We start from the raw sequence: 72,089 nt of genomic DNA, 5'->3' as shown, positions 1-72,089 counted from the left end.
CTGGTATTTATTCAGGAGAAGAATATGTTGATTGAGGGACTGGTTGCTATTACTGAGCCTAAGTTCTGTGGGAAAGAATATTATTTCCCAGAGTCTCACGTAAGGTCTTTGCATAACAGTTGATTCTTGCCTCAGGATCCTCATAGTCTGGCATTAATTTCATATTTACTTTTCTATTTCTGATCATCTGTGTTTCACATCTTGAAAGCTGGATTGCAGTACACCACCTGTTATTCTTAAGAAAAAGTACTATAACGGAGTCCACAGAAAGGAGTGATTTTTATTTGATGTTTTCAAAACTGTAACTTAAACTCTATAATTTTTTAGAAAGAAATGAGAAAGAAATGTGTGACCAAAGCATACTTTTCCACTGTTACTTTCCCTCCCTCTTCCCTCTTTCCTGATGCTGAGGATTTGCCATGTAAAGATTTTTCACTTGGGAAATAAATTGTTTTATAATTTTGAATGCAGAGTATTAAGCTCTCCGTCTGTCTGAGTTTTGTTTGTTGCATATTAGATCTTTCCTCTTCACTTTCTTTGTCTTGGAGATTTTCTAGCATAACTTAGGGGAAAGGATTGGCAGCCTGCAAAGTAAGAGGGTTTTATGCTAACATTTCTCCCATTCCTCTGGTTCTCAGATATTTTAGTTAATCCTCTAGTTTAGTACTTGTTTCTTTGCCTCATGCAAAATGTCTACCTGAAAACCAATGTTTCCTTTTGCTAATAAATTTCTGTTTGTATTCTGTTCTCTTCTCTTGCCACATTTTTTCAACTGTTAAAAAAAAATCTGCCTTCAAACAAGTTTCACTCATCTTTCAAAGTCAAGAAATTAAATAGGACTCCTGTTAACATAGACTTGATGTTTTGACTTCTTACAGTCTTGATCACTTAATTTTCTGACAAACTGCAGAAAAGAAAAATTAGTCCACAGCTGTACATGTTCTAACGACTTTAATCCCTACTAGAATAAATGGTGGTCTAGCCCCACAGCAGTGCTCTCCTCTGAGAACAGTTTTCACAGCATTTCCTCATCAAACTACTGTTGTACTGTACTGTCAGTACTGCTCTTCAACAATTCTTTTTGCAGGAAAATGTGGTTAAGTTTTGTGAATTTTCTGGAGCATTTCTGCATATTTCTGAATCCTTTTTTAAACCCAGACTCAAAATGAAGACCAGGAAGAAAGCTCAGCTCTTGCTTTGAATTTGCCACACTAAAGCTGTGACAAAGCAAATGACAGTTCACTGGGAAGACATGCCGGATACTCAGTATCTGAGCTCTGTGATAATGTGAGAGGTGGCTGAGCAGAAGCCCTTATTTGTTGGGCTGTTCTACATGAAATAAGGTAGTTATTCTTAAATTTCACTTATTTTGTATATAGCAAATTAATCCTGTAACAGTGTAACAAACTAGTGAATAATGCTTTTCTGTATATAGAGTCCTTTCTGCATACTATATTATTCAGTGGCTAATCGCGAAAATCAGTGTTATGTTTTAGATACATAACTGCAGGAGGCGAATATATCAGTCCTTGGTTTTCTACCACCCTGCAAAACTTTTGTCAGGTTTTTTAGTAATCACTAATATGCAAATAGTAATGAGTAACTTTATTATTATTATTATTATTTTTTACTGATTTTGTCTTGTCTTTCTCCATATTAGTATCACTGAGTACATTAATATTAATACTGAGATGGACTGTTTGTACAGCATGTGGTATTAGAGATGTTAATCATGGCTATTCATCTAGAGGTTATGGTAGATAATCAGAAAAATGCTGATGAAGCATCTTCTGATATTACTCAAAGTTTTGTTCAGTAGATTTTATTGCTCCCATTCAGAGAAACTACCAAATAAATTATGTTCATGGTTTTAAGAGTGTAATGTTCCTGGATGTTAATTGATGCTCAGTTTAGGAACTAGTAAAGTATCTTCTTTATAAAGTGACCAAAGAGAAGGAGTGAATACCATTTTGTGAAGTGTTGATCAAAAAATCATTGATTCTTCTTACAGCAATTTTTATAAATTACAAATTAAAAGTGTAAAAAGTTCAGCAAGTATATCTTTGGGAATAATAAATAGGTCCTATTCTACATTGCTGGTAATGATAAGATGAGAAAAATGTATCCACTTAACAGTCATATCTGGGCAAAGAAAAACAGCTGGGAGAAGAGAAATGCATCATAGGTAGCAGTCAACATTCTTAATAGGACATTTTATCTTGTCTTTATCTTTATCTTTAGAAAGTAAAAAGCTAAAGTCAATTTTGTCACCATTTGGAAACATCCTGTGGTGTTCAGAAGAGCAGCTCTAATGTTATTTTCTCTTCATCATAAGAACCTACTTTAGTATGTCTTCTGGTCAACACTATTATTATTATTATTATTATTATTATTATTATTATTATTATTATTTAGGAGCATCTCCCTTATTTATGGTGATTAGGCATCTCATTAAAATCATTAAAATCAGGTTTTCCACAGAACACCTTTTTTTTTTTTTTTTTTTTCCTGAAGTTGTTTTGAAAATTAAGATGTACCTTCTTAGTGTCAAAAGGACATTTACACTTGTTTGGCTAGTCCTTGCTTCCTGACATACAGTGCTCTAGTTATTGCAAGCCTTGATGCACTTATGGGAAACTGATGACAGGAATGCTGTCATCTCAGGCAAAAACCACATACACTAAAATTTGGAAGGCTTATTTTTGTTCTATATTGAATTATTATATACTTGAAACTTTTTTTTTTTTTTTTTAATGAAGAATTTAAAATTAAATTAAAATTCTTCCCAGTAAAATCATGTTTATGTTCTGTGACTTTCAATGAAGCCACTGAGTGCTTTGGAAGATTCACTTATAAATCTGTTAAACACATCATTGTATTGTCTCATGTTATAGTCAAAAATTTAGTAGTAGCTGTTCTACTGTAATTTTTCCTCATAAAAACAGAGAGTTGAGGTATTTAGAGGAGACCTACTTTGTAATATTGTAATATTAATGCAAATTATTACTGAAGAACTGTCTACAGCTATTTTTACATCTGTTTCCTGTCAAGGAACAACTATTTATTTGTTTATTTATTTAATTCTGGTCTGTCAAAATGGACAGAGCAGTTGCAAGTAAAATGTTGTACTATCACATTATCATGTATACATGGGTTCCCAAGACAAAACAGACATGGACCTCTTAGACTGTGTCCAGAGGAGGGCCACGAAAAATGATTGGCAGCAGCATCTCTCCTATGTGGAAGATCTCCCTTCCAACCCAAACCATTCTGATCTATGAATCTACATATTCCAGAAGACCTCCATATTATTTCCTACAAAGAATCATATTACAAAAAGTAATGTGAAAGAAAACAAGAGAAAGGGAATAGAAAGTGAGAATGCTAAGAGGCTGTTTTTGACCTCTGTCTATAAAGCACATATAAAGTGCTTTACACTCTGGATAACTGAAGTATGATCTTTCTCTATGTGAGATGTCATTACTGTCCCTGGAGCTAGAACTTAAAAATACACATGAAAAATGCAGAGTAGATCACACAAAAAGCCATTCCCCCTTCCCCTTCCTCTTCTCTTCCCTTTTCTCACAGATAATTTCTGGTTTCACACCAGAAACACAGTGCAGGGTATTGCAGATGGAATATGTTCAATAAATCTGTAGGCTGGAAATTATGGGAGTAAGCCCAAATTTTATCCTTCTTCCATCTTGACTTTCAATACTTGCAGAATTGCCTTTAGCTATTGTTATAGGAACTAAAGCAATGCAAATACATACACTGTCTATATTCTGAAAAGTGTTAGATAATTATATACTTCATATCACATACTGATTTAAGATCTACAGTCATACAATACTGCAACTATAAACACACAGTTTTTAGTACAGGAAGAAAATGAGATATTCATGGTGTGAACTTTATTCCCTATGACAGTTTAAATTCCTGAGGAAGGACGGTAAGCCATTTACATTCTGGCTGAATAAATGAATAATTCAAGGTAGCTTACTACACTACGCTTTTCTACAGCAGATATTTTTAAAAAAATTCTCAGTAGTTAGATACTTTGTAAACATGATTCAAATGTATCAAATTGGTTAAAAAAATGGTGCTGATTTCAAACCATTTACTAGATTTGAAAGATTATAAATACACACATGAAACCAGAAGAGAAATTTATGTTATGTGTAAGAACTCATCCTAGTCCTTCCATTCTCCTTCAGCTGCAGACTCCTAGAAAAGTCTGCAGTGTCATCTCATGAAAAGTTGACAGTTTAAAGCCAGAAGGATGAAAGAAAACCCTACCTGGAAATGGAATAGAGAAAGAAACACATAAAGGCACTCAAAAAAGAGCAAATCTGTCTTCAGCATCTCCTGTCAGAAGTTTTATGCTTTTCATCTTAGTCTACCAGTATCTCTGAATATGTGTCAAAATAACTGTACTTGCTGACTGTAGGGAAATTAGAGACTTAAAACTCCCACGCCATGGAAAAAGAACATTACAAATTGTGGGTGTTGGTACTTATAAAGCCACTGAACTTTTATGATGTTCTAATGCTATGGTCAGACATTTTTAAGACTTAAACTTGGTTTGAAACTGTATGTATTCTCAGCTCAAGGAGATCTTACCATTAATGGAACATCTAACAGCTGGAGCTTTATAGAAGGCATGCATAATAGAAATTGGACATTTGATGAGCATTTGCTAAAGTGGATTGTATAACTTGAATTACTGATATAATTATGAATATATTATAATGTATAATTATCTAGACAAATACTGTATAGTACAGTAACTCTGTCAAAGGGGTTCCAGCTTTTCTTTAATGTGATAATAATGTTTAGTACTTTTCTTTTATGAAGCACTTTCTAAACACTAACTAATTAATCTTTAAAACACCCTGGTGAAGTGGATGAGTGATTCTTGAATTTAATAGTAGTTGTGGATTTCTTAGCACCTACAGAGATCAGCAAAGGTCACAATTTCCCTAGAGTACAGTGGGAGAGTGGGAAGCTGACCCTACAGAACACCTGTGTTAGATCTAATGAATTTAATGCCTGCTTTCATGTTTGGTCCTCAATGAAACAGTCAGTATAGCCTGAATAGGCCAAATAACCATTCCAATCTCAAACTCAGTGTAACATTAAATAAGAGAGAAACATCCAGATTGGCATAAGAAAAATTAGAAGAATACAGGGAAAAAAATAAAATCTTTTAAAAATTTTAGGTGTCAGAAAATATTATAATATTCCTCTTAAAAAAAAAAAAAAAAAAAAAAAAAGATTAAAATGCAGCAATAGTCATATTGCCTCCAATTTACCATGTTTTTCATCAAGATTCACATCTTGATGAAAAGAGAGAAAGAGAATGCAAGTTTGGTTCCTTGGTTTGGATCAGTGGTAAACTGACCTAATCAGCTCCTAGACTCTAAGTTGTAGGTAAGGCATAGGAGTCTGGTTTGGGAGTCATGAATTGATATGTAGTCTAAGGAAAAGTTACTGCTTTCTCACTTATCTGGCATGGTTATATGGGTTGGGGAGGTAAGGTGTGGGGCTCTTTTTTTTTTTTTTTTTTTTTTTCCTTTGTTTTTCCACAGATCAGGCTTGAATTAGACAGACAAGGAATTGTCTGTCTAATAGACATAATAATAGACATATAGACAATAATAATAATAGACAGCTATTAAAAAAATAAATAAAAATCTTAATACTGTCCACAAAAATTAAGGAATATATTTTCCTTTCATTTTACTCATAAGCGGTACAAGAGAGGAACTGGCAGTTCCTGAAGAGAACTGAGAAGCAACTAAAGAAAGAATTGCAGACTGACAAATCTATAGGAAGGTGAAAATTGAGAAAAGATAACATCTGGCTGAATTATTGTTGGTAATTCCTCAGGGAAGCACATTAGTGAAACTTTAGTCTAATTAAACCATATATTATGCATTATCCTGAATATTTAGGAAAATGTATCTCCAACCAAACTGCTGTGAGAACAAATACCATAAAAAGACCTAAGGATATTCTATTGCCATATAGGCTCTGATTTGAATCACCTCTATAGAAGACCTAGGTGAGAAGTTAATGGAGGTCATTGACTGTCCTTATAAGGTGGTGTTGGACAATATTAACTCAGAGAAGAAACAAGTCCAACCCATCTATAAGTAAAATGGCACAAAGGTGGTAGATTAAGAATGTATTTTGCATACATATACAAGAAAAATAAAGCTGGATTGAAAATTTGTTCAGTTTTTCAATGAAAAATTGGTTTAATGAAGGAACTCTATCTTCACTTGATGTTATCTTTTGTTGGAGAGAAGGGATAAGGCAGAATTCCCTTTTCCCCTTTGGAAAAAAAATAAAATTACAGAAATAAGTGGAACATAATGCTCTACTCTATCAGCTCTGCATTATTTTTGAAAAGTACATGTGTATTTTAGAAATCACTCTGAGGAAATGTTTTCTTTCTGAAACAAAAAAGTTGACTCTTTGACATACCTACCATACTGAAATGACTGAATGTGACTCAAAATATTAATATATATTACATATTACATATGGAGCCTTGGAGAGGATCAAGATTTTTCCTCAAAAATATGTTTTGCATGATTTCAGTACTTACAAAGTTTGTAATTGTCATCAGTGTTTAGTAACAATCAAAGAAGAAAAGGATGTGAATGGCAGATTTAGAAGTTTAATATAGCAAATACTTAGATCTTCTCCTTGATGTTAAAAATCAAATATTCTTAAAAAGAAATGGAATTCTACAAACATCTGATATCAGCTGTAATCCAGAATAGTAAATATTAAACTCTTGTCTAGATGATTTTCTGTTTCAGAAGCAAAATATATACAGACTGACCCAACAAAGATTTAAAAGTAAAGGCTAATAAAGAACAGTTTTCAACACCAAAAATAAACCATTCAATCTTTAAGAATAGAAATATTTTAATATTTTGATGTTAATTGTAATGTTTAAGATATTATAATGTGTTAGCAGTTTAAGTTGTGATATATGTGACATCTTTCTACAACTAGACACAAAATTAAAAAAAAAATACTTAATACTGAACTAGCTTATATCTTTTAATTAGTATTTGCATTGCACACTTATAAAACTGTTGCTGTCTGTATTCTCACTTTGGTATTCAAAACAAGCAACTTTAGTTCAAAAAAGTACTGCAAACATTATTTCAGACAATGGAACATAATTCCAGGTAAATTAATATTCCTTCTGGGAGACATGAGATAATGACTTGTAGTATGAATTTTGTGAAATTTAGGTAATTTGAATTAGCTACAGACGGTTTGTTTCTGCAAACATGGGGACCTCAGACTGTTTCCTCTCTAATTATTTTGTCTGCTTGTCTCATTTTCCTTTCCTCCTCAGCTTGTGATAAAATGTTACCATGGAAGAGAGAAAAAAGGGTATTGTTTTCTCTTACCTTTTGTGTCTACAAAGCTTTGTGAAACAGAAAAATAAGTAGTAAATAGTATGTACCTAAACATATGATTTCAACACTTTAAATATTTTATAATAAATGTTCTTGTATATCTGTAAGTTTTTTGGAAGATAAAATTATATGTATTGAAAATTTCCATTTGTTTTCTCTGATGCTAGTGAATGAAATAACAGGTAATCATTTTTGCTAACATAAAAGCAGCTGAAGTGAGTATATATATATATATTATAATTTATATTATATTATATTATATTATATTATATTATATTATATTATATTATATTATATTTTATATATATTACGTATGTTGGAAGAACTAATGAAATTTCTCTTCTTTTCTGAGTTCAGAATGTGTCACAACCCTTTCAAGCCCATGACACACAGTGACGAGTAACAAATGTCTTAATTTCTGGGAAGTCAGAGCCAGGAAGAACTTGCAGTCTCTTGCTTTCAGTATTTCACCTGGATGGTTTAAACTGCTTCTTGCACCTCTAGGGACCTGCACCTCAGGGGGCAACCTGAGCAGAGAGAGCAGGGAAGAGGTACTGTGCACCCCTGGCGCTGTCTGTGATGGCACAGAAGTGCATGATGCATCAGTTCTTTTTTTTTTTTTTTTTTTTTTTTTTTTTCCAACTGCCTTTTTGAATTTCAGTCCCTGACTACATCAAAATGGTTTGGATGACTTGCAAACATGCTGGTGAGCACATATCAATAAATTAAAGGGGTCAAATCATAGGGAGAACTTGGCTACAATGCAAGAGACGTATACACAAGTTCATTAAAACATTTAACTGAAGCTAAAAAATGAGAATCATCAAAACATAGAGTATTGATATTACTGTATACATAAATCTGCCCTGTGCAGAACTATACACAGCACTCAATAAAACCCATAGGTATTGGATGTATGTATTAGAAGGGAAAAGATCTTAACAAGAAAAGTGATTGATTATGAAAATCTGCTATATTCCAGATCACTCTATAACACAAGAAAGCACAAAACCTCTCTTATTTCAATAAATAATATTTGAAGACAGAAACATTCAAAAAAAATTTTTGAAGTACAAATTGCCATAACCAAGGAAAAAGCATGTATTATTTGTGCTCTGGTGAGAAGGTGGAAAGTAAAGAGGGGAAAAATTCTGCTCAAACTACTGTGAACAGCTCTTGTATTTTGACAATGTTTTCTCCTGTTTCCGAGTGTATTCTTGACAGTTCTACTTTAGAAAGGTTGTAGCACTTTTGAAAAAAATTTGGTTTTGACCAGCTTTGCACAAATATAAGATTGTTGAAACAAAGTGATAAGAAAACATACTGGTCTTATGAAATCTTCTTTCACTTACTGTTTTGAAAGACTGTATTAAGATCTTGACTGATCTTTGACAGAATACAAAGTATATTCAGAATAAATTATAAGGGTGAAGAACTAGGGCATAGAAGTACAGGGAGAGAAATTTCTCTCCCTAGCCTGAGGGAGAGAAATTACATTTAGTCTTTTGATGTTTTTGGTTTTTAACTTTACTAAAATAAGTTTCAAGAGAAAAGAAGAATACAGTGTCCTAAAACACTGGTTTTCTCTTCATTAGGGGAGGATAAGGGTATATTCTGACAACCAGAGGCAATAATTAGAAAGAATTCTGAATACTCAGGGGTCACAGGATTTGATTTTAATGTGTTTCTGAATGTTTTAACTCTGCCAGCCATTAGGTATGTTTTTTCAACATACAAACACTATGCCTGGTGATGCAATATTATGGATGATGCACCACTTTCTTAATTTTATTGTGTTACTTGAAACATTATAGATTGAATATCTATTTAAATAAAAACAGGGAGAAAAAAATGTAAGTATACTCAATAGCAAATTTAATATTCTTTGGGAAGATCTTAGCAGCTTTATAAATCCTTACTAGGAATCAGAGTGAAGAAAAGAAGAACCCTGTTAAGGGTAGGTTTATTTTATTTTTTTTTTTTTCCTCGACCCTTTCACTTTCTAGACTTGAATGCTCTCACCAGGAAATAAATTGCACTTAATCTAGGCATGAGGACTCTTAATTACACTGGAGGAGCTTTTAATTATGTCATTTCTAATAATAGTGGATTTTTTTTTTTTTTTCCTGAGACTAATTAAAGGTAAAAGAACTCACTCAAAATACACTTTGCAATGTGATCGGAACAGTTTTGTGTTCTGGTGATTTCATGCAAAGCACTTGAAGAAGTGATGGTCTGGCTGAATACATTTTTAAGGTCTGAAAAAATTCCGTTTTATCAGGTTGGTATTTATTACAATTATTTATTAATTACTATCATCCACAGTGTTCTTGTTCTTGTTCTCAGAAGGAAGGCAGAACCATAAACATTAGCCGGATTTAATTGCCAAATATATAACAAAAAAAAAAAAAAGTGAAAAAATACAAAATAATATGTTTATTCAGATAACTTACATCTTAAACTAGCCTTCATCAGGTTTCCAAAAAAGAACTTTAATTTTCTTGTTAATGGAATTTATATTTAAACATATTACCAAAAGCCAGATTTTGTAGCAAATTAGGATTAAATATTCACCCTCTGTAAAACTACTAGCAAAACGTCTCTTAATTTCCTTAGAGGTAAGAATTATGGTAACTAACTCTGATAGGTAGACATAGGGGATATTTGAACAAAAAAAGTGAGAGATTTTAATTATAAAAAATTCTTTAAGGAAATTTAATTTTCCCTATAATATTATTAGTTTTTAGAGGTACACTTACACTGACTTCATCCATGCCATTTGATCTTAATAAGCTTTAATGTATTTAACAGAGTAAATCAGTTCTAATATGTTTCAATAATCTTTGATCTAAATTCGATTAATAAAAAGTATATAAAAGTTAAATTAATTTGAGCTTCAAGCTTAATGAATATATCACAGGTTTCTACAACCTATTTTGCTCTCTTTACACAAGCAAAAAGTTATTTTCACAATTTCATTTGAGATAGGGGTAGGCACAATAAATTCACAAAGTTTAAAGTGCCTAAAAGTAAGATTTAAAGTTGGAATATTAGATTACGGGATTCCTGAGGCATCCATATTCCTGTCTGAATCTGTTTTATACAGTATTCCTCACACAAACAGTTCCTCTTAATTCTGTTCTCAGGTTTCAATCCCTGAGCAGTGATTGTGGCTATCTGTAAAATTAGCATGTTTTCTGGAAAAATTGGATGAATTAACCTAAAGTAATATTTTTTTCACTGAATGAAAATGTGAAATTACAAGTTCATACACATTTCTAAATGTAGGTCCCCCCATTTTCTGTACCTGTCACTTTGTATATTTATGTCATATTACATATATGAACAAGTACTATACCAGTGTTTCAATGTACCTTTCAATTAATTCACAATATCAAAAACATCAGTTTATAGAAAACCAGGTTGTTTTCTAAATCTAATACTGTATCATAAACAATTTTTGCACCTTGACTAAAAAACAAACGAACAAACAAAAAACTTAAGAAGCACTATTGCCTGGGCAGTACCTTTCTCTCTGTCATCCTTAAAATATTTACAACTTGAAGAACGAGAATTTGTTATTAATGAGTATTAAACTAATGATAAAAAAAAATGCTAACTGTTAGAAAAGATCCGTGACATTTGGAGATAGCCTACAGGATGCAGCAATAAGTTGGGGTGCATGTCTCATTGATTCCATGTATTTGGAATGAACAGAATCAAACCTCTCCTGTAAAATGGAAACAGAGTTGTTCACATGAGGAAATGGGATTGAAATATTTTCATTACTCAATTTAAGATATCAGTCACTAGATGAGCTGACAATTAGATGAGAAAAGAATTGTCATCTTCCTGCAATGTGTACTTAGAACCATATCATAATTTAGATCAATGATAAATTGATAAATATCTAAATTGATCTATGGAGATAAATTGCTATTTTCTATTTGAGTTACAAGTTTTATAAAAAACTTCAGTAGTTTTTGTAACTTACAAAGTGTCTAATATGAAGTCACAACTTTGTCAGTGTGGTAAGGCTGTGAAAAAGGCAGAATTGCCTGTAGGACAAAGCAAACAGGATATTTCCTCTCATCCTCTCATGAGTCTAGATGCAACATAATATTTTCTGTCATATCATACAATAATATGTTATTGTATAGCATATACAGTGGAGAGAGCTTATTGAGAACACCATAAGAAAAAAATGTTTGTCAATTAAGGAAGGAAAGAACTCATAAGGAGCTGTTGCTAAAACAAATCAAATAAACAAACAAACAAAAGCAACACCTCGACAAAAAAAAAAAAAAATAGAATGGTACTCTGTGACATAGAGAGACAAAATTGAAAGGGCACAATTATTTAGCTTGGCAAAATAAAGGCTGAATGAAGACATTGAACATCCTCTTTAATCAACATGTTGAGAACAAACTTTATGGAAGAGAAGGTTAAAAATAACATTGGGAAACTAATACATGAATACAGAGGACTGTAGGGCAATGTGTCTGAAAATTATAAAGTTTCCAACTATCAGGGCTGCGAGATTCTGAAATGATTTATTAATATGAAATAGTAGGTCCCAATAAGTAGCCTGTTTTTAAAAAACAATGGCATAAAATGTGTTTGGTGGGATCTGGATTCCCAGGTCTGAAAATAAGAGAAATGCTCAGAATGAGACCTCTGCATTACCAAATCAGTTCTGGGACAGTGAGTTCTGTGACAGTGAGTTCTGGGACAGACCTCAGAGAGCCTGTAGGTTCCTATCTGCAGTGTTTATCATTTACATTAATGTCCATCAGCTCTGAGTATAACAATTCTTCTGTTCAGGAAGCAACATTCCCAGGAATGTGCAGTATTACAGAAGAATTTCAGGGCTTCAGGACAGCAGTCTGGGATAGGATTTCCCATGCAGAAAACAAAACATGGGCTCCAGGTTTAGCTGTGCATGTATTTCAGAGGGTGAAATTTATTATATGGTACACTCACTGTTGTGGAAGGTCAGCAATTATTGGTTACGGACTATTGTACTCCATCTTCCCACACCTAAAATCTGTGATCTTTTTCTGCTTTATTCATACAGAATGTCTTAGCGTATAATGTAGCTATCGGATCTGTCTGGTGCTAAAAAAAAAAAAAAAAAAGGCCTTAGCTAACCATAAAGACATACAATTATGAATTACTAAACTCACATATTTCACCACGGATTGACACGATTCTCATTGGATCAGGGAACAGCATTTTTATTCTGTTACCTATTCAGGGTATATGTCAGATCAAAAATAGAAGATGACCCAGCTAAAATTTTGAAATTTTAAACACTGAATAAGCATCCTAACAAATTACCTGCCAGCAACAATTTAAAAATAAATAATAATAATAAAAAATACATTTGGAAATGTTGAAACCATTTAAGTTGTCAAGTAAGCTAAATTTATTTATAAATGGTACATCAGATGATCCATCAGATATAAATCTGATCCATCAGATATATCCAAATGATCCATCAGATATAAATGGTACAACAGATATCCATAATATCTGTTATGGATATTAGATCATTTTTCTAGTCTGTACATATTCATATATTCTACATACTTTTAGCTGATGGAATTTTATCATTTTAGAAAGATGGGGATTGCCAAAATTTCACCCTAGAGTAATATTAATCTTTAAAAAAATAGGACTTTTTAAGACCAGCAGTAAATGAATTCCTAAAGGAACCAATGGGCGGCAATCCTAGTATCTCACACTCCCGTAGTAAACACTGTAATGAGGTCCTTGTTCAGGACATAGAACTGCCTCAGTTTAGAAACACTTTTTTTGATTTCTTCCTGAATAGCAGTCGTAGCGCAGTTGTTCATATATAATGAATGGCATTGCAAATGTGAATGAAGTCCATGTGTCTGTGTGTGTGAGACAATAGCTTTCAGAAGACCATTAAATGGTAGACAACATCTAAAATTATCATTAAAAAAAATAGTTATCTATTCAATAGGTTTTAATGTTTATTTTTATTCTAGTTTTTATCAGACAAAATGTTACACTTTTCTTCCCCAATAAATATTTTGATTAGTGATTACACTACTGTGCCTGTCTTTAACTACAAAGTTCCCTGTGTAGAATAGGATAGAAAAGAAAAGACAAAATAGTTTTGCCAAATATTTCCAATTATTCTGGCTTATACCTGCCTTGACTGCTTTTATTCCTTTGCTGTCCATGCATTTTTAATGTTTGTAAATTGCCTTGTTCTTACTGACTTAGACTGAAATTCTGCTGGCACCATATGTGGAAGATTGCCAAACAGTGGTTAATTTACCACTGCTGATTTCCCAGGGGAAAAGGCAGGTTTTCTCAATCTAGCTTACCGAACATAAGAGCAAGAGGGCAGGAAAGTCAGGAAACTGGACAATTCAACAAAGAAAATGAATTGGGAGAAGTATGTGGGGTGCAACAATTTTCTCCAAAGAAGGCAGAGACTATGTTTCCTTCTCCTCAGCCCATTCCCATGCTTGTTCCACAGGGCAAGCTGAAAAACAATAGATCAGTAATGTGTCATATTCGTGACAATACTGGTTCATTAGCCACACACGGTTACAAAACAGCTCATCATAATTGATTCTAAATGTCTGTAATTTTAAAACATTGGAGATAGTTCTCCTGTCCTCCTCTGAGGTTTGATGTCAGATTTTTTTTTATCTTTAGGCTACAAGAAGCCAGAGATCTAGTTTGATCTTTTATGCCACAAGATACTAAATTTCAGCCAGCCAGCTAGTAAGGAGCCTAGATATTTTAGTTAGAGTAAATCATTTAATGAGACTGAACCATGAGTCACAAACAGGGGTTGAGGCCCAAAGCTCTACTGACAGCAGGGAACTGATTAAGCAACATAAAGGTGAACAGAAAAAGAAAACCATATCCCACAATGAACCATACCCCATCATGACATAGGACATTTCATCATAACAAAAAACCTGGGAATTGGTAGGAACCTGCATATGCAATTAAGGTTAGCTGAACATCTAAAGAAAGGGTCCTTTCTCCTGCCTTATTTCATAGTCCTCTGATATCTTATGTCATCAGATTTTTCTCTTTTCTGGTGACATGTATCTTCTGCCTGTTCTCATTCTATGTATTTTTAATAATTCACATCAAGTGTGGAGGTTTGATCCCAGACACCCACCAAAAAAACAAGTCCAGGTGATTTTTAACTCCACCAAGCCAAACTCTGTAGATGATGTAATGACAGTTATGAGTTGAGACTTTTTACAGGAACATTCTTGAAACAAATGTGTGAAATGTGTGAAGACAAACAGGAGAATGGGGGAAAAATTTTCATGTTTATGATATAATTCATACTGAATGTGTATTTTTCCTGAATATCAACCTGAACAGACCTCTGGGATCAAAAACTTTCTGGAATCAGACCTGATACCAACATGGAAAAAGAAATAGATATCCCCAAAGCACTTACTAGACCTGAGGACACTCACAGAAATAAATCTTTCCTCACACATTTCATTTTGCATCCTGACCTTCATCTACCTATCTGACCTCACAATCAAATAAGCATTCTAAAGTTCTTGCCTAGGGAAGACTTTATTCTCCTGATGTTTATACTCAATTAGGTATGACTGTGTAACCTTCCAAATTACAAAACAAACAAACAAACAAACAGCAACAACAACAAAAAGAAAGTTCATGTTTACCTATCGTCACTGAAAGTGTAAAACCTTTTGACAAACACACAGCTTCCAGAATTAGCAACTAGTTGCAAGTGTAGTGAAATATTGTAAGCTGAGAAACTACCACTGCATTTCTTAATATTTTTTCCCATACCTCTTTTTTTTTTTTTTTTTTTTTTTTTTTCAGCCAATTTCTAATGGCTAAGGAAAAGCCATTCCAATTTCCATCAAGAAATGGAGGCAGAATGAAGCATCAGCCTCTTATTGATGCCACTGCACTTTCTTTTCCTTTTTCTTTTCTCCCTTCCTCTTTATTCTTCTAATGCCCTTTCTGTTAAGTCTAATACTATTTTTTTACAGAATAGTGTGGAAAGTCACTCCTAGCAAGAGTATCACCTAAACTGTACATTTCTGATTATACTTTAAAATGGATTGCTGTTTTAATGGCACCATTTTCCAATTCGGGAGCACATTCAAGCAGTTCTTTAAACTGAATCAATGTTTGGTTCAGAAATTCTGAACCAATTATAGCCTCTTTGTATATTAAAATTGGTGCTTGATCATTAAATAGAATATTTTAGAGAGCCTGACTGAACTGATGGAATAATCTGTTATTAATTGTGTATCATTTTGCTTATGACAGGCTTATTTTCCATACCAGAAAAAAACTGGCTTGCAAATTGTGAAAGTCTTGATTCCTGATTCAGTAAAGTTCAAATAAATAAAAGATTCAAATATGAATTTGTATGTTATGATTAATGAAGGAAAACTAGGTCTAATAAAATTCACTCTCAATTTTAATGACAAATAAAAAGCAGATCACTTGCATTGTTTGAAACAAGGCCTTTGCTGTTATAGGTGGAGATGAAAAAAATAGTCACCTTATAACTGCAGCCTGTATAACTATGCAGATGAAGAGGTCAGACTACATTGAACTAAATCTGTCTTTTCTGTTTTTGAATAATTGCATTTTAAAAACATTTATATACATTTCTCATTCATTTATTTATATGTGTATATATTTTATATTTTCTATACCTTTTGTCTATGACTGAACCCACTTTGTCTTCAACGTTCTCTCATTGCATGATTGAAATGCAAAACTAATAAATCACTTTATCATATTTACTGTATTATTGATAAATACACTTTACAGATAAATACAGGAATTTACAGTAGCTTTATTAAAATAAAAAACATCCTTGAGATTCAGACATTGTTTTTGCTTTTTCTAGTAAACGTATTGTATAGACATATATTTAACCTGAGATGTCTGAATCTTTTCAAGACAATATATATTGAAACATTTTGCCAAAGATTTATTTATTTATTTATTTTGTCTTAGAAACTATAAGGCATGTTGTTAAACTTTCATCTTTAATGTTATCCATGGACAAAAATATTTATAATAACATGGTAAATTGTAATTGTCAGTACATGCAATAGTTGAGTAGTGATTTATGAGTTTGCTGTTAATTATGTGTGAGGTAATGTAAGAATAAAAGTGGAGACATGAGAAATAAAAGCAAGGTATTAGATAGTCAAGTTCATTCCTCCAGCAAAAAGAAAATCACCCAGTGTCTGTTCTGCAATGTTGTCAAAATACCTTGTTGCCAAATACCTTTAAATAAATTCTTTCTCAAAATAAATAGCTTCCACTTTTAAAAGCTCTGTTTAATGTTGGAGATTTAGGTGAAGTAAATGCTCATCTTAGTGTAGAGACAAAAGAGACATGATTCAGAACTCTCCCTTGAATAATTTATAGGTGTTCTCCTTTCTTTAGAAGCAATGCCACTTGTTCTTTGTTTTGTTATGCATCTCACAGGTGACCTTTAGGCTGTTTCCCTATGTATTGCAGCTTTCTATGGAGTGATTTTTAAGTTTTCTGGCTGCATCTGTGAAATACTCAGATACAACCATCGTTACATATAGAATGAAATACTCTGTGATTCCTATAAATAATTCTTATTTAAGATTAATTCAAACTTGAAGCTATTGAGACTATTACAGACAATTTTGGCTTATTCAATTGTTTTGATCACAGACTGGATCAGTTCCTTTTTGTAGTTTCAATAGATACTAATTTCAGGAAGATCTGTTCCAGTGTAGGAGACTACAAATAAAAGTAAATATAGGAGTATTTGATCAATGCCAATAAAAAATTTATCTGATTATGAAAATCAAAAACATGAGGCTGGGTATCTATCATATTATTCTGATTTATCAAGCTCAAAAATTCAAATAATATCATATTTAACTGGGAAATAATATGGACATATAAACAGATACCAATAATTGGGTAATGTCAAAAACACACAGTGGCACTCCAATAGAATATGACATATAAATCTATATTTTAAGAATATAATTTTCCACATCTGTGATAAACTTTGATTTTTTTTTTTTAATTATTTTTTATTTTTGCCAAACATTGGTATTTACATTGTATTTGTGAGGTTATGAAGTGACCATAACATAACTCTGAAAGTGGTAAATCAATCTAAGTATCAGTATATATAGCTGAATTCTGAATATGATGGGATTTTTTTTCTTATTTTTTTTCTTATTCTGTTAATTAATTAATTAATTAATGTATTTATTATATGTTAGCTATTTTATAGCAGTAATACAAGATGCAAATAATTCCTTTTAGGATTAAAGCAAGTCAGCTACACAGGTGACAAATCAAAGTTATCTTAACTGTGGCTTTTGCTATTGAAAAGTTAGATATCTTGATTTAGTCATCATAATACTTTTAAATATATATGCCAATCTGAAATGTAGTTTTTCTTTGGTTTTCTTTTATTCAGAGAATGATAATTTTTAAGAAAAAGTCTTAAAAAATAAACATGCAAATTCTCAGGAGAGCAAATGCTGAGGAGAGGCTCAAGTTCAAAGCATTCAAAGATGTAGAGATTTCCTTATAAAACTTCTAAAAAGTTGTATGTACCTGAGAAATAAACTCTCTCCATTCACTGATGGGATATGGAAATATGCAGTTGAGAATCTGGAGTTGGGTGCATACATTAATTGCTTCTCACATGATTTTTTCATGCCTGAGCTCCTATTTTAATTTGGGGCTAGAGAAAGGTACCAAATTAATTAAGCAACATTCCATATAGACTGGAGGTAGATTGAATACTTTCACAGCAGTGATTCCTCATATGACAGTTATTGCTAATAAACCTTGAGTTGAGAAAACCTCATAAACATTATCGCAAGGTAATTCCTTCCTATTAGGAAATTACCTACATATCCTGTGTGATGTGTGAGCATCACAGAGGTTAAAATGGAATCTGTGGATACTCTTAATTTTCATTTCATAGTGTAAATTTTATTTTAATTTATCTTACAAAATTGTCTTCTGGAATAAAAGTAGCTATGCCAGGATGCCAATTCACATAATAGCTAATGGGAAAATATGAGATCCATATTTTTAATTCACTCCTGTCAATATCCTTTGAAGATTTAGAATTCAACCTTTACAGACTATACCCTGTAGAAGGATAAAACTTCAAAATCTATCACCAGATTGTTAATAGCAATAGACTAATTAAAGATACAAAGATTTAAAAACAAAACAAACCAAACAAACAAAAAACACAACTTTTATTAGTATTTAGTACTAGTATTAGTATTTAGTATTAGTATTAGTATTAGTATTTTATTAGCTCTCAACATTGAAAATACCCAAACTGAAACAGTCTCTGATGAAAACTTCTCTCCTTCTCTGAAGTAATTCTACTATATTTTAAAAATTAATCTGAAAGCAAACAGCAATAGTCAGGATAGCTTTGTAAAATAATAGGCTTTTTTCTTTGTAGTAAGAATGTCATTATGTCTTTTATAAAATTATCAGAACTTTTTCAGTTAGAATATGCTTAGGTAGCCTATTCTCCAGACTACAGTTATTCTAGTTATCACATTCAGCGTCATGCTTTAGTACTAGTTTTCACCAAAGCAATTTTCACATTACATATTTAATTTGCTTTGAAGCCTAACTGGGCTAATACAATATTTGGTATTAATGGTTAGAGGCTCCATCTCCCATTGATCTTATGAATTAATAATTTCAAGTCTTCTGCTTGTGCTTTAATTCACATAACAAGGTAAGACTGCTTTTTGAACCACAAATCACTGTATCTCTGCTTGCATTTTTGACTAGATTACATTCAGGGCAGATGTACCACTGCAGAATATGCCTAGAAACAAAGCTAAGTTTTCCTCCTCATTACTCAGAAAATATGCACAGGTTCATTTCTGACAGGCTGTATTATATAAAACATAGTGTCAAATCATCCGTCAGGCAATCTAACAGCAGCCATAGCAGGACCGCATGCCAGTTCTCAGGAACACCAATATTTACCATGTGTTCAGAAATCAGATTCAATGTAGATGGAATGAGAGCAGCGTAACAGCTTTCAGTTTCTTTCTGTCCTTCGATGATTTTTCTTCTCCATTTTTCTCCCAAAGACACTGACACAGTAACAACAAGCAGAGATAACAGGCATAATGGCAGGCAGAGCTGAAAACTTAGAGCTATAAGGAGTTTTCCTTGGAAGCAAAAGTGAATAAAACATTTCTTATATTTTAATTTCCTCCACAAATATTCAAGAAACTCAACAAGTCCGCCCAAACAGCTGTGCCTGAACCTACTCCCAGAAACTGCCAGGTCGAGTGCCCTTCTTCCTCTGCAGGGAGTTCCCATGGCAACATCTTTAGATGAAGTCAAAGGAATTACAGATATACATTTATTCTTTTTTTCCTTTTTTTTTTTCTTATTATTTATTTATTTTTATTATTATTATTTCATTTCCTTTAAATGCCAGTTCAGAAAGTGTCAGAAAATGTTGCTCTCAAATCTTTGGGACTCTGAGAATTGCCATTGGACTACCCAGCTTCATTTACTGTGTTTGTTACATTTGGAATGCCTGTCCTAGTTCCCCTGTCTCTTGGGTGTCTGATTTACTACATCAAACGAAAAAAAAAATTTAAAAAGGCAAGAGAGACTTTAAGAGTGCAAGTTGTGAAGCAAGGATGCTAGCCCAGAGCTGTTTTCAGTTCAGACACCTGAAAAACACAGCATGTTTATTTATTTATTTATTAATATGTTTGCAATTTTCCAGGGAGTCTAGCTATAATCATTACAGATAAGATGTTGCACACAAAATGTTTCAGCTAGAAGGATGTCTACAGAGTATTGGCAGGCAATTGGTTTTGTTGTCAGTGATTTGTGCTCTGGTGAGGCTGATGGCAGCTCTGGCAATAGTAGGCCATTGATAAAAGCATATTACTTCAGCAATTATCTGTGAGGAAATAAATAAATAAATAAATAAATAAATCTAGACCTAGGTGAATTTACTGGAGAATTTAGCACTAAATAAAATAAAATAAAATAAAATGTTAAAATGTCATTATGTCATTTGAGAACGTTAGCTTTTTTTTTTTTTTTTTTTTTTTTTTTTTCCTGCATACAGCTGCACTGGGAAGAACAGGATGGTGATTGGCATATGACAGATAACAAATATGGGGTAAGTTGGTCATTATGAGCTTGTTTCCAGCCATTGTAAAATCAGTGAGCATCCTTTGTAAACACAGTTACATTTGAGTCAAAGCCAGGAAGGATATGTGTGCAGTCCAGGCTTCACAGAAAGTGCCAGGGCATCAGAGTTGACCATTCACATTGCTGCCAGAGGAACAGAAAGTTCTACTCTTTATCTTTCTGGGGCTCATGGTAAATTTAGCCCTGTAGGTGTCTATACTTCTTACATAAATGCATGAGACTCATAACTTCATTTTGAAACTTATAGAAAAGGGCAAAAAAGAGGATCAGCAGTACCCTGCTCTGCAGTGCATCTCGGTGGCAATGTTGCAGGTAGCTCTGCTGATCACCTTCATGTGTCACCTCAGTGGGTAGCACACAGCTCCTCTATACTACTGTCCTGGAAAGACAGACAAATCCTGTTTTGAGCACCTTAAAAATCTGTTTCTTTCATTCAATTGCTGCCCAAGGTTGTTGTCTCTGCAACTTCAAAATCTTTTACAGCTGTTTTTGCATTATTGTGCAGCCTTTGTCTTTTAATCCAATTATCAAGTCAAAATTTGCTAAATCTGTCCTGACAATTTGCCTTTTAATTATGAAGATGTTTGCCACTTTGCAAACACGGTGACACATGTGAAGCATCTGCTCTGGTCCTCTGCAGCCTCAATATTTTGCCTGTTGCCATTTCAGCTGCAGTGAATGTTTGGAACAATGAAGCACGTGGAAGCTTTCCCCTTCCCTTGACAAATGCCTAGGATCAAAAACCCCTGTGGTAAGAAGATTAAAAAGAAGATGATGATAAAATATATGATAGCAGTGCAATAAAAATCATGTGTACTCTAGACCACCAATAATAATGATGTACATCTGTATGATAGGAGCATCTCACCATCTTATAAAATGTCAAACATACAATTTTTCTCATACTGAGAAACAAACACTTTTTTTCCCCTGTTATAGTTCACCAGAAGTTCATCTATTATGTGTGTATGTATATTAACTGGAATAAATAAAATACACTCATGCAGAAATAAAATTAATGAATCATGCAGTGAGGCAAGGGTTTAGGCATTGTCAAATTGCTAGGTATCTGCAGATTGGTAAGTGTGCATACATACACTTGATTCACAGGATATACAGAAGTATTACAATAGACTTAGTAATTTGACACAGATTCCCATAGAAATTGTTAATTTAAATTTTTTCATTGTAGTTATTTGATAGATTTTTTTTTTAAAAAAAAGCATTTTGCAAGCTTACTAATGAAAGAAAAAAAATATTTTATTTCTGAATTTCTTCAGATAATTTAGCATTTTTAAGAGAAATACTAGAATTAGCACAAGTAACTACATTTGTAAGTATATTTTGCAGTCCAATATATTCCCGTCACCTGTTTCTGAGTGTAACATGCTGCTGAATTATTTTAATTTGTTTGTTTTGAAAACTATCGCCTTGAACTTTTTATGTCTTCAGTCAAGCACATCCTTTATTTTTTATGGTTATGTTAGCTTTTAATTAAGATCTCTCTGTATATCATCTGTAATGTATTAAAAGACCTCATGTATTAAGGATTAGTTTTCCAAACTATGTCATAGAGAATTCAAGTGACATTTAAATCCAAAGGTTTATGAATTGAGTTTAACTATGGTATTATTAAATAGGAACATTAATTTTAAGTCTTAATTGTCTTTGTTTTAAATGTAGCAATTTCTCTCTCTCCTATATTTTTTTTTTTAAAGAAAGTTATTTTATTGGCACAAGTCTTTATATAACCAATGGGCATTATTAACAGGTCAAGAAAAGTGTTTGATAATTGACTTTTTGCTGGTGAAGTTTTTATTTTTATAATGAACAGAAAAGGCTTCATACTTTCTTTTTTGATATATATTTGATATATGATTTGATATATGATATATATTTGATATATATTTGATATATATTTGATATATGATTTTTAATATATATTTTTCATTTGTAAAAGAAATACTTCATTAATATTAATCTTAGCTTTGATTCCTAGAGAAAAGATTTTTTAAAATTTTACTTATTATTATTATTATTATTATTTAGATTCTTCTCTTCCATAAACTTTATTGGTAGGTTATCTTCTACTTATAGATTTAAACTGTTTCAGGTTTGTAGTTGGTGTTTTTTATTTATTTATTTATTTATTATTTTTTTTTTGTTCTTCTTCTTCTTCCTCTTTGGAACTAGTAAAAGTTTTATCTCTATTATGTACCTCTGGGCTTGCTCCAAGGTCTATAATAATCAACTGAAAGATTCTCTGTCACATATATCTTTTTTCATGCTGTAAATTAATGCTTTAGGCATGGCAAATCATGTGGCTGAAACAAGCTCAGCAGTAACTTAGCAGTAACTTATAAACAAACAAACAAACAAATTAATAATCTGTGTCTAGTTTTCTAGTTTCTAGTTTCTGGAATGTCACAAAGCTACAATAGGGGAGGTTCAGCCTGGATGTTAGGAAAAGACTCTTCACTGAGGGGGTGGTTGGCATCAGGCTCCCCAGGGAAGTGGTCATGGTCCCAAGCCTGCCAGAGTTCAAGAAGTGATTGGACGGTGCTCTCAGACATATGGTCTGATTTTTGAGTGGTCTTGTGTGGAGCAATGAGTTGGACTTAATGATCCTTGTGGGTCTCTTCCAGCTCCTTCCAGAATATTATTCTATGATTCTAAGATTCTAAATTGTGCTATACACTTGTCAGATTTTTTTTTTTTCACAGTGAGCCCATTAAAAACAGACATATTGAAAGGTAATTATAATGTCATTTTACTGTTGTGCCCAATTCCTATTCTATTCTATTCTATTCTATTCTGTTCTGTTCTGTTCTGTTCTGTTCTATTTTATTCTATTTTATTCTATTCTATTCTACTCAACTTTTTTTTTTTTTTTTTTTTTTTTTTTTTTTCCACGTAGTTTAATCCCTTTCACGTAGTTTAAAACCCCTGTGTTTGGGGTTTGGGTTTGGGAGAGTAAAGGAAAGATTGTCTTTTTTTTTTTTTTTTTCATCTGGTATCCTGCCTTTCTTTTCCCAGTACACCTAGAATACACCAAGAACTTTTTTTTATTGAATTATATCAAAATCATAGAATCATAGAATCACAGAATATCCCGAGTTGGAAGGGACCCATAAGGATCATCAAGTTCAACTCCTGGTACTGCACAGGTCTACCCAAAAGTTTAGACCATGTGACTAAGTGCACAGTCCAATTACTTCTTAAAGGTGTCAGGCAACAGATAACACACTTGTACTTCACTACCTGATTATTTTTCCACATCTTGTAGTGTGAATACTGCTTTTCAGCATCTGAGAAGCACATTTGCTCTTTGGGACCAGATTAATAAAAACAGTTTTGTCATCTACAAAGTTTTCCCATAGAACATACTCACACCGAGTTGAATGGATTCTTTTCAAGCTCTTGAAAATTTTTAGATTCATGCATCTTTTTGTATAATTACTAATATGGTATTGTATAAGTACTAATGATATCATTTGCAGGTGAAAAGAATACAAAATTTCAAGTTAGTATGCCTGAACTATAAACTTTTTAGAGTCATGAATGGTCTACTTGGTTTCTCATATAATGTCTAATACAATAATCTTTCACACATTACTGGCATTGATAATAACTTTCACATCAGAAGTAACCAATTGTAATATAGACTCAAAAGTTTATTACAAACCTACAGTCTTACATTGAGGGAGTTAAAGAATAAAAACAAAAACAACAACAACAAAAAAAACAAACAAAACAAACAAAAACAGAAATCATGGTCCTTCAATTCTCATGTCTGCCATGAATTATGAATATTCTATTTATTTTCTTATCATTTTATAGAACTACCAAGGAAAAAAACAATCACACAGTCTCCAAGTTTAAGTTCTCTCATGAACAGAAAAGTCTTGAAGAGAACATTACTTATACATTTGTAGGCCATTTTGAAGTGTGAAAATGATGGTGTTTAAAAACAACATCAAAAAAGGAAGATAAAGCATAAAAAATGTGGTCCTTGTTTTCCTCATTGATAAGCACAGTAAACTACCAAACCTGGTTACTAGAATGCTGTTAGGTTCCTAAGATCCCTTCTGTGGAAGGAGCATACCTCCCTTACAGATCTACATCTCAGTACATCTGACTTACTCTCTAGCAACAAAGCAGTTTGGAACCCAAGACTATTCTGAAATGGATGTCTTAAAAAGGTGTTAAAAAAGACCTATTGAACATTTGTCCTTGGAGCTGACATGTCTACCATGTGCAGAGTCAAAGAGGTAAGATCTGTGTAGAAAAATATCCAGTATTAAAAAATAAATTTAGAACTCAACATCAGGGATGGTAGGTTCTAGAGTAACCTATGGTAAACAAAGGATTAATATGTAACTCACAACAGTAGAAATAGCATCATCTCCTTGAGATCTAATTAATAGCATGTATTTTAATATATAGAGATAGGAAAAAAGGAGTATAGAAAATGCAAATGCTTTTAACAGCATCATAAAAGGATATTTTAGTTATTGAATTAAAATTTTAAGGATGACATTTGCATTGTCCATTGGACATCCAAGGATGTCCATTGCATACATGTACAATTCCCTTAACAATGAAGATATTTATGGATGTGAGTTAACAGCAGAACAGGTCCCTGAAATAACTTTATATTTTGATAGTGAAATGCAAATTACTTAACACTGGACTCACAACAAACAGTGGATTAATTCAAATAATGTTGATTCACTGTCTCTAATACCAATTAATCATTGTTTAGGGCAAACTTAGAAAAGAATCTGAATGAATTGCTTTCTTAATGTACTGATATCTTCCATTAACAATATACAACTGAGATTACTGGAGGATTTGTGCAGTAATGGGAGCAATAATTTGTAACAAATGTAATCTACAGTACAGCAGGGTTTTAGCTGCAGAATTTGGTTTAGGTAAATTATTAATGTTACTAAAGTGTTAGAAAATGTTATGTGAGAACCTGTTATAGATTTCAAACTTGGATTTAGCCATATTATCCTGAAAAGAAGGACCAACTTGAACTATAAGAAAATATAATCTGGGCAGTCCAGTACATGTTGTTTTATAATTTAGGATATTTAACAATGTTTACTTTAGAATGGGATTTGAAAACTGGCTGTTTTCTGATCATAAATATTAAAAATGGTATGGAAGGAAGAACTCAGAGTAAGGAGGTCCAATTTCCAGTTCTGTCACTGAAAGATCTTAATAAATCTGTCTGAATTCCTTCTTTTCTGTGATAATCATATACCACTTTTCTAACAATACAAGAACATTAAAACCATGCAATGACATTAGTGCTACCTTCTGCTGCCATCTGTTAAGTCACAGTAAAAATACCTGCAAGTGCTTCTATCCAGAGCATGATCCAAATATTCTGAGCGCTCTCATTTTGTGGAGGGGATGGACCTTAGGCCCAGCTGGGGTATAAGGGGTGTCTGGATTTTTAAAACGTCAGCTGTAAATTTAAGTCACAGTTATAAAACTTTTCTTGTTGAGGCTTGTTTCAGGAATCAGATACCTCTAATTGATGTTACTTAGAGCATTAAACATATATATATGGATGTATACCATAATTCTGCACACACACACGTCTATATGTATACATACATACTCCACTGAAGTACTAATTATTTCCATTGAAACATAAATACTGTTGCATGGATCTATAGACCAGTAGTCTTCAGTCATCCTTGTAGCGTATCCTCAATACTTTTTTCCATGTCTTTTTTACTGTTTGCAACAGTCATTAACTCTTGCTCACATTTACCTGTCACTCACTTTACCTTCACTGGCTACATATTTTACATATTAGAAAGATGTTTTTCTATGATATTTTGGTTGATCTTCCTATCCTCAAAGTGGTAATATTACTGTACATTGGCAGTAATTTATATTTCCAAGGGCTTCTCTGGTTCTGTATGAAAGATTGTCCTCCATATGTAATTTTTGTTTCTAATGACTCACAACTCAGTGTAATACTCCCTTTTGAATAATGGTTAGCTGTCTCCCTTTCTTCATAGTAGAGGCGTATATCTCACATAAGGAACAAAAAATCTCTTTGTATAGTTGCAAAGCTGCTCTCAACAGTAGTTTACAATACTCTCCTACAAAACTTCCAAACAAATTTAGTTTTAGTTCAAATGTTCATGTGTTCTCTGGGTACTTTAGGTACATGCTGAAATAATCTAGGTTGGATTGACACAGACTGGACTGAAATCATTAGAGCACATAGCTAAGGAAAAAAAACATCTACAGCTTCTTGTCCAATACAAATAAGCTAATTTGCTTCATGTGACTGCAAATCACATGCTTGGGGTGTACAAAATTCATAAGTTGTGGAAATATGGGCTCTTGTCCATTCCTGACAAAAGGAGAAAGACTGCATGTAAGATATGTGGGTAGTTTATTATTTGAAAAAACATCACTGCAAAAATAAAATACTTGTCAGCTTTAATACCAGACTTGCAGTGTGGTATTAAATCAGAGATTTTATTAAACCAGAGACTATCAGTCTGAGATAGCTGAGGACTCCAAAAGAAAGTAACTGAAGGGCTCTTCTAAACAGGGATCAAGCTAAACATGTTTAGGGTAGCTTTGGTCATTAATGTGCAGGAGTATTTCAGGTGCTTTCATAGTCTGTAAACTTTAGTTTACATTATGCAAAAATTGTCTGGCTTGTTCATTTGATTCGTGTCAGTATGGAACAATGGCCACATGATGAAATATAACCTTCTATTTAAGAAAAACAAAGTGATTAGTGTACATAGTCCTTGTATCATGCAAAGGAATGGTCCAGTTATTTGTGTAAACAGAGGGTTTGAAGGGTGAACATTGAGACTAGTCTGGGAGATAAGAGGACCAAGGAGTTTTTTTTAGGAAACTGCTGACTTTTGCATGGGAGGCTGCCCAAGCCTCTGATATCCAGCAAAGAGATCCACCAAATAAGGAGAAAGAGGGAGTTGAAGGATGACCGAAGGACAAAGCCTGGGAGGAAGACTACGAGCCTTCAGCACAAGAGACCCCCAGAAAGACCACCAGAGACTGATACGCATGTGTCCAGAGAGGTTTCGGATTCCAGGAACTAATTATAATAACCCTGCCTTTTCTAGGAACAGTGATGAATATGTATTAGTCTAGGAGCATAAAAAAATAGCCACCTATCATAACAGGTGTGCGTCCTGGTAGAGCACAGACTCCTGGTGCATCCAGCACTATTTGCTTGCCTCTATTCACTTAATAAATCACAAAAATCCTATTTGGGACTTAAACATTTATCACATTTTTTTGGGTGCTCATATCTCCTGTTTAATTGCTCAGTTTGTTGGAAGGCTATTAGTGAACCAAAGCTATTGTGCACAACCTTGTCTGCAAACCACAAGAAATCTTTGCTAAAATATATTAAGATAGATTGAAAAGGTAAATTAATAGAAACTAAAGTAAAAATTAGATAAATGTGAAATTCTGATCTGATTTCCTAATTTTTTATTTAATAAGTGATCTAGTCAGAAGATGATGAGCAAAGAGAAGTTTCCCAAAAGACATTTGCTGTTACGTGAAAAGTCACCCAGTCCAATTCCTGTGAAATTCTACATATTCCTGCTCAGTTATGAACGATTTGTTCAGTTCTTGCTTTGTTTCTGAAAGAGAGAACATTGCTTAACAGATTAAAACCATAGTCTTCAGTCTACTGGGACCAATCAGCTAATTTATGTTTAAAGTGTTGTGAGGCACTGAATTAAACATCTCCTATCCTAGCAAGCACTCACAGTGGATGCTGTCAGAGGCATTTTTAGCCTTTGAGACACACAATTACTAGTCCTTAAGGGAATTCCACCCAGAGAGGTTCTGATTACCTTTCGTAAGACTCCTTGAGATGGATAGCTGATACCTCCTAAGAAATGCTTATCTTCTTGCAGATGGGATACTGAGGCTTCCAGAGGGTGGAAAGTCATGCAGCTGACATGAGACAACCCATTTCCTTCACAATGCTGTTATACTACTCCTACAGCTCATCATAGCTCCTGCTTTCCTAACAGTAAGAAAAGTCAGAGAAAGCTCTGTCTTAATAAGGCGGTATAGCAATAAGTGACTCCAGCTTTATCAGTCATTTTACTCTTGAGGCGGCATCTTGAAAGTCATGTATAACTGGAGTGGGGAGTGAAGTGCTAAACTATGCTGTTATGTTCTGTCTAAATATTACTGGAACTTGTATCTGTTCTGTTGGTGGTGGTGGTTGTTTGTTTGTTTGTTTTTGGTTTGTTGGTTGCTTTTTTTTTTTTTTTTTTTTTTTTTCCACCCTCTCTCTGGAAGCTCACTGTCTGATAATAACCCTGTGCATGCATGGAAGCCAAAGCAACCAAATAGTTTCTTACTCTTCCATATGAAGTCTAGACAGCAAGTTGAATATGAGCCAGCAGTGTGCCCTGGCAGCCAGGAGGGCCAACCGTGTCCTGGGGTGCATCAAGAACGGCATCGCTAGTAGGTCAAGGGAGGTGATTGTCCCGCTCTACTCTGCGCTGCTGCAGCCTCACCTCGAGTACTGTGTGCAGTTCTGGGCACCACAGTATAAAAAGGACATGAAACTGTTGGAGAGTGTCCAGAGGAGGGCTACGAAGATGGTGATAGGCCTGGAGGGGAAGACGTACAAAGAACGGCTGAGGTCACTGGGCCTGTTCAGCCTGGAGAAGAGGAGGCTGAGAGGAGACCTCATCACAGTCTTCAACTTCCTCGTAAGGGGGTGTCGAGAGACAGGAGACCTTTTCTCCATTAACACCAGTGACAGGACCCGCGGGAACGGGGTTAAGCTGAGGCAGGGGAAATTTAGGCTTGACATCAGGAGGGGGTTCTTCACAGAGAGGGTGGTTGCACACTGGAACAGGCTCCCCAGGGAAGTTGTCACTGCACCGAGCCTGTCTGAATTTAAGAAGAGATTGGACTGTGCACTTAGTCACGTGGTCTGAACTTTTGGGTAGACCTGTGCGGTGTCAAGAGTTGGACTTGATGATCCTTAAGGGTCCCTTCCAACTCAGGATATTCTATGATTCTATGATTCTAAGTGATTATGACTATGGAGTGGAACACTGATTTTACATTTCTTTTCTTTTGCTGTGTACTTAAGAGAAACCCATTTCTAATTTTGATAGGTCATAGAGTGACAGATTTTACATTAAAAGATCCTGGCAGCTCATCCAGAGGTTTGAACTGAACTCAGTAAAACTTCAAGAATTTACAAAAGGGAGATAAAATGCAATGACTTAGATTGAGTAGATAGCACCAGAACAATTATAATCAGTAATGACACAAAAAGTGCAACAATATTAAAAAAAAAAAAAAAAAAAAAAAACACAGTACAAAACACCACATTTACAGTTTAGGATGTCTCATCTCAATTATGGATACTTTTTTTTTTTTTTTTTTTACTTTTTAATGGATACATTCTTCAATTAATTTGAATTTCTTAGCATCTTTATCACTACTACTAAGGGACAAGAAAAATAAGAGAATGTGCAAATTAATAAATTTCAAAAGCATTTTGATTTTTTTTTTTCTTCTGATTTTTGGAGGATACAATGTTTAAACCCAGTAAAACTGACAAAGGTAAGGTGAGACCTGATGGGTCCATCTTCTCACATGGTTGCCTTCTCGTCCATCCTGTGGCTGCAGTCAGTTAGATGTAAACATTTAAGCAGCAGAAGGGAAGATTTTGGAAATAGATTGGTGAATACACAGAATGCTCCATCAGCTGTCCCTGAAGCACTCTTCAGGCAGGTTGGCTAGGTCACTTTTTGCATGTCTATTTCTTTTCTATGCACTCAGGAAAGAAGCAAGAATAGAAATTCTAGTTTCAGAAATCCAGAACCTGAAAAATACTTTTTAAGAACATACTGTGATTGGAAAGATTTCTTAAGAATTCTACAACTCCTGTTGTATTTAAATTTAAAACAAATAAACAAACAAAAAAGTCTAGAAGATTTTTTTCCTGTCTCTCAGCTGACATGAAAACGAATGAAATGATATAATATAGTGAAAATTTGGAATCACCTCTATGAAACCATTGGAATTCCATTCTAAGTTTGGGGTCAAGTTAGACCAGGTTACCCTGCCAAGTACTTGCTTTTTCTGTTTTTATTCCAGCATCAGGTATTATTGTTATTAATCACCTAGGATTGTAAATATTGTGATTTCCATTACATTGCTTGTATTTCTTTAGGCTCCCTTCACTCTGCACACATATGTTTAAGCATATTTGCCAATGCAGACCATTCTATTACATAAATGACTTCATCTGCATAAACATTGTTCCTCACACTTCACATATGAAAACAGAAACTTGATAATAAGTGATTTGGAGTTTGTGATCAATTCATTTTTAGTAGTTTATTGGGTTAATACAAGATTTTATAAACTTAATTGCTCATTATGTGGCAATTTCTGCAATGTGGCACATTTTCAAAGCCATCTTTTCTTAGAACAAGTGACTATTATTTTTTAAGTCTTTTTCTATCTGTCCATCAACCCACGTGAAATATTACTAGAGAATAATCAAAATCTTTTTATTCTTTTATACATTTTTCATGTCTTTTGCTCATTTTTATACAGTCATCCTTTCCTTGCACAGGGATATCTTACAGTATCCTTGAAACTCTAAAGCAACCTCTCAGGTAGCAATGGGGGAGTGTTACAGAAGATGTTCTGTAAACATCTTGAGTTTTTAAATTATTCACTCTGACTCTGCTCAAGCCTTCCCTTTCCCATGAATTTTCTAAGAGCTAAACTTCAATGAAATAACGTTTGTCAAAAGAACAAGTAGTGAGTGAGCACTGCAAAGCCAGAAAGCAATCCTCAAACGTGTAATTTTAATTATTTGAATCAGAAACCTGCTGCTAACAGTTAACATATGCAGTTAAATAACTGAAACTTGTCATATGATGATTTGCGCCAGGGAAGGTTTAGGTTGGATATTAGGAAGAACTTCTTTACTGAGCGGGTTGTTAGTCACTGGAATAGGCTGCCCAGGGAAGTGGTTGGTTGAGTCTCCATCCCTGGACGTCTTTAAAAGACGTTTAGATGTAGAGCTTAAGGATATGGTTTAGTGGAAGATTTGTTAGCGTCAGGTCAGAGGTTGGACTCGGTGATCTTGGAGGTCTCTTCCAACCTAGACTATTCTGTGATTCTGTGATTTCAAAGTCTGTTATACAAGGACTGCACATGGAACATGTACATATCATAAACTTTTTAAATTATTTGATAAACAATGTTAAATATGAGAGAAATATACTGAATAATAATAGAGATTTTCATTTAGTACTTATTTAAACAAATATCCTGACAGTCTTGAGTTAATTTCTTATCATCACTACTTGAGTTCATGGAGTTGCCTTTAACAGTATAAGAGCATCTTCTTAATAGCAATATAGATTCTCATTTGAGAATTGCTGCTTCCCACCCCATAAAACTATGAAAATGTTCTAAAAAAGTCACCCTTTTTTACACCTCTACTGTGAAGTCCTTCCCTTATTTAACAAAGTTGTCTGAATTTAAAGATAAAATAAATATATTTTTTTTCTATTGACTTTTAAATTGGCCTATTTTTTGATACCTCTGAGGGTTCAAAATTCACAGCTGCCTTCTGATTTGATTTCCTTCTTATTTCTCTGATCAAAAATATAATTACAAAAAGAGTTTAGTGAAGATACTCATAAGAGGTTTTAAATTCAAAATTTCACTCCTAAATGGAAGTTATTTAACTTTTTTTTTTTTACTTCATGCAGAAATTAAACTAATATTCTGAGCACAGTTTGTAAGTGATGATTTATGTAATGAAAACGAAATATAAAAATAATATTTGTTCTTCCACCAATAATTAATTTTGTCCTCTCATTTAAGATCATTTTGTTTTCTCCCACTAGACCCACAATGTATTTTGCCTTCTAATGCCTACACACTTCAATTTTTTGCCTAATCTGCCACTAAAAGGACAGAGAAACTCAGAAAAATAAAATAAAATAAAATAAAATACAAACCTCACAAACCTCTAGAATGAGTTGATCACTTAAGATCAAAAGATTTTAAGTAATGTACATCTTGTCTGGTGTCAATACAGAAGAATGTTTAATATTAAGCATAATAAACACATATCTATATATTTCTAATTGAATATTCTCATCATGCTGTTAATTCCGGTAGTGTTTTTTCCATTTGAGGAATTGTTCTTTACTGTTTCTTAAGACACTATTTGCACTCAATCTCCTACATTAACAGAATTTTGAAAATCTATTTAGGACAACCGTTCTGCTGAGCTTCCTCAGTTACCAGAAAGGCAAAAAGTCTGGTTTCAAGATACTGCAATGTGATAATATTCTTATCCTGATTAATTAGTAACAAAAAGTGAGTAGTAATCTTAAATATTTTTGAAGTCTAATTCATTAAGTCTCACTGAAATTCATACTGAGAATATACTTTAAAACTGACACATTGGAAAAGGTAACAAAATGTGGTAGTGATGTCCTCTTATACCATCTTACTGGCAGGTTAATCTCTGGCAGTTGCTATATGACATCCATCCTTGAAGTTAAAGAACTATAGTCACTAGCTGGTAATATGAGTAGCTGTACTGGATCTGGCTTGGATGTTAACTTTCCCTGCAGCAGCCCATACAGTGCTGCGCTCTGCACTTGTAGCTAGAACAGCAGTGGTATCACACCCGTGTTGTGTCTGCTGCTGAGAAGTGCTGGCACAGCATCAGGACTCTCTCTGACCCTCCTAGGGGGTGGGCAAAAAGTGAGAAAGAAACATCACCAGGGCAGCTGACCTAAACCAACCAAAGGGATATTCCATACCATATGATGTCACACTCAGCAATAAAAGGTGGAAAAAGGAAGAAGAGGAGAGGGGTGGGCTCTCGTTGCGAAAACGTCTGTCCTCCTCCCGAACACCGGCTACGTGCATTGAGGCCCTGCTTCAAGGACGTGGTCAAGCATCGCTCATTTGTGGGAAGTAGAGAGTAATTTCTTTCCTCTGCATTTCCACATAGCCTTTACTTGTTTTGTTTAGTTATTCCCTTTCCCCCTTCCTCTTCCCCTTTCCCTTTTTTTTTCCCTTTAGTTGAATTGTTTAATTAATAATAATATTTCCTTAATTATATATATATATATATATATATATATTTTCCCTCTTTAATTAAATCATCCTTATCTCAACCCGTGAGTTGTTCTTTCCTTTACTTCTTCCCCTCCTCATCTGAGGAGGGGGAGTGATAGAGCGGTTGTGGTGTTCAACTGCCTAGCACGGTAAAACCACCACAGTAGCTCTTTATGTGTACACCAGATACAAGCAGAGAATTCTTAGCTAATGTTAACAGAGATGACATATATTTCCATTACAAAATATATTCAGGGTTATGGGAAAGAACTATTAAATTTACTATATTCTATCTCCTTGCTTTTTAAAAATAATGAATACTAGCCAGTTTTAGGTGTCTGGGAACTGTTGGTTTTGATATGTCAGCTTCAGCCACACTGAGAAGAAATGCCATCATCATATGCAAATAAATATGATTAGCTTTTTTTTTTTTCCAATTTTGTTTGCCATTATTCCTTTTTAACTCTGTTTTTTCTAATTTAATACTGCCTTGAGTGCATGCTATTTCCTTGTCAGGGGGAAAAAGAATTGCAATTAGTGTATCTAAATGGCAATATGTCATTGCATTGACTGAGAATGATAAACACATTGTTGCTAGGAAACAGTTTCAGAAGACAAAAATTTCAAAGTACAGTATTTATATGGATTAAAAAAATATCCCAAACATCATCATAAACACTGCAAAAAACAAATAAAAGTTCCCTTACAGAGTTCGAAGGAGAAGAGGGGAGAAAGCCTGTGGGCAGATACAGCTAGTTCGCAGCCTACTTTACTAGAAGTACAATTAAAAACACATCCTTATTTTAACCTGTTCCTATACTGTGCACAGTATACATTTCAAAGAATATGATTCAAAGGCCAGAAGACCATCTGCATCCTGGGCTGCATCAAAAGAGGAAGGGCCAGCAGGTTGAGGGAGGTGTTTGTCCCCCTCTACTCTGCCCTTGTGAGGCCCCACTTGGAGTATTGCATCCAAGTCTGGGGACCCCAGCACAAGAAGGTTGTTGATATGTGAGAACGAGCCCAGAGGAGGGCCACAAAGATGATCAAGGGACTGGAGCACCTCTCCTATGAAGAAAGGCTGAGAGAGCTGGGGCTGTTCAGACTACAGAAGAGAAGGCTCTGGGGGGCCTCACTGTGGCCTTTCAGTTCTTAAAGCAGACTTATAAAAAAGATGGACAGTGACTCTTTGCTTAATCAGATAATGACTGGACAAGGGGGAATGTTTTTAAACAAAAAGAGGAGAGATTTAGATTAGAAGTTAGGAGGAAATTATTCACTCAGAGGGTGGTGAGATGCTGGAACAAGTTGCCCGGAGATGTTGTGGATGCCCCATCCCTGAAGGTGTTTAAGACCAGGTTAGATGACACCCTGAGCAACCTCATATAGTGGGTGGTGTCCCTGCCTATGACAGGGGGTTGGAAATAGATGGTCTTTATGGTCCCTTCCAACCCAAGTCACTTTATAATTCTATGATATGATTCTATGAAATGCCCTGTGGGTGTGATTACAGCAATGAAAGCAGAGCAACTGACAACACACAGGCAAACCCATCTGGGCATTGTGGCAAGATATTGCTGCCCAGATAGAGAACCTGGTTGTAAAAGTACGCCACATGCTCATGCACCCGAGTAGGATGACTGAAGAACATCAAAACAACCAGCAGGTAGATCAGGCTGCTAAGAGTGAAGTGGCTCAGGTGGATCTGGACTGGCAACATAAGGGTGAATTATTTACACATTGGTGGGCCTATAGCATCTCAGGCTATCAAGGGCAAGATGTAACATATGGATGGACTTGTGATTGAGGGGTGGAAATGACTGTCGACACTATTACATAAGTTATCCATGGATGTGAAACATGCACTGCAATTAAGCAAGCCAAGTGGTTAAGGCCTTTCTGGCATGGAGGATGATGGCTGAAATATAAATATGGGGAGGGTTGGCAGACTTATATCAAACTTCCACAAAACTGCCGTGGCAAATGCTATATACTTACAATGGTGGAAGAAACCACTGAATGGCTGGACACTTATTCTGCACCCCATGCCACTGCCCAGAACACTAATCTGGCCTTGAAAAGCAAATTGTACGGAGATATGGCACACCAGAAAGAGCAGAGTCAGGCCGCGGAACTCATTTTCTAAACAACCTAGGCCAAAGAGCATTCATGGTATTGAATGGCTATATCACATCTCTTGTCATGCACCAGCCTCCTGAAAATTGAACAATGCAATTGACTGTTAAAGACTACACAGGGAGCAGTGAGTGTGAGGACATTCAAACATTGGGATATAAGCTTAGCAAAAGCCATCTGATTAGTCAACACTAGGAGATATGCCTGTGAGCTGGCCCTGCCCAATCAAAATGTTTACATATCACAGATGGGGATAAAGTCCCTGGAGTGCAAGTAAAAAACATTCTGGAGAAGACAGGTTGGGTTATTCCTATCTTGGGCAAAGGTAAACCCATCCATTGGGATTTCTTTTGCTCAAGGACCTGGGTGCACTTAGTGGGTAATGCAGAGAATGGAGAAATGTACATCATTTAATATTAGGTGAGAATAGTCAATGATTTGAATTGTAAGATGTTAATTGCTATATATTACTGTATGTCATCACAACTATAGTTGATATATGCCATATCAATGGTATTATGATGATCAAATCCATACAGCTAGTAAAAGTAAGCTAACTTGAAAGTTTGAGCAAGTTGCTCACGGTTTAGTCCAGTTGAGATCTGAAAATTTCCAGGGGTGAAGAGTCAAAAACTGCACTTGATAACTAGTTTCTCTGTTTAATCATTCTCATTTTGATCCCCAAACCATTCTCCCTTACAGTGTCTCTTGCTACAACTTGTGATCACTGAATATTGTCATAATGCGTTGTCATAATGCGATACATATGACTTAATTTCAAAATTTGAAACTATATTTATTGTGGGCATTGGATTGGATAGGACTTGTAGTCAAAGAGAACAGAGAATTTACAGTAAGGCTGTTGATTTGACTATAGGATTTGTCTCTGAGATTATCTCATTTAAATAAGTTTTGGATCAGTTTATATAGCTTTTCTAGAAAAAAAAAATGGTGCCAATTAAAATATAAAATCTGCAACAGTTGTAGGCAACATTAAAATTATTGGAGGAATCATTCCTTACCATTTCTGAACCAGGAATAATGGAACCTAAAAAAAAAAAAAGTTGATCTTAAGGTGGAGGTACTTGGAAATAACCTCTGGAAAGCAAACAAGCTCTTTCAGTAGGGAATAGGAAGGTAACGTCAGTGACAGAAACTGTTTCTATACATTGTCAAATAACAGTTGGAGTTAAGGTTTGTAAGAGAGAAAAAAACTGGTATTTATAGACTACCAGACCACATTCATATAGAACCACATTCAAAAGTATATATATTCCTATTCTATCACTTTCTAAGTGAAGAGGAATGCTTTAACCAGTGTGAATTATTTAAAGTAGATAAATTACATTAAATTTGTTGACACTAGTTGTTGATAAAGGATTTCATTTTGCTTGGGATTATTCCTGGGATTCCTTGGGACATTCCTGGGATTATGCAGTCTGAGATTCATGATTCTTAGCAAATCAAGTTGCCAATAATCCGTAGTAGTTTGTGAATATGCCACTATGTTCTCTGAAATATTTCTGGTAAATGCTATAGCAATTAGAACATCTGCTAGTAAATAGTTTCTGTACAATGTGTTTTTGAAGAGAGATCCCTCAAAATAACCATAACTTTCAAGGTAGAACCTGTCAATAGGTCAGAAATGAGTTTGTGTACATAAGGTTGTACAAGAGAATATGGGCTCAAATGTAATGTTAGGTCCATCTTTAAAATGCATTATAGAAATATGGATTTTCTTTGATGGCAAGTCACAGAAAATGTATCTTGTACAATACTAAGAGTAATTCTCTATTTTTTTTCTGTAATTCATATCCTTATCTAAATATTTTTTATTGAAAATTTGTTTTGTTTTAATCTGTTAAGAGGTATCTCATGTATTTAAAATACTTTCTCTGTGTTATTTGTCAGACATGAAAAGAGAATCTCTTGACAACAACTACAGAATTGCCTTGTGCCATTTCTCAAGACATTAATTAACTTCCTCTCTTGTGTGTGTGTGTATAAAAGTATATATATGAATAATGTTTTCTCTATGTAAAGTATGTTTTCAATTTTGGGGTGATCAAGTGAAGTTTCAGAAACTTCCACATCACATCTAACAATGAAGATGTATTACAATGGACATATTCTTCTAAATTTGGGGGGTTGGGGAGGTTGTGTGGGGGTGGGGGCAAGGGGGAGAAAGGGAGAAGGGGAGAAGAAACTAGAGAAAACACCTTTATTTTACAGTGAGCTTGTATTATCTATCAGTTGCCTTCAAATTCACTTACATAGTAAAAAATACACAAATTATTATCCTCTGATTACTTTCTACTATGTAATCACTGATGTGGTCTTTGTAATTCTCTGATGTTTCTCATTGATTCAATCAAGCAGAAACAACCGTGTTTTGATTCTTGATAAGGATAAAATTATTTAGATTTTCAAAATTTGAGCAGAAAGAGGAAAGACTTTCTAAACCTATTAGACAATTAGTCTCTATAATGGCAGAATAAATTCAACATGGAGAAATGCAAAACATTACAGATCACAGGGAGCAATTTAAATCTTCTCACATATAGGAAAAGTTATAAAAAGAACAATTAAAATTATTAAAGTCAAGAAGAGGAAGAACTTCCCTACAAAGGAAGATTAAAAGCAGTAGGAGTAATTAGGTTTCTGGGTTTTTATTTATTTTAAAATAGTGAAAGCTTCTAATGTTAAATACATACATTACATTAGAAATTCTAAAAAGAAGGTTAGTCTTGTGCCCTTCCCATGATATAAATACGAGAAAGAATTCACAGACAGTAAGTGTAATATATTGAAAAGTTTCAGGGGAATAATTTTTTGTGTAAAGTGAAACTAACCTGCAAAACTCACCACGGAAGATATCATTCTTCCTTATTGTTTAGGATATTAACTCCTCATTTCCCTTGACAAGTAAAAATAATTATTCCCAAAATATCTGGCATTATTATGGATTATACTTTCCTCTGAATCATTAGCTATAGTAGAGACATAAAACCTTCCACATCTACCCAAGGACCCCAGAGTGAGGAAGGAGTAAATTCAGTGTTCTTATGCTGGTGCAGTGAGAAATAAGGCTCAGGTGGCCAAGCATTTCCCTGCAGTTGTATTTCTCTAAAAGCAGTCTTTTTGAAGTTCCATTTTGCAAAGTGTTGTGTAATCTGATTCATAGCCAGCAGGGTACTTTAGCTTGTGCATTTACACTGCTTTGATTTCTGCACAAGTGTTATCCTGTGGATCTGGAGGTACCTCCAGAGAAAGGGAAGAGCAAGAACATGGCAGAATGCATCTGCACCCCTAAGAGAGCAGTCCTCAGCACATTATTTGCTTAGTGACATATCACTTGTCAAAAAGAAAACCTTTCTTGACTCACTTCACAAAGTGGAAATAGAAAGGTAAAACCTGGTAAGCGAGCCTTGGTTTATAATGAAGCAGGATGATTTTTTTTCTTTTTCTTTTTCTTAAATTCTTCTTCCTTCCAGGCCTTGCTTGTGAGAAAATAGTCAGTCTTTGCCCTCAGGGCCTTTCTGGATTTCCCATGAATCTTTTCCACCTCCTTGTTCTAATTAAAATGCTAAATAAATATCTCCTCTCCCTGAAGTAGTTTAGTATATACACAACCTTACTTGACTGTAATACTGCTATATTCAGCTGTGTAACACATTTACAAAAACTGTGTGATTGATTTTATAGATTTTTTAAATCTCCTGTCTCTCATCTCAGAAGCAAAGTACTAAAAAGTATTTCTTATCACAGCAGAGTCCAGTACAGCCACATACATTTTGATTATATGTTGAGTTTCATGCACAAAAAATAATTTAAGAAGTCAATGGCAAAGGAGTTTTAAAATAACGTCAGATAAATCTCTATCTTCTAATAGTTTTTGATATATTTGGAAATCTGAAAAGCATAATTTCCTGAAAGGAATCCATATATTCTACTTTTTTTAAAAAATATTATTATTATTATTTCTATGTTTATTATTATTATTGTTGTTGTTTTTTATTTCCCTTAAGAATAATGATTGAAAACTTGACATGTAATAGAAGTTTAGCTTCAATCTTAATTCTGGTATAAGAAATTATTCACTTTTATGACTATTAAGATCACTGAAAAAAAAGAGAAGGAAAAAGATTATATAAATAAAAACAGCAGGAATTTCAAATACGCTGTGATTTTACAAGCTTAGTTAAACATGGTAAGACAGTTATACAGCCCAGTCAAGTATGGCTGATTGATTTTTATCTCCAAATTGTTATCGACTGTGAATGTTGGATGCAGGTTGTTTTTAAAATCAAGAGCACTGTGCGTTCTATTTCGAGAACTGTGGTTGCATAATAAATCTTTTTTTCCCATGAAAAACATGCAATTAGTATTAATGACTTCATCAGAAATAGTAAGACCATTCTAAAAAGTTTCTAGAGATGTTGGATTGAAAATCACCATTAAAACAAAGATTGTGATATTATATAGGAAAATGTGGATGTCCTTAAAGCCTGGAGAAAAAGTGAGAGCTCAGAGAAACGGTACAGATAACAGCACTCTGTGCAAAGTGCATATAGGACTTTTTGATGAAGTAGAAATGTGCTAGATCCAAAAAATCAAATATTTCAAAGAGAAGGAACAGGTTATATTGGTTATACAGAATGAACACAATCTACCAGTGAAGGGTGGCTGTGTTAGGCAGATTAAGTCTTAAGACGTATTGTTCCCAATACAAATAGAGTATATGTTTGGGAAAGATACTCAGGTATTAAATTAAATTAAAGTATAACAGGCTCGGTATACCATGTATTAGAACTTTACCCTCATATGTTGAGGGAATACAGAATTTAGCAGGTAACATTCAATATTCTCACCTCCAGTTCAGAACAGTTGGATAGTTGTGAAGATGTCACTGCAAAAGTCCTTGGGAAAAAAAAAATAATAATAATTAAAAAAAAAATCTACAACATGAGGGTTTAGAAAGCTTAGTCCTAGTATGAGTTCTCTGAAACAATTAGATAATTTTTTTGTATTCAAGTGAGGGGATTTCTAGCTTAAACACCAGTGATCTGACTGAGATGCATTTGAAGCTAGGTCATGACTTTTCTGCCAAGTATAATTAAAATTGTATTGAAATCACTCAAGCTGCACTGTGCACTATACATTTACAGATGTAATACTGTGAGAATCACTGTTTCAGTTCTGTTTTGGAAGTTGACATTACCACAGCAAAAAACATGCTAAGCAAAGGTTGTTGACATACCAAAAAGTAAAAGCACGACTGAGGTTGAGAAAAGCTATTCCCTAAACTGAACTTCACCTGTAATTCAGCTACATGAAATTCTCCTTAAATTAAATGCATTCTTGGTGAGAGTCTAAGAGATAAATTCTTTGCTGGCTAGAAACATAAACAAAAATTATTTTTTCCCTTCCCTATTAATTCTGTAAGTTTTGATTTCTGCTCATATATAGAAATAAACCACATTTCTAAAGTTTTAAGTCCTTTATGAAACTTTACTTTCCTTTATGAAATATATTCAAACATCATCTTAAATTATGAAATTTGATTTTAAACCTAAATGATCATCAAGAACAACATAGATTCACAATCAGGGAAAATTCTTCCTGTGAGTTGTATGTTTTTGACAGGGTAAGTGCAAGCATACACATACTTTACAACAGACAAATATGAAATACACTTGTTCACATTGGCTAAGTTTTCTGTTTCCTGCTCTTCTGACTCAGCAAAATTCCATATTTTGAAATTTACCTTCTACATTTGTGCTTGTTGTCTGGCCCAAAATAGAGATTTTTTATTAATCCAAACTTTAATTCAAACCGTTCTTATTGGTATGTTGTCAAGTCTTGGGTTGAATTTCCCTTCAAGAAAAAAATCTATATAATGGAAGTGTCATTCATGATCAACTCTCTTCTCTAATATGAATCCAGATTATCTGTCTTTTTCTTCAAGGACAAGTATTGCTGGTTTAATGACAAGAAAAGCACTTCCTGTGCATCTGTTTTTTTTTTTTGTTTTTTTTTTTTTTTTTTTTCAAGTAACTGTTTTCTTTTCTCTGATACATATCAGAGATTTCTCTTAGCAGACAGTGATTAGTGTTTACCCAAAACTCCCTCACTATTTTTATAAAGTTTATAATCAATTTTATTTGCCACAGCCCACCAAAGTCACTTGTGATTTTCAATAGTTACTTACCTCCTTCAATGTGATTCTTGGCTTATGGCCTGGCAGAGGCACTTAGGTTTGGAAAGGTCAAAGAGAAATTTGGTGCTAAACTGATGATATGTTGTAGGTGGGACTACTAATTTTCCAAACCACAGAAAATGATAGGAAAAACTTCCTAAAATGTTTGTAAAATCTGTAAAATAATTGACATGAAAAATATGAGTATCACTGTGACATAAAAATAGCACGGAAGAAAAAAAAAGTATACTTTATCTGTAAATGTTTGTATTTGTCAGAATTATTTTTTTTTAAACTGATACTAGTCAGTGAAACAAACATTTTCTATATTATAGATTCTGTTCAGTGAACAGTGCAGCTCCCTTTTTGTGTGCTGTGCATGTGTATGTCTTATGCAAATGAAGCCAATGCTGACTTGATGATGTATGTTAGATTAGAAATTCACGTCAGCTCTTAATGTTTCGAAATCCTCTTGCAATCAGAAAAATGAAAACTATATGTTGCTACAGAATATAGGCTAACCACTCCTTAAACTGCACAGTTTAAGTACTACACAGTTACATAGGAAATGAAGAACCTGACAAAGGCAAAAAGGATCATAGATACAAATGTTGTGGTTTAGATACAAATGTGGTTTAACCTGGCAGGCAGCTAAGCACCACATAGCCATTTGTTCACTGCTCCCCTCCCTATCTGCCCCATGCAGTGAGGTGGGGGAGAGAATAAGAAAAAAAGGTAAAAGTTGAGGGCTGAGAGGTTGAGATATAGAGAGTTTAATAGGACATAAAGAGGAGGGAAAATATTATTTATGTTATTTTATTAATTAATTATTAATTAATTATATGAATCAATTAATTAATTAATTATGTTAAAGGGATATATAAAGCAAGTTATCCTTGGCTCTGTGTAAAAACTGCTCTGCAACAACTAAAACATCAGTGTCTTATCAGCATTATTCTCATCCTAAATCCAGCCACAGCACCATACTCTGTTCCAACCAAAACCAGGGCAGCAAGAGAGACAAAGGATTAAAGAACAGACATACTAATGGGAGCAGGAGGCAGATGAGCAGTCATCCTCATGTGCCCAGTCTTGGAAAATGACAATGGAATGTAAACAGGACAGCCCAAGAAAGTGTAGTGCTGTGCAGCTCTTTTAGAGGGCTTAAGTACTGGAACCTTATTCCCAGCTGAACACTGGGAGCTGGCTGGAGCACTGTTCTCGGTAGCAACTGAACTGTCAGTGCCCCAGGCACTTTATTCAAGCTATATTTTGTGTATGTGCATAGTGCAAGAACTGTATAATAAAGAACTTCATAAAGAACTGTGTCTACAGCAGATGAATATAGCATAGCAAAAGGCCAGAGTTATCAATGACCAGTTATGTGCCAGTTAGGAAGGTTAAGTAAATTTAGGAAGAAAAAAAAAAAAAAAAAAAAGGGGGGGGGGTGGGTGGGAATTGAATAACTTCCTGTCAGTGTTCATTTTCTCAGGTCAAAAGATTCCAGAATAGTTTTGCTTTTTTTTTTTTTTTTTTTTTTTTTTTCCTCCAGCGGGTGAAATATTTAAGTTAATTCAATCTTCAACTCTGACATATCAGGTAGTCAGATGAGGCTGTTGCTGTGAATCCCATAGCAATAGCTGGAATTACAACAGTCCCTTATCCAGTTGCCTCTCTTTCCGTCTTTTTCCAAATAGTTTGCCCATACTATTGCCCTATTTTTTATTATTATTATTTTTTTTTCCCCAGAGGTTTAATTATCAGCTTGAAAAATAAAGTTTCACTCAAATTTGGGAGAGCTTCTGGAACAATTCTTTTTATTGACAACGGTAATGATAAGAACCCCAGCATGTTTCATGGTGTTTGTCTATCAGCTGTTGGCAAAGATTTTATGATATTGTTGACTATAACAGCAGGAGTTTTTCTTATGCTCCTGGACAAGCAGATTATTATTATTATTATTTTCTGGACATTTTTGTGACTATAAGTATTGGTATAACTGCAAGTTATATTCTTCATACTCCTATGGATTAAATTTATCCTTAAGGTTTTCATGATATTGGCAGACAAACCAAGGTTGCAGCCACACTTTTTATTACTATTTATAAGCTTTAAGTGATGAGAGCTAAAAGAAGAATTGTTTTTGCTGGTTAGTATGAAACCCAGCAAGTCTCAGCCCCAACAGCTTGGAAATGTCACCTCTGAGGATGCCATGAAAATGGTGAATGGCAAACATATTGCAACATTAAATGTTTGTTAATAACTTGAGACTGCTATAAGAGTCATGAGACTGCTGTGTGGATACTCAATATCTGTGCACGTCAGATAAATATACGATCATAGCAATTTCCCAGGATGTTCAGAAGAAAATTTATTTAGGAGTGAAGGAGACTATTGTTTATCAACAGCTGTGGTTTTTTACATGTATGTTCACTACCTGCAAATTTTCATCATGGGATAAATAGAGCACCTTAATCTCTTATCATCCATCTTTAATATTTGTTCTTTGGGCTCCAGAAACTCTATACTTTCTCATTATTTTTCCTTCAGATGGGATCTGGAAACAATGCAAACCAAGATAAAATACTAAATGGATCTCTAATTTGATACTCATTAAATTCCAATTTTATAAAACTATTAAGTGCATTCACATTAATCTCAGGACTGTACTGAAACCCACTTTCAGCTGTCCAAGAGGTTAAATTCAGAGTAAGCACACATAATAAATGAGGTTGATATTAAAGCCTTCATTTTGAGAAGTTTATTTTAAATATATATGCTTTTCCAACTAATATATATTACAAATAGAATAAATTGATGTGTAAATATTTATTAATGCATATTTTATGTGAATTTCTTCTGCCAATGTTTGGAATTTAGGAGTCTCTATTGAGAACTGAACTCATTAATGTCATTAAAAAGCTTTTGTCTTATAATTCTGGAAGTCTGTCAACAACTTCAAAGTTATCTGACATACTTTGTGTGTGTGTGTGTGTGTAGTTTTCTTGGCCTTGACTTTCTCTTCTCTGCGACACTAAAGGTTGTTTTCTTAAAAACAGAGTGGAAGTCTAAAGATACTAAATTTCATTCTCATAAATGTATGACAATTCTCATAATGCTTATTAATTACTTCTCATAAGCATAATAAAAATGTCTTCAAAATCACTTCAAAGAGAAAAACATAAAATTTTAATTTACATTCTTTGAAAATATTGCCCTAATCCATGACAAAATCTTAGATACACTGTATGGTATTTGTTTCTATGTATTACACTGAATTTCAGCACCTTTTCTACAACTAATTATGTGCTTCAAATCCTTAACTCATTGGGCCAAGACTTGAATTGATTTTACAGTTACGATACTTAGAATGGAGTATATTTGCGAAAAACATTGACTTGCTTGAAAAATAGCACTTTCTGAATTAGATATCCACATCATTCTGATTTAACCTCCACAATTTTGCCATTGTTTCCATTTTCTATGGAAATTTGTAGCGAGTAATTAAAATCTGAACAGAATATGAGTGAGCAAATTAAAAAATGTTCGTATGAAAATGCTGTCACTATTTTCAAAATATACCTTTGCAAACACTTCCTTTTCATCCATCCCTTGGGATACATGATCTCTGACAATTACTCAGTGAAACAATTGCTTCAGCAAGTAACCATCTTTTGCCAGACTCTCTTTTCATCTGCCTTTCCCCATGCTGCCTGGACTACTATTGCACAAGAAAATGTTCACTCCTTGTATTTGTAGGAGCTGAGCTGATGCTGTCTTCACATTGCGTGATGCATTGTAGACGATGAGGGCAAATCTCACCAGGCTCTGCTGCACTTGTACACGTTGAACATTATATTTCTTCCTACATTCTCCTTGGCAAGGAATAATGTTTGGTTATCAGCAGAACAACAACAACAAAAAAATAGGTTTGGGGGGCAAATATTTAACATTCTTACGATCTTTTCATTTCCATAATTTATTTTTATATATTCTTTGTCCTAAGTAAATAAAATTGTTAAGAAAGTACATTTATTTATTGGTTTGTTTATTTTTCTGAGGGATGAAAGTGAATAGAAATGTTCCTATTCAAATTTCAAAATATTGAGATAAATATTTTTGATGGACTTTCACTCAAACATTATAATTATTTATATTGTTCTGAAAAGGCAAACAATCAGCAGAATTATTTAAAAGGTTCAGTGCAGATTATTTTTTGGAAAGGACTGTGTGTTGTTCAAGGCTTCATGAATGCTCTTTATTTATTAATTCCCTGAGGAAAGAGAAAGGGATAAAATTTATTCTACAAGATTCCTCATTCTCAGATATATATCAGAAATCCTGTCAAGTTGTTGGGTGGCCTGTTGCAGGTTGGTAATTTGCACATCATAGACCACTGCCTCCACCTCACAGGCAGGAACAATTGGGAAGTAAATGTATTAATCAGAATTGAAAAAATAAATAATTGTGTGCCTCTTAAGAGTTTAATACTAATCCAGAATGGTATTTTAAATATGAAATGCAAACATTTATTTTATCAATAATCTCAAGAAAAACATATTTCCTGAAGAGCAGCACGTTAACTAACATTTTATTCTCTAGGCCAATAGGTGGCACTAGAAATTTTCACAAATGAGTCAAATGAATTTAACCTTCAATTTTTAGCCATCTAAGTAATCCTGTATAAACACATTCCTGTATAAAATGTTTTGGAAGTATCACTAGATGTATCATTCAATTATTTACAATAGTGTAATTCTACTGTTTTGAGAGCAGTTGCTAAAGAACTATAACTGCACAAAAGCAGAATTTATGCTGTAATTTAAGTTACTGTTCATGCTTTTGACAATGGGAGATGTTTTTGGTTTTCTATTCTCTAAGTTTACTTTTCATCATTCTTATATGATCTTATTTGTCAGAGTTGCTTTACAAACTCTTTAGGATGTTTACCAGAACATGACAAATTCTTTAGTTTCATTAATTTATGCACATTTTCCACAAATTTTGGCCATTCTTGCTCAAGGGAGGAAGTGAATGAAAGACCTTTGCACCCTGTCAGACAAGATTTCTGCTCAGGACAACACTTGAGTAGAAGGATGCTCTTGCTATATAGCCTTCCTTTTGACATAGGGTCTGATGGCTAAATGTTCCTCACAAGGAGGATGTATTTGTGAACATGCTTTTTAGCTCCTTTCCAAAACAGCTGTAGTAGACTGACCTCCAGGGCATGATGCAAATGAGTTTCTGCTGGTTCCAGTGAGAGATGGGCATCACTGAGAGCATCTGAGAAGGATGTAGCTCTAGCAGGAAATGGAGTATGTGTGTTTTTTCTTTTTAACTGACTCTGCCATTAAAAAGTCGGTAGTTTTATGCAAATGAAATCTGATTAAAAAAATAACTCTTCTTCCTCTTCTGACCTTGTTGATAGTAATATATATTAATGGACTGAGGCTACAACTGTTCTTTTGGCCCCTAAGAAGGATCTTGCAACATGAGATATTTGCAAAGGTGCAGTCTAGTGAAAAGTGACCGCATAGGAGCCATGCTGAAATTTGAAACTGGATATGAAAGAAACTCTATAAATAAATAAATAAATAAATTGATAAATAAATAAAAGAGGAGAGTTTAAGGAAAAAAATACGGGAAATCCCTTCACAGAAATGGAAATATCAAATTAAAAAGAGAAAAAAAAAAGAAAAAAAAAAAGACTGTAGGGCAAAAAATAATATATGCAGTATGAAAATACAATGCAAAGAAATACTGGAATGAAAATGGAAACAAACAAACAAAAAAACAACAATGTAGTAATGTCAAATTTCTGAATAGCCTATTCAGTAAATGAAAGGTATTGCTAGAAGCATACATCTCTCAGCATCCAGGTGGCATCTGCTGAACAGCATGTTAACAGATATTCTTATGTAAAAACAGTTTCCTCTATACTCTGTAAACAGTACTGCTTCTGTGAGTACAGAAACAAAGGATAACTTTGGCAGAGCACTTGGCAAGGTGAGCTCTTATTGTGCTTCCTGCCCTCAGAACTGTGTAACAAGGTTCTGGCACAGTTCTGAGCTCTGCTAAACAACCCCACTGATCAGAAAGTCACCATAGGTAGTCTTCAGCTGGTTCACACTAAATATGTTCTCAGGACTTCTGGTTACCTCAAACTGCCTGAACAAAACCCAGTCATAACAACTTGTGAAAAAAAACATGCAGCAGGTTGAGGCTAGTGCTGAGTGTAACATTTTATTTGAAAGAATTAGTTTATGAAGAAACTATCTCCAACCGGTCAGCAATGTTCTCTCTCCCTTTGGGGCTCTTAAACAAGACTGTAAACTGGCCAGTGTCATGGACAGGCTTCCACTCCTGGCCCAGACGAACACAGAGACTATACCTGGAAGCCAAAGACTTACCTCTATATGGGCAAACTGGTATCATTCCCACTTAGAGTAAACTCTCCAAAACTTAGATTTTATTTTAATATTTTTTTTTTAATTAAAAGACTAAAATCAAACTTTAGATACGATGTGTAAAAGTTGACACAATATCTAACTGATTTTGCTCCTTTTCAGATCCTTCAGTTAGTGATTAATGTAGAACTGGGAATTACTGAAGACCAAGGATATTGGCTGGGTCTGAGGGAGAAGAGGGAGATTTCTGGGCAGAGCTGAGCCTGTAGCAGCTACCAAGTGCCACCAGCATGAAGCTGTTGCACCAACTGCCATTATGTTTCTCCAGCAAGAAACGGGAGCCCATCTTCCTTGAGACCCCAGGTAGCAGAGAGGGGTGTTTTATCCTTCTGCAACTGTGCAGTCTGTTATCCAAGGCCATTCTTATACCCTGGAGCATCTCACATCTGAGGCAGAGAAGTGCAGAAAGGAGAGAAAGGCAGTGGGATCTTCCTGGGATCTGTGTCTCTGTGTCCAAGGTGCTTCCAAGTCACCTATGCATCTGTTCCTTAGCAAAGAATCTGGACAGCTGTTTTCTGGAAAATTTACTTGTGACAATTGCACATATTTAACACTAGCATTGCACTATATTGATAAGCACAATACAGGAAAAATAAATAAACAAAATCAATACAGAGCTAAGCATACAAACAGTATTTCTCAAATGCCATAGGTAGTTTTCATATTTTTTTACAGATTTTAATGCAATTTACATTGACTTCTGACAAATGATTGCCAGAAATGTTTATATGACATTTAATATGTGTTACAAAGTTTTATAACAGACTTTGCAATAGCTCTGATATTAAATTTGCATCACCAGCCTTTTTTTCCAAATCAAATAACATTTTGAAAACATTAAAATGATTACCAGGAAGAACCATTAAAAAAATCAAATTCATTTTGTATTTTTAAAGACCTCTGCTGTTTACTGAGGTCCCCATTTATCTCAGAATTTTGAAGTTGTTATGTTGTCAAAGCTTTCACTTTTAATAAACATATGTCTTCCTGGATATTAATTTGTGTTTTGAAAAGCATATTTTCTTAAATTTATTTTACAGAGTCATATGAAATGTCCTTTTAAGATGTTTTAGTACAGAAAACTTTTTATATTATTGACATTCCTATTTTATTTGTTACTTAATGTTTTCAGTCATAATTTTTCAAGCACAATGGAAAAGATCTGGCTGTTGTTAGAGGTTACTATTGCTAATATACATTGCCTTAATTATTATTGCTGCTGCTCATTATTCAAATGTGCCCATTAATATAAAACCTTTATGTGATTATAGGCACTACAAAGCACTCCAGGATTTCTTATCACCCCTTTCAGTATTGCCTTCCAGCAGCTTGATTATATATAGCAGGGCCCAGGTCCCTTCTGCCTTTGTGCATTTTCTAAGCAAGATTTCACATGCCAAAAGCTACTATATGCTTCTTCTGGGAACAGAGGTAGGCTGTGGAGCAGGATGCTTTTGCTGACCCAGTCCAGCTGTTCTCTTCTGTTCTTCACTGCTGGAACTTTGTTTCTTTTCCAGCCTGTGTTGCTTATGTGACTTCAAGCAGGATTTTGTCTGCAAAGTAGACTTTAAAACCATTATTATTGTGACCATTCTGCTTAATAAAGTTCAGATTCATATTTATTAAAATGGATTAATAAAAGTGTGGTTATCTTACAACATTGTTAATAAGCTGAATGATTAATTTTGGAGTTTAAATCTTATAAGATACATAAGCAAGGATTATTCATTGCCATGATGATTTTAACCTTGGATTTTATGACATAAAATGCTGATGTTACTGCTTTTACATGAAATGATGTCTTGCTTTTCTTCCAAGTCCTGAAGTTCCTGACAAAAATATATTCAGATACTTTATTCAGTAGCTTTGAATGTGTATTACCTAGCAATCATTAGGAGTTGCAGGCTAAGCCTGGGGAATTACATAACATGTACATTTTGTCAGAACATTGTCTTTTCCTTAACCTACAGAATACAGGGTTAACAAAAATAAAATCTTCATAAGGAGAATAAGAAAGATGGAAATGATTGATCATTGAACACAGTTTTCTTCTCATGTTTCTCTCTTTTTTTTTTTTTTTCTCATATATTCAATGACAGCAGCACTGACTACAAATTTTACAGATAGACTGATTTTCACAGAGAAAAATTAAATGACTTGTTTAAGGTCATTAGACCTTGATTTTATAAATTACTGAGAGCCTCATGAGAGATTCTGGGAGTCCCCAGTCCCTACTGGCCTGATGAAAAAAATGTGTTAAATCTCCTCAGAAACATATGCATTATGGATTTGTGAGTCATCTGTAACACTCAATATTCAAAGCATTCTTTTTACACACCAAAATTATATAGGAAGAAGGTAGTTTTGTGGCTATGAAAAGAATTACTCTCAGAAGCAACTTTTGTTGTTGTTGTTGTTTCTTTGTTTCCCTGAAACATCTTGAGCTTATTTTATGCTCGCAGATAAACTTCTAGAAGTCAGTTACCCTGTGTGCAAATTAGATCTAAATGATCTAAAAATTTTATTTCTGTATCATTTTGTTCACAATTTTTTGAAAGAAAAGAGAAATGTAACGAACTTCCCTGATTATCAAAGGACCTGTCAAAGGACTTGTTTTTCTCATTGCTGTGAAATCTGCCATAGATGTAGATATATGTGTCCTGAAGCACAACAAACAGGTTCCACCAAGAGGCTAGGCTACAATGACCTACTGTGGGAATCCTGCCCTGTTTCCCCACTGCCAAAACTAGGAACTGTTATAGAAAAATCCTGGCCGACATAATCTTTTCCATTAAAATATAAACCAAGGGGATGTTTCTACGACAATCTCATGTCCCAAAACTTTTCTGAAGTTTAAATGCACAGCTAATTTTTCTTCATGTGAAATGTCACTAAGTAGGGAAAAAGATTTCATTCTGCTTCAGTGGAATTGCAAAGTAATTTTCCCATGGTCTTTATGCTATTTAGCTTGAGCTTACAACTCTTTATTATATGTCATTAAATTCATGAAACATTGATTCATCTCTTGTGAGTGACTAGGTGATAAAGTGACAGATGAAATTCAAGATTGATAAGTACAAAGTAATTCTCTCAGAGAAAAACAAACCAAATTATACATGTCTAATGAGGGGCTTTAAAGTAACCATTACAACCCCAAAATAAGATCTTTAAGTCATTTTGAACAGGATCATAAAAATGTTACCTCAGTCCTTAGAAGCTGTTGAAAGAGAATATAATGTTTTAAGAAAATGCAAGAGAAAGAAAACAGAAGCTGCAATATGGATATGAGACAGAAGTGTACTCAGGTGGCCAAGAAGGCCAAAATCACCTTGGGTTGTATCAGAAATAGTGTGGCCAGTAGCACTAGGGAAGTGATTGTCCCCCTGTACTCATCTCTGGTGAGGACATACCTCAAATATTGTGTTCAATTTTGGGGCCCTCAGTACAAGAAAGAGTGGAACATGTCCAAAGAAGGGCAACAAGGCTGGTGAAGGATCCAGAGAATGTGTCTTATGAAGAGCAGCTAAGGGAAGTGGGGTTATTTAGCCCAGAGAAAAGGAGGCTTAGGAAGACCTTATCACTCTCCAAAGAAGGTTGTAGTGATGTAGGGATAGGTCTCTTCTCCCAAGCAGCAAGTGATAGGACAAGAGGAAATGGCCTCAAGTTGTGTTAGGAGAGGTTTAGGTTGGATAATAGGTGAAATTTCTTCATTGAAAAGATTGTTATATTGGAACAGGCTGCCTAGGGAAGTAGTTGATTTACCGTCCCTGGAGGTATTTGAAAGATGTGTAGAGGTAGTGCTTAGGGACATGGCTTAGTGGTAAACTTGGTTAATGATTAGACTAGACAATCTTAGAGGTCTTTTCCAACCTAAGTGGTTCCATTGTATGAATAGCTCCTTGGTATGAGCGCAGGTAAAAGAGATTCCGCTGAATTGTAAGAGGTACAAAAACAGGCGGGGAAGGTGGTCAGAGTTATAAAACAGCTTCTGTTTTATAAGCTAAAAAGGAAAACTTAGCATTTTCAACAATATAACTCTAGAGACGTCAACATCATCAAGATCCATGTAGTAAGTCTAAAACCAAACCCCACACTCTTCCACACAGTACATAACTACTGGGCTACTGTCAGAGGATGTGGGTGATAAAAGTTTACACAGTTTGAAAAGTAATTATACATAGTCTAGGAATTTATAAAAATAAATAAATCCATAACATGTATTACAAAACAAAAGATGCAATTTCTGTCTCAGAAACTCCTCACCTTCCAAGCTGCAGAATGTTAGAAGTAGGAAAAATGTACCTGCATACTTGGTTTCCTTTTATACCCTCATCTGAGCACCTAGCTGCTGTCAGATTTGATACAGGCCCACACTGAAAAGTTCAGTGCAATAAGAGGATTTCTTACATCAGTTCTTCTGTAGGGCAGCAAATGAAAAAGCACCAGCAGAGAAACAAAGTCATCTTCAAACAGGTTTATTATACTATGTTACTTGACGAATCAGAAATGGAGAAAGTGACTGATTTCTTGGGTCAACTCACTCACTGAAGTAAGTCTGCTAAAAACAGAAGACCAATGATGATTTATTCTGTCTGAAAAGCTGTCCTATAAGGCATGTCAGCCACTACTCACACCATCACAATGTATGAATGGCACAGTATCTGGTGTTTTATACACAACCATTATCTTGGCCTGAGAAATATAACAGGAGGTCTCAAAGTCTTCAACCCTGGGGCATGACTTTGGCCATTAGGCTGTCTGTTTATGTAGAGTTCCTGGGTTTTAATATGAGCAAAACATCTGTATGCTTCCAGACATTTCTAAGAACTATGAACATTTGTGTTGACAAAAGATGGTGTCTCAGAACTGTATTTGTAACTTGACAGAATGCTTTCTATGGTCCTAGAGACACTAAATACTGTCCAGTATTTATTATTACTAAATGTATATTATTACATCTACCATGATTTTTATTTATGATTTATATATTAAGAGGCCTAGGAAAGTTTGACAGCTCCCAGATCTGGTTGTTCTTGCAACATGCAGACCTATTCCATGCTGTGATGCTTACATTGCAGTCCTTCAGCTCCTGTTTCCATGGGAGGGGGACCTCGTGTCAGAACCAAATTATATTTGCTCTCCGTGGATCTGAAATCACCCTGAAATGTGGGATGGGCTGCTATAACTGCTTTTCTATTTAAGGAAATTATTATTTTCAGGCATGTAGTAGGAGCAACAACAACAATGACAAAAGGTAAATTTAACTTTCTTAATCTTTCTGGCAACATCTTTGATAAAGAAAGGAGAGTTACTGCTCTGGATAGTTCAGACATTTGTATTCAACAGATTAGTAAGTAGATCATACTGCTTGGCTGGTAAGCTTTTAATATATTATTATTATGTAAAATAAAACCACTATTCCCTTCACAAGATTTGACTTGGAGCATAGCCCTGTATTGTCACTCTGTAGTCTACAGATTTTATGTGTAAACATAACTATGAAAAAAATAAATCATCTTGCCTAATTAATTATTGTTATTTCTTCTGTTTCAAAGCAGACTGCTTCCAATTTTCGACTTCTTGCAGAGTGTCCTGACCTGTAATCAGTCTTGTAAAAGGATTTGTTAATATCTATTTTCAGGCATGTCAAATGCATTCTATATCAACCACAAAATGCATTAAAAAAAAAAAAGTTTGTAATATATGTTTGTCTATATTGCAGAATTTTCAGAATCTCAGGAAAAGCCAACTTTTTTTTTTTTTTTTTTTTTACTTAATTTTATGGATTTCTTTTAATTGATAATCTTTTATTATTAAAACAGTATAGCTATGGCCTCAACGAGTTATTTGGACTTCTGAATTCAGGACTCATTACTTCAGATACACAACACAATCTATAGGAGGTGTAGTTTCTGTTAATTAAAGGACCCCAGAAGATGTAATTATACACATTACTTGAGCTTCTTAGGGAGGTTTTAATAATTCTTTAAACAACTTCTAGTTAATTAGCACTGTTGAATGTCTTTGTGTGTGTGTGTTTGTGTGTGTATCTATACAATATCCTTGATTATCAGAGAAATACAAAGATATTTTTTGAAAGAAGAGTATGTTGGAAATAATAGATAAAACTAACTTCGTAGTTGCATTGCAGTCTTACGTGTGACCCTTTCAGCTGATATTATTATGTAAGAGGCAAAACTTTAATTGGCAAAATCTCACCTTCTTGTCACATTCTATCTGAAAAATATAGTGATGCACACCTTCATAAAAAAGATAGTGCATCTTTTCTATTTTTATTTGAAAGTGTCCAAAATGATGTTCCTTTTGTTGTTGAGAGGTGGTAGTGGTTTGGTTGCTAGGGACATTGTAAACTACTTGTCCTGAGCCAAGACACCAAAGGGTGGCTGCCTTGCATTGTATGAATATTTACTTACTACACATCAATCTGTCTTTGTGCTCATAAAATGTATCTTCCAACAGTAAATTGTAAAATCCACTTTTTCTAATGTTTACAAAATAGTTCTGTATTTTGCAAGAACTGTTAATGAAGCTGAAAAATTGGAATAAAATGCAATGTGTATGTGTGGAAAAAAGTAAAACTAAGACTCCTTGCCACTTTTTGAATACCAAAAGACATGGGAATTTTGATGCTGTGAACAAAGGATAAAGTAATAAAGGAAGAAAAGTATTTTGTTTTGTACTAAAGTATTTTGTTTTGTACTAAAATGTAAATTGAATATTAGATTTTCATATTATTATTTTTTTTCTCAGATGATAAGCTGAAATGGTGTGAAAAGGAAAGATATCCACAGAAACATGAGTAGGTATTCTTACATACTACTTATTAGTATACCAAAGGATATTTCAGAACTTGAACCCTACTATACCCTTTTTATTTTATTCTGTCTCCACTTCCCTGCAATGATTTGGTTTCTATGCTTACATTCAAACTTTTAAAATAAAAACATAAGATTCTTAATCAGATAGTGGCTGAAGATGAAAGCACTCATTTTATCTCATATTAATGCTCTACAAATGACACCAATTATTTTGTGTCTAAATCAGCACTGCATCTGCATAATAATTTAACATACTCACTGATTCTTCAGTTCCTTGGTAGTACTCAGATCTTCTTCATAATTTATCCTGAAATAGATATTAAGGCTAAGAGTCAAAGGAAGTAAGCTACGGGATAGAGTATAATGGCTCTTATTTTATGCCCATAAGTAATGGAATTATCTGTACCTGTTTCGAAATATTCCTTCTTTTTTCAGATAATCACAGGAATGCCGAGGTTGGATGGGACCTCTGAAGTCCCTTGCTGAGAAGATCCCTAGCCCCTGCCAAGCAGGATCACCTAGAGAAGGTTGCGCAGGATGTCATCCAGATGGGTTTTAAGTATCTCCAGAGAAGAAGACTCCACAACCTGTCACTCCACAATGCTCTGTCACCCTTACAGTAAAGAAGTACCCCCTCATATTCAGCTGGAATTCCCTGTGCTTCAGTTTGTACCCATTGCTTCTCATCCTGTCACTGGGCAAAACTGAAAAGAGACCGGCTCCATCCTCTCTATACCCTCTCCTCAGATATTTACATACATTAATGAGGTCTCCACTCAGTCTTCTCTTTTCCAGGCTAAACAAGCCCAGTTCTCTCAGCCTGTCCTCATATGACAGGTACTCCAGTCCTCTAATAATTTTTTAGCTCCGTATTAATAGAGACAAAGATGATAAGGAGTATAATCTGTAGTCTTGCCACAAAAAGGAATCATCTTGCCAAGAAATTAAATATTCTTGCCAGAAACATATCACAACAGATACTATTTACTATTTGCAACAGTCTAAATTTACTCATTTACTATTTCTTTTTTTTGTCTACTTACAGTGTTTTTTTCCTTTCAACACCTGTAAGTGGAATATTGAGCTATTAAAAGAAGGGGGGGGGGGGGAGGGGGAGAGGGCAGAGCAAAATCTACCAGAAGGAAAACAATGAACAAATTAAACCATTTTACAGTCTGAGTGATTATTTATTTATTTATTTATTTATTTATTAGCTTTTAGGAAGGTGCCCAGCTGTCACTGTAATAATCATTCATCTGCTCAGAATAAAGTGCACTTACTCAGCATAAAATCTTGTTCTTGCATATGGTAGTAGGCATACTCATCAGTAAAGTAGTCTGGGGATAGATCTAGCCCACAAGTTCTCAGTTCTGCAGGGGGCAACCACTACATCTTCTTTCCTGAGTGAAACAAAATGAAAATGTAGTCAAAAGCACAACAGTGATGCACTCAGGATAGCCCGTAAAGTTAAATAACCATTTATTTATATCTTGTAGGCTAGCCCAGAGGGACACCTCTTTAAATTATTTAATATTAAATTCAATAGTGGACTGGCTTAGATGTATAATTCTAAACATTTATTTTAGTGGCTTGTTAATCATAGCCATAGCCATAGCCATTTAAAAGTAATTTTTTAAATTATGTTAAAAATTTTCACCAAAAAAAAATAGCAAATATTTTAATTTGATAGGCTTTTACAAGAATACCTTCCTCAATATGTCTGCTAAAATAAACATTAGCAAAGTAACAGATGGAAGATTCTGGAAAATGATCTTAGAAGATAACAGGATGAGTACATTTATGCTATTTATTTTGGACTGAGCCTTCCTTGTATTTCTCAGAATAATACACTTGGCTTGTGAATAATTATTTGGTAGAAGTCGATATTGTTTACATTATTGTATCTTGAAATTTTGTCAGATAATAATACATGTTAGAAAAGTTCTAGATTAAAACAAAAAAGTAAGCAAAAAGCAACGGCAATAAAATGACAACATCCATTACTAATACATTGCCTCAGCTAGTCACTAAGCTATGGATTTTTTTTCCATTCTTTCAATTATACTATCTTCATTTCATTTTCCTTCCCACTAGGAGGATTATAGTTCATTTCTAAAATTAATTTATTGTCTATAAATAGTTGCATTTTGCTAGGTCCAGTCATTGACGGTAATTTTACATACTGATTCATGCAATTTAAGTTAAGAAGGAAAATTTAGATTATTTAGTCTGATCTGTTCTATTACTTGGGCTTTATATTCTTGGTTCATATTACTTGGACCATATTTCTTGGGCCACACACAGGTGTCATACCGGTTGAGTCAGAAAACGGTGAATCCATTTTTTTTTATTATTATTATATCGGTCATTACTTTGTTACATCTACAGTCATAAAATAAATAAATACACATCAAATTGTAACCATTGGTTATTGATTAAGGTAACCCTTAGTATCTTGCATTTCTTCCCCTCTTTCAAAGTCCACACATTGAGGTTATTTTTGTAACAGTAAATAGGAAAAAAAAAAAAAAATGTTCTCAGGAATTGTAGAGGCTACTTACCGATACATACTTGTACAGTGAACAATTTCTTATGCAATTTTTGTCCATTCCACATCTTGGCAGCTCATCTTCACTTCTCTGGCCCATGTGGTTTTTAAATCTATTTTAGTCTCATTCCTTTCCCTCTCAGTCTCTTATCCTGAAAATGTAGTGTCTTTTTAGATATGTAAGCTTGCTGCTGGCTACACTGAACAGACTCTTGTTATGTATGATCTAATTTATTTCTCTGGCTTCTCTGAACTCACAATGATGTATTACTCTTCTAGTGTTGTCTATCTATTTTATAATTAAAAAATGGTATTATTTCATATTTTCTCTTAATAATAAATGGAAGTGTTTAAGACTGTTGAGCTTCAGTGGAACCTTGACCATATTGCCTGACAATTCCATCTGACAACAGCATTCGAAAATCTGAAATATGACACTATTTTTAAAATCAGAAAGCTGGGTGCTTCTAAGTCAAATGCCTAGTGTCATTACCTCTAATAATCAAACCTGCAATTTTCTCAAATAATTAAACTAAACTGTTTGACAAGATGCATTTTTAGGAAAGCACGTTGATTGCTTGGATTATATTTCTGTTCTTTGTCATATATTAATTATAGGCCTGTATATTCATTATTTTTTGAATCCTGTATGAGAACTCATTATTTTCCCGTGGGCTGATGTCTAGCTAACCTGCCCATAGTCATGTGGGTCATCCAGCACACCCTATTTGAATGTTTACAATGGCATACTTTATTCATTTGTAATTTCTCTGCCATGCCGAGACTTAATTAAAATTGCTAACAATGGGTCAGAGATCTCTTCTATCTACAATTCCGGTAAAATGGGGTGGTAATTTTAAAATGTTTACTCTTAGTAAAGCCTCCTCAATTACAACTAGAAAAGCTTTGATATTATCAATTCAAACATAAAACAGAAAATATTACTGAATATTTCTGCACCATTAGGGAGAATGTAACAAGCAAGTGGTGGACTATATTATTAAGTTGGATTTTTCAGTCCAATTCTCCTTTCAAAACTCTTCTAATCCTTTTTTTTTTTTTTTTTTCCACATTACTTTAAAATCCACAGTGCTCTTAGTTTCTTTTGTGATTTTTTTTTTTTTTTTTTAGTGGTTTTGCTTCTCCTCTGTTCTTATATCTTTCTTATTGCTTTTATGTTTCAAATTGCTTCCCACACATTGTGAAACAGGAAATACTTACAGCCAAAAATGCCTTCTTGTGGATGATGCATATCAAATTTGAAATGTTATTAATCTTGGTAATTTTTTTCTCTTTAAGTACTTAAGGATGTTTCTGATTGATCAAGAATATTGGCAATGAGATCGTGCCAATCATTCGGCAACAAAAACAGCCACAGTGATACATGAATAATTTTTATCTGGTCATTCTGTCAGTTTCCAAAAATGCCTTCAATGCATTTTCTGTCAGAAAAGTGTCATCTATAAATTTTAGAAAGACATGCATTGCCATTGTATATTGGAAATCTGACAAAGCTGATTTTCAATTAAAAAAACCTTTTCCATGTAAGACCAGCTTGCTGATACAGAGAAATGGATACATATTTGAAAAAAAAAAAAAAAAAAAAAATCTCTATTTTTCCGGTTTAACTCAAGGACACATGACAGCATCTCCTCCCATTCCCTTACCAGAATGTTGTCTTAATTAAGCATAGATTAAAAAAAAAAAAAATGAGTTTAAACATTCATGAATCTGTGTTGTAGAAATATCTGCCATGAACACACACTCACCAAATTTTTGTTCACTCTGTACTTCCTTGAAGACTGTAACTAACTGTTGCAACATCACAGATACATAGCACATCCCACCAGGACATATTTGTAAACATAGGATGATGATAAATTAAAAAAGAGGCAGTTACTAATTTCCAATAACAGAAGTCTTTAGTAACAAGTTAAATATCTGTGAGGAATGACATGTACAGTTGACCCTGTCTTGGTGCAGAGGGATAGACTGAGGAAGCACTGAGCTTATGTCTGACCTTTGATTTCTAGTCATACTGGCTGTTCTGGAAAGGATCGACACTTGCTTTTCTCTGTTCTGTCCTATAAAATGAATATAATCTTATTGTCATCGACTATATACACGTCTTTCACATTTTCAGTGACCAGATTGCTAAATAAAATTCAGAACATATGACAGGGCATCCATGAATTTGAGGGCTGCACTGTGACTTAACCGTATTTGAAGTTTCTTCATTTTCTTTCTTCAGTTATGAAATGCAGAGGTCTACTGAGTTTAATCTGGTTAAAATTAAGCAAACAGGTTAGATTGTCACAGAAATGCAGACTAGAGTGCCCTGATGTATTTCTAAATCAAGTGCAACACAATTCTCAGTACACTATACTCAGAGAATTTCTGGAACAGATAAAATGAAGTGAGAGCAGTTGAAAATAATAACTAATTTATAAGGTTAGCAGAAATACTTCCAGCTCTAAATCTAAGGTTATGGTAGAAATCTCAGAGAGAGTGTAAAAGAAAAAGGAAGAACCAATAAAAAATACAAATCAGAAATTCAGTTCTAGGATTAAAACTCAGCTTTTAACAACAGTATTTTGTTCAGGTCTGACACTTGAATAATGAGGTAGCATAGAATGTTAAAAGATCACTTGGAAAAAAAAAAAAAAAAAAAAAAAAAAAAAGGTATCAGCCAAACCTTATCTTCACTGCAAGGTAGTTTGAGTTGTGAATTTTATTCTGGGTTACAGTCCTAGCGTAACTTTTCTTAGCTTTTGTATAGCTAGCTAATCCTTAAAAAAGATGTAGACAATAAGTGGATTTGACCTAACTCCTGTGCTCCTGTTAAAACAGTTACACAGGCTTTAAGTATTTTCTTAACATATATTCATCCAGTAAGAGAGTAACTAGCCAGGCACTACTGACCTTATTTCACTCTAATCTTACTTTAGACATGCACTAATCTTGCCATTCACTTCTTAATGACTTACTCACTATCATGACCCTAATTAAACAGTAATTTCTAGCAGAAAATATGAAAGTTTCCACTATCAATACCCTGGTATGATTTAAAGTTAAACCATAGCAGGTGCTACGGTTTAACTTGGAAGGCAGTTAAACACCACACAGATATTTGATCAGTGCCCACCCCAGTGTGATGGGAGAGAAAACTGAAAATTTTCCAGAATTTGTGGGCTGAGACAACATTTAATATGGAAGAAAAAAAAATAAAAAAATAAAAAAAATAAAATAAAATACAACAAAAAGAATAAACACTGCAAATGATGCACAATGCAATTGCTCATCACCTGATGACTGATGCCCAGCTGGCCCCCAAGCAACAGTAGCCCCCCTGGCTAACTATGCCTAGTTTTGTTGTCCAGCATGACTCCATATGGCATGGAACATCTCTTTGGCCAGCTTGGGTCAGCTGTGCTGGTTTTTGTGCACATCTAGCCTGCTTGCTGGCAGGGCAAAATGAGAAGCTGAAAAGGCCCTGACTTAGTGTAAGTGCTGCTCTGCAACAGCTAAACATCAGTGTGTTATCAACATTATCCGAATATCAACATTATCCTAAATCCAAAACACAGCACAATACCAGCTAGTAGGTAGAAAATTAACTCTATCCCAGCTGAAAGCAGGACACCAGTATATATGGTCTGCCCTTAAATAAAACAAAAATGTCAAAGGAAAATAAAGGGAGAATTAAGTGAAATTTGGATGCATAAAACCAAGACCAGTTTTCTTTGGACTTCACTATCTGGGGAGCTTGAGGCAATAGGAACTCTCAGGGCACACCTGATATGCTAAAAATGTGGGGTTTTTCACAAAATACAGCATGTGGTGTGAGAAAAGCTAGCAAAGTCTCTTTATGAAATAGTGGAATGATTATAAAAAAGAAAGCTTGGGTTTATTATACTCCTCTGCTTGAAGATTATAGGGTGGTAGAAAGTAGTTTCAGAGCTATTGCTGACAGTGTGCTTGCTGCTGGCTACCCATTGGAAGTGAACAGATGTATGGAAAAGAGAGAAACTGGAAAAGAAAGGAAAGATGGAAGAGGGAACACAGAGGGGAGTGACAATGCTGCTGTTGACTCCTGAATTCCAGGAATATTTCAGCACATTTGTGCTGAAATGAATTAACTGTAGTTTTGACCAAAACTATGACAGAGTCCAACCTCTCCCCTGTTGCTTCGTTTTTGGGTTCCTTAGATTACTTCACCATTTTTCCACCGGTGCAGTGAATGTTGAGTCTTGGGCATACACAGTTATTTCTAAGGCAGTCTGAAAGTGTACGTTGTGACAAAGCTTAAAAACAGGTATTTAATGAAAGTCTGATATTTTTATTCTGACTGCGCAAGTAATAATTTGAATACTTTGCTATGTTTATTAGTAATTGTTTATATATATTTGTTTGTACATATATATGCACGTTTCATTCTATTTTAGATTTTAGTTGCTGTAATCATAATTATATCACATCTGAATCACAGTACCGACTACCACATGAATAAAATTTATGACTTTAAAATTAGTCATCTATTCACTATGTCCCTTTCAAAATGATGAACCTATGTACAAAATGAACAGCCTTTTCCCTTTGGAAAAATCTCTTGACCCTTTTATTGGCTATTTTTGTTAAATTTTTCGGTCTTTCACCTTTTCCCTCTGCACTTGAGTGCAATTTTTGGAAGCTAGGTGTCACTCACATCCTTAAAGAAAATACTTCACCTAATATTGACTGCGTGGAAACTGAACATGATAGTATATGATTTCTGGAGTCACTTCCCTCAAGAAATGGAAAAATCTTCCTTCCAGCTTTTTGATTTTTGGACTGTCATTTTCATTCAGTGAAGTCACAGGATAAAAATTCATTCATTGAAGACCTGCATATCGATCATAGTTATTTCTCTGCAGATTAATCACTTTATCCCTTTACTCTGATGTTTCTGTATCTTGAGAAATGCTTCATCAGGATACTGAATAAAATACCTTTAACTACAGCAGGAATCTAGTGAGGACACAGGAAATAATCCATCGATGGATATAATGGTCATAAAAATATCACACATACAAATAAAGTTAACATAAATAAGTGCAGTCGAATCATGAATGTCTTTGGTCAGGTTGTCATTGAAGAAACATCTGTGAAACGAAAGTGCTACTGCATAAGTGTGTATTATTAATGCAAATAGAAAAAAAAAAATATATTTCTGAGGTTGATAAATGCTCTACCTCACTTTGAGCACTTTACAGCACTTGCCATTACTACACAACAGCTATTACAACATTAAAAAAAATCTAAGAATTGATTGTATCTTTAACTCAGTGATTTTCTTCCAACTTTCTACCTTCTACCTATACCAGCTAAATAAACTTTAGAGGTATTTCCATGGCTAAAATATCTTGCCAGAATATTTTTCTTGTTAATTTGTTTTATTATTATTATTTTATTATTTAAATTCTAATGGATTTCGATTAATGGGGCAGGCCCAAATGCATACAACATATATGAATACTCGAAGTGTGGAGTTATATACATTGGTCTGTCCTGAGAGGCAGGCTTTGTGTATACTTGGGCAAAAAGTTTGTTCCACAAGCAGAACAGACTATTCTTAACCTGAAGAACAGTCATGTATCTGATCTTGAATGGATTTTCAGCCTCTGCTGCAGGCTGTGGAATACTTTACACAGGCAGATTCATTGTTCTTAGGCCACTACAGGTCAATAAAAGCCAATTTGGGACAAGCAGTATTAGTTTTCTCTGTTAGAAGGGCACTATTAGGTAAAAACACTCTCATTTGTTTCTCTGAGGAGTCTACCCTAAACCTTGCTCCTATGGAGGAGAAAGCATGTGCAAAGAACCGAAGAAAAAAATTAACTGTCATAAAAATTATAACTTCCCAAATAAAATAAATCTAATATTGTAATCTCGTAAAACAGCAAATCTTGAATATGTTCAAATGAACATGCTACTCATGGGATTTTGCTATGAGGCAACAGCTGAGGTGAATCTTTAAAGCACCCTGTGGTGAGGCAAGCAATAAATGCTGATTTTTCTAATGCTGATCTACTGCTGTTCAGTGTTATGTTTTGAGTGTAAAGTGAGAGGGAAGCTAAAGTAATCTGAATTCATCTCCTGCACAAATGGAATTATGAATGCTAAAAAAAAGGACCTATGGTTAGCTTGTGAAAGCACAGAATCATTTTAGAATCATAGAATCATTAGGGTTGGAAAAGACCTTCAAAAACATCTGGTCCAACCATCCTCCTACCACCAGTATCACCCACTAAACCATGTCCCTAAGCACCATGTCCAACCTTTCCTTCCCAGGGACAGTGACTCCACCACTTCCCTGGGAAGCCAGTTCCAGTGCCCGAGAGCTCTTTTTGAGAAGAAATATCTCCTAAAACCTCCCCTGGTGCAACTTGAGGCCATTCCCTCTAGTCCTATCACTAGTTACATGTGAGAAGAGGCCAACCCTCAGCTCCCCACACCTACCTTTCAGGTAGCTGCAGAGAGCAATGAGGTCTCCCCCTGAGCCCCCTCTTCTCCAGACTAAACAACCCCAGCTCCATCAGCTACTCCTCATAGGACTTGTGTTCCAGGCCCCTCACCAGCTTTGTAGCCCTTGTAGGCTACAAAGGATGCATGTAGGACATACATGTACATGTAGGACATACAAAGGAGCATGTAGGACATGCTCCAAGGCCTCGATGTCCTTTGGTACTGAGGGGCCCAAAATTGAACGCAGTACTCGAGGTGCAGCCTCACCAGAGCAGAATACAAGGGGACGATCACCTCCTTGGTCCTGCTGGCTACAGTATTCCTGATATAAGCCAGGATGCCATTGGCCTTCTTGGCCATCTGGGCACACTGCCAGCTCACATTCAGGTGATCATCAACCAACACCCCCATATCCTTTTCCTCTGCCCAGCTTTCCAGCCACTCTGTCCCAAGCCTGTAGCATTGCATGGGGTTGTTTTGACCAAAGTTCAGGACCCAGCACTTAGCCATTTTAGGAATCTATCAAAGGACCTAAATATTAAAGCAGTTTAGAAGACAGTAAAACATGAAAAATGATAAAATCCTAGAAAATAAAGAGGACTCATCCATATATTTCTTCCCATGCTGCTTTACCAACAAACAAACAAACAAAAACTTACAAATAAAAGAAAAGCAGGGGAAAGAAAATATATAAAGACAGTTGTCTCTTACGATAGTGTATTTACAAGATTGATCTCTGGCAAACTGCAGTAGCTAGTCTATTTCTGTGAACACGTATCTGTATTACCAGTACACAGAGAAATGTTTTAATCTCTCTTAGTGTTTTGTATGCAGTGTTTGTATCCTGTGTGTTAGGAAGAGGTCCTTCACCTCTGAGTGCTTGAAAACCTCAAAGATGAAGACAACTGAGCATGCCAGCACTCTGGTTGAACTGCTGGGAAAAACAAGCTAAACCAGATCCCTGGGGAAAGGATGCTATACTCAGTAGGAGGCTGGGGTCTTTCAAGATGGATCAAAGCCCATGCAGATGTTTGTACTTACTACGGGCTTAAACCAGACACCAAGCCCTGGAAGGAGAAAAGCTCAAGCTCTTGTTTCTTGACTTGCCTTTTGGCTGGACCTCTGTGGGCTGTGAGCCAGCACTGGTGGGACAGATTGCTCTTCAGCTGGCTCAACAGCTCTTATTCTGAGCACAGCCCTAAGCCCAGGTGCACATTTCAAATCAGAGCTGTAACAACTCAGCTAAATGGAACAAGAGCAGGAAAGTGTGAAAGGTGTTCATTTGATTCGTGTCAGTATGGAACAATGCTAGGGCTGCATGATGAAATATAACCTTCTATTTAAGAAAAACAGAGCGATTAGTGTACATAGTTCTTGTATCATGCAAAGGAACGGTCCAGCAATTTGTGTAAACAGAGGGTTTGAAGGGCGAACATTGAGACTCTAGTCTGAGAGATAAAAGGACCAAGGAGTTTTTTTAGGAAACTGCTGACTTTTGCATGGGAGGCTGCCCAAGCCTCTGATATCTGGCAAAGAGACCCACCAAATAAGGAGAAAGGGGGAGTTGAAGGATGACCAAAGGACAAAGCCTGGGAGGAAGAGTACAAGCCTTCAGCACAAGAGACCCCCAGAAAGACCACCAGAGACTGATACACATGTGTCCAGAGAGGTTTTGGATTCCAGGAACTAATTATAATAACCCTGCCTTTTCTGGGAATAGTTATGAATATGTATTAGTCTAGGAGCATAAAAATCAGCCACCTGATGTAATAGGTGTGCATCTTGGTGGAGCAGAGACTCGCTGTTTGCTTGCCTCTATTCGCTTAATAAATTACAAACTTTAATTAGAATCCTATTTGGGACTCAGTCATTTATCACAAAAGAGAGCCTAGCAGATTTGAGCTCACTCTCAAGGTACCATTCACTCGCCTGCAGGACAGATACACCTTCAGGGACAGAGGAGCAAAGAAAAGGCTGAGGATATCATATCAAATTATACTATGAGTACATCAGGTCAAACACCAGCTCTTATAGAAGTGTAGCATGCCACAGCAATACAGAAATTATGCCTTCAACAACATCAATATGGTGTACCATAAAAATTATACTACACACTTCATAATGGCCTTTTTGCTGTTTCTTTAGTCTGTCCGTTTTCTCTCCATGCTGATTTTTGTACCACTTTATTGGAACTCATATTTCATTATCATTGCAGAGATTTTGAAATCTCTCTTTTGTTATTTAGAACCTGACAAATCCTTTCAAGTTCTTGTCCTAAATATCTACACAAGGAATTAAAAGAGAGCTACATCTCACCAAAATCTTACTGTTTCTCTAGTTTTAAAATTGAGCATCCCAAGGGGAGTGTCTATAATAGTCTTCATATAAAACGAAAATAAAATAGTAACAATAAAAACCCTTACCTGGTAAAGTTAGTGTCTTCTATTGATCCTGCAAATATGTTCATCAGAGAAATACAAAGTGTTTAAAATGATTTCTGGGTAAAGCACTGCATACCATATTGCAACATAAATGGTCCCCAAATAGGCATCTTTAAGAAGCAGTACAGACAAATAACTCGTTAGAGAAACTATTTTAAAATAGTTTCTTTTTCTTCTTTGGGGGAATGTGGTATTATTGCCCTAGAATGATTTAATTCACCCTAATTATATTCTGTTTGATATCTGCAGCTGTCTTGGAAGCAGGCTTCTGCTATGTAAATCCAAGAGACATTTCTCATTTCATTTGAAACCCCAACGTGCTCTAATTTTCAAAGGAATTATAAGCTAGTCTGTGGTTATGCTCATTGAATTTTTCAGAGGAATATCAAAAGAATGCAAAATTTTCTGAACACTATCACTTATACAAAGTCTATTCACTCTGTTTCCTTCATAAATCTATATACATAATATACAGTATGTATATTATGTTGCATTGCAGTGTTACTGAAAAAGTTGTGCAGATGCATGGTAGTACATGACCAGAAATGTCTTTGTTTTGAAATGCTCATAGAAGGCATTAATCAAAATTGCCTTTTTATGTTATTTTTGAGTTTCATTTTGCTTCAGAACAGATGTGAAGTTGTGTCATGAACAACTTTTCAACATATCCAGTAAACAGCACCATTCTGGCTGACATCGAAGGAGGACCATAAGAGGATAATTTTTTTTGCCAGATAATGTGTTGCATGTGCATTCTTCAATGTCTTTGGCAGTAGCTGTCCATATTACAGTGCCACATTGCATAATGCACATAATGATGATGCACCGGAATTTGTAATTAAATATTGGCTCACGGTTGGTCACCAGAAATGACAATCAACAAACACTGGTATTTATTGTGGAATACCATCATCAATTCCAGGCGAGATGGCAAAGTGAACTGACATGGTGTCAGAAAATACAAGTGCCTGTTAAATGTGTGAACAGTCAGTAAGTGATAGCTTCCTGCTGCTCTCTACAAATTACCAATCAACAAAAGAGAGCAGTTTGCTTCCTCATACTCTTCTCTAAAAGGAAAATTTTCCTTTTAGTAGTCTTAGCAAGGATTACATATTTTGTGGAGAGAAAAAGAAAGGAAGTTAAATGCTTTTACTCAAATAAAACTAACTTCAAAAGGTAGAATGCTAACCAGGGATTAGAAAAATAAAGAAAAGCTTCCATCCATAATTGCTGCAGTTTTTGCCAGATGAGCTCAATTTGTAACTATAATTCTGTTTTGATGCCACACCATCTTCAAAGAAATAGGCTGTAGTTAAATTTAACATCAGGAGTCTTTAACTGGGCATTTCATGGTCTACCAAAGAAGCCAGTTGATTAGACCCAGTTTTAGACTTTCCAGTGCTTCCCAACTTCCCCTTCCTCCAGCTGGCCAACATAGTCTTTGGTCTAACACAGTGAAATTCCTTTGTGTGAAACAACTTAATCCTGAACTATATTCTGCTATGGTGGCAGTAGGAAAAATGGAAATTATTCATCTACCCTTTGCAGTTCAGCATACTGCCGTGCATAGCTCGATCAGGCAGTTGATCTGAGGAGCACAATGGGCAAGTCTGATTTCTTGCCTCTATTCCCAGATCTCCCACACAGTCATAACCCATAAACTTTCACAAAGGGACAGCACCACAAATAACAGAAGGACTGATCTTGTTCTCCTTTGGCAGGAAAAAAGAAGGGACTTTGGCCAGTAAATCACAATCTACCTAAACCTCTCATAATCCAGTTATTAAAATAAATTCTTATTCAAGTCCCAGATGCTCCTTTTATCTTCCTCCTATTCCAGCCTGCCATGCTAGTTGCTGTGATCCCCATTGCTCCCAATCCTCTTCATGTACGGTGCAGGGAAGAAAGGTTACCTTTCTCAGGTTACACCTGAGTAAAAGATCCAGTTTAATACATACATTCCTGGAATTAAAAGTTATCTTTTGGATCTAGCATTAGACATGAGAATCAAAGAAAGGCTGTAATGATGTTAACATATACTACTGGATATTCTGAAGTTAACTTTTTGGAACTGTAAACTTCCATTCACAAAAGAAGACATCAGAGGTCATAAAAATATACTAAGCATCAAGAAATAAATGGTACATGGGGAAAACAGATTAAAGCTAAAATGTCTTAACTTTTACATATTTTTAATAAAGGAAGCTTCATAAATTTTAAACACATGCAAGATTATTCTTCAGAGAGTATTTCAAAATTACATTTAGGGAATGATCAGGAAAGAAATAATACTCAGATATTTGCCAACCAGTTGTAATGTGCAAAGATCTCAGGACTCAGAATTAAAACTGTTTTCTGTTAAATTTCAGTTTGGATTTCCCTTTCTCCTAGCAAAATTGACAGAGGTCATGAGTAAATATAAACAAAACAAACAAACAAACAAACAAAAAAGTGTATTTTCAACTGCATACAAAGTTGAGAAAAGAAGCCAGGAAAATAAGAGTACTCAATATCCATGGAAATATTTAACGAACTCATATGCAGTTTATTATCTTTCCTAAAATATGCATATGAGTTCATTACATACAAGTTATATGAGTTATAGCAAATGCTGGAACTATAGAGAAGATTTATGTGACCATAGAAACTTCTTAATAGTACTAACATATTAAAAGGTTGTGATGCAGTAACAGTGTAATGAGGTCCTGAAGTGGAATTTTGAAGTACGATAGACAGTGGATAATATTAAGTTTATGTTGCCAGACGTGACTACTAGAGTTTATGTGATGGAAGTATGTTCACTCATTTTGTACTCTCAACAGCAGACTGGAATACTTACACGGTTAATCTGGTACAAGGTGCACCATAATCTCCAACCACTCTACAATCATCTGTTTTAGTAAAAGAAGAAAAACAACTTCTGCATAAATCTTCACTTAAAACAGTTGTTACTGTATTCAACCCCCCAGTGCCTTCATCTGCGTACTTGTCCATGATGGCAGCATTCCTCTAGAAAACAGCAATGCTTGATGTAAGGCAGGAAGGGATTTATTTTTTTTTTTTTTTAATATATTCAGCTGATTTGAAAATTGTATTTTGATTAAGACTTTACAGTAGGTCTGGAGATGTAATTTGTACTTTTCAAATTCCTGTGACAGACAGAATATCTTGCTGAACAGAGTAGTCTGCTTTAATCTTAGGCTCAGCAATTTGCCAAGGATTACGTGATTTAGACTGTTGATAGCATCTCTAACTAAATCAGGACTCGATGAGACCCTTTCCCTTGTATGTCATTTACAGGGACAAGGCAAAAGGTATCTAATGTCATCTCTAGCTAAATCCAAACATTTAGAAAACTGTATGTAAAACCTCTGACCATCTTCTGAAAAGGAGCCTATGCCAATGGAAAGAGCAGTAAAAAATAGCTACACAATACAGAGGTGTAAGGAAAGCAGATGAGAAAGATGCACAGATGTCTGAAACAGAATTTTATTTGTCACACCAGAGGGAAATGTGAAAATGTAAAAAGAATCTGTTTTGCTGTGCAGCTCCATTAGGATTCCAAAGGATAATTAATTAATTAAAAGAGCATATTTGAAATGATTCACGAAGGTAGGTGGTGGTAGTCTTTGTGAAAACCATGGTTTCATGGTTATACCAACAAACAAATAAACAAACAAACAAACAAAAAGGCAATATGCTTGTTGTACACAGCATGGTAAAACTGATGCAGGTAAAATAAAATAAAAAAAAATAATCATGCAAGCAAATGCAAAGAACCTGGAGATAAAAACTCTTTGTTCCATCTTCCATAAGTCCTCATAAATCAGTAACCTTTCATAGACAAATACATGAATGATATAAATCATACTAGTTAAAGATAGTATGCAAAACTCAGAAATCAGCATTCATAACTTAAACAGATATGAGGTATGTGAGATTCAGAGACAGAGTTACAAACAGAATCATAGTTTTTCAGAGTGGTGGAGGACTGAGAAATTGTGCCCTGGAAGGGACAGGTGTTAGCAACAGGTCGTACTCTTAGCTAATTCATTTGGCATCCTATGTTGCTGGGATCATAGGAAAGCCTGACCTACAGTTATGACAACAGATGCTGGGAAGAGGTCACTTGTGGAGCAGCTGTACCAATATTTACATATAAAAAACTTTTTGGTCCTGTCAGCACTGTTCTTTCAGCCATTTGTTATGCAGTTGAATTGGTGAGAGGATGTTATGTGAAGAATAAACTATTTTGTGCATGTATACTCAGTGGGTGGCAGGACAAGTTTGTCACACAAACAAATCTGTTTTGGAGATATAAGGCAATATACACTAGACAATAAATGTTAGATATCAGTTGACGGCTGCACCTGTGTATTCAGCTGCTCTCTGGGATTATTGTGGCTTTGTATACATGACAAAATTTTGTCTACTAAAATCTCAGTGTGGATCTATAACTGTTCTCAGATTTTTTAAGACTTGTTTAGCGTTCCTTAAAATGCTGAATTTGGTTTTAACCAGCTTAATATGTGACATGTTAAGTCACGTAAGGCAACTAAACTTTTGTTAGGAATTAGAAAATTCACTTGTCTGAATGCAGTGTAAATGATTGAATGGAACCAGTAGGTTATCTCTCCATTCAGTGCTTCAAAGGCATATCAGCTAGTAATAAACTTGACACAATTTGAAGTGTCTATCTGGAGTATACCATACTGGACTACTGAATCTCTTTACATGGCTGAGACTAGCTTTGGTATACCTTAATAGCCTTGCTTGGTAGCACACTATTAAAAATTCAATTTTTAATTTGTAGATATTTCTCTTGAAGTGTTCAGGCTTTTCTAACACCTGAATTCTCAGAAGCCAGATATCTAAAGTAGATATCAAGGGGCAACGGCCGCAAAATAGAACACAGGAAGTTCTGCACTGACATGTGAAAGAACTTCTTCACGGTGAGAGCGATGGAGCACTGGAACAGGCTGCCTGGAGAGGTTGTGGAGTCTCCTTCTCTGGAGATATCCAAGGCCCGTCTGGACGCCTACCTGGGCAGCCTGCTCTGAGGAACCTGCTTTGGCAGGGGGGTTGGACCCGATGATCTTTC

The 72,089-nt window shown here is 34.7% G+C and overlaps 2 long non-coding RNA genes across 2 annotated transcripts; both read right to left on the bottom strand.

Annotated features, from left to right (window-relative positions):
- Positions 1-49,799: 49,799 nt before the first annotated feature.
- On the bottom strand, positions 49,800-55,918 carry LOC118167160. Its single transcript, XR_004750978.1, has 3 exons — positions 55,902-55,918; positions 55,755-55,802; positions 49,800-50,221 (listed from the first exon to the last, which is right to left on the bottom strand). It is a non-coding gene; the product is annotated as an uncharacterized LOC118167160 (long non-coding RNA).
- A 747-nt stretch (positions 55,919-56,665) lies between these two features.
- Positions 56,666-60,129, bottom strand: LOC118166924. Its single transcript, XR_004750810.1, has 3 exons — positions 60,064-60,129; positions 58,067-58,134; positions 56,666-56,895 (listed from the first exon to the last, which is right to left on the bottom strand). It is a non-coding gene; the product is annotated as an uncharacterized LOC118166924 (long non-coding RNA).
- Positions 60,130-72,089: the final 11,960 nt, after the last annotated feature.

Source organism: Oxyura jamaicensis, chromosome 4, assembly GCF_011077185.1.
Source record: "Oxyura jamaicensis isolate SHBP4307 breed ruddy duck chromosome 4, BPBGC_Ojam_1.0, whole genome shotgun sequence".
Taxonomy (NCBI): domain Eukaryota; kingdom Metazoa; phylum Chordata; class Aves; order Anseriformes; family Anatidae; genus Oxyura; species Oxyura jamaicensis.
Note: the sequence above shows the minus strand (reverse complement) of the source record. Positions and strands in the feature narration are given on the sequence as shown.